Source organism: Pseudonaja textilis, chromosome 1 (assembly GCF_049901715.1).
Source record: "Pseudonaja textilis isolate UNSWEBS1 chromosome 1, rPseTex1.2, whole genome shotgun sequence".
Taxonomy (NCBI): Eukaryota; Metazoa; Chordata; class Lepidosauria; order Squamata; family Elapidae; genus Pseudonaja; species Pseudonaja textilis.
Window position 1 is genome coordinate 129,977,982 of NC_141990.1, and position 72,089 is coordinate 130,050,070.

The 72,089-nt window shown below is 36.0% G+C and overlaps 1 protein-coding gene across 1 annotated transcript; it reads left to right on the forward strand.

Moving 5' to 3' along the window:
* The first annotated feature begins 449 nt into the window (after positions 1–449).
* On the forward strand, positions 450–35,800 carry DCDC2C (doublecortin domain containing 2C). The gene is made up of 14 exons (XM_087916841.1): positions 450–742; positions 6,503–6,554; positions 7,403–7,479; positions 9,460–9,591; positions 12,122–12,259; positions 14,057–14,105; positions 15,478–15,631; positions 19,730–19,830; positions 21,591–21,653; positions 21,974–22,030; positions 23,803–23,826; positions 27,071–27,131; positions 34,743–34,877; positions 35,580–35,800. The coding sequence occupies exons 1-13, from the start codon at positions 450–452 to the stop codon at positions 34,835–34,837; spliced, it is 1,296 nt and encodes a 431-aa protein (XP_087772967.1). The 3' UTR covers positions 34,838–34,877; positions 35,580–35,800.
* Positions 35,801–72,089: the final 36,289 nt, after the last annotated feature.

Genomic DNA, 72,089 nt, shown 5'->3' on the forward strand with positions numbered 1-72,089 from the left:
TCCCCCCACCCCTTACTCCCCCATCCTCATAAGGTTTCGAGGCAACTGCACCGCTTCTCCCTCGCTGGGATACTTGGTGTAATCTTGTGAGTCACAATCCCTCCCTCTTGGCGTTGACGTTCAGCCCGCTTGGGGTGAGGTGAAAGGGGGTGAGACAAAGATGCCCGTCGGAAGGCTTGTCGGGGAGGGCGGGGGGGCTTGGGGTGGGCTGGGCTGGGGGTCAGTCTTGGTGACACTATGAGGTAGGAGGTTGCTGAAGCAGGATCTTTTAAACGAGAGGCTTAGGCAGTCTCTGAAAACCCCCCACTTTTTTTTTTTTTTTTGGCCCCACTTACTTTGCTTTGGGGGGGCGGGGTGTAGATGGGAGTCTCTTACGGTTCTTTTGGTTTCGATGTCCCGCGGCATTGTCTGCCTTTCCCAACCCTCGGTCGAAAGTAGTAGGAGTCAGCATGGTTGGGACACCTCGGGCGATGCACAGCTTAACAGATTCCACCCCTGCCCGGACAATTTGGGTCTACCGTAACGGGGATCCGTTCTACTCGGGGAGGAAATTTATAATCAACCCTCGATACGTGCCCACCTTTGAAGCCTTCATGATCCAGCTGAATGAAGGTGTGCCAACACCCTTTGGGGTGCGGAAGCTCTATACACCCAGTCAAGGGCATACTATTACAGACCTACCGGAATTGCAGCAGGGAGGTAGATATGTGGTTGCTGGCAGGGAGAAGTTTAGGAAGCTAAAGTAAGTATGAAGACCGGACCACTGCAGTCCTTTGGATCTTTAAAAGTTTTGCAAAGTTTCTTTTGCTCTCCTTCCTCCTCAATTTTATGGGATAAATCCGGGTAGTACAAATGCCAAAGAAAATCTGCACGGTGCTAATTTTAAACCTTTACCCAGTATTGCCAAAACGAAGAAAAAAAAACAATGCTAAAAGCTGAGTTTAGCATAATACTGAAAATGTTAGTAGGAAATTCAAAAATCCACCTTGCAAAGTTTCTCTCTCTCTGCATCTTTGTGGTAGGTGAACTGCATTTGCCTTTGCAGGATTCATAGTCTGCATTGGAAACTGATTGTAAATCAGTGGATTTATAGCTTGCCTGATGGTATATACTAGGGATTAAATGCTCTGAATAATAGTTTTAAAACCCCACAAAATAGAAAATGTCTCAAATTGTTAGTTAATCTAGAATCCGTATGTAAAAAATATTAACTTTATATGTATATTTTTGCACTATGTTCTATCTTTCCATAGGCAGTCCATCTTTGGAGGTGTATAACTGATCTGCTCCAACCCAACCCTGGTTGCTAATTTGATATTCCTTATTCCTTACTCTGCCTTGGATTTATCTAATTATTTAAGGCTCAAGTGCAATATGAAATTCAGTCTGATCCCTTGCCATTGTCTAACTGGATAGGGAAGGAGTTGCAAAGCAACATCTAGATCCATTAAATATATATATAATTAATTAATTTACACCAGGGTTGTCAAACTCGTGTTGTCATGAGGGCATCACGTATCATGTATCAGGACGTATCAGGACTTTTTCCCCTTTGCTAAACCAGGCAGGGATGGGGCCAGCATGTGACGCATCTGGCCAGTTTGACACCTCTGCATTACACATTTAGTAGTCACATAAGCTTGCTTAATTTTACCTTTAACACGAGCACTGATGATGTTACCTAGTTTGAGTAATGAAACATTTGCAAGAAGTCAACCAAGCTCAGAGAGCACCAAGGACCCCCTCTGTTTTATTTTTGGCTAGAGTTTTTGCCATTGATTGTTGTGTGATCCCAAGCTATTGATTAGTTCAGAGAAAAATGGGTAATTTGCTAACCAAGCTATGTGCTTTATGAATATAGTCAATGAGTAGTGTGCTTTTACATGCTTCTTTTTGCTGGAGTGAGGAAATTAAGAACAGGTATTACAGTATAGACCAGGGGTATCAAACTGGCGGCCCATGGGATGGATGAGTCACGTGTAGGCCACTTTCACCCCCAGCTCCGCGAAGGGGGAAAATGTCATGAAATGTCATGTGACAGCAACGTGACATGGTGAATTTGACACCCCTGATATAGGCCAATAAGTAGATCTTTACCTTGGATCACATCCTTTCTTTTTTTTCTTAAGAAAGTGGAGGGTGATAAAAACTTTGATTTGGCTTAAACAATAGCTAATTTTGGGGAGGGTTGTAGTGATTGGCTTGCTCATAAATTACTGGCCAGCTGGTAAAATCACTTGCTTACCAGGAATCCATCAATTTATCAACTGCCTAGAGTGGATTGAAAGGACTAAGATTTATTTTTATGATAATGTTTCATTGTTCACTTGGTTAAAATATGTTGTTGTTACTATTAAAAAACTGGAAATGACTTCCGATATACTTTATATAGCCAAACTTGTCCTCAAAGTCTTTTGTCTGTATGCAAAATTATTCATAATTAAGTCTCACTAGGATCATTGAGACTCACACCCAAGTACAGGTAGTCCTTAACCTACAACAGTTCATTGTGACTGTTCAAAGTTACAACAGCGCTGAAAAAAGTGACATGACTGTTTTTCACAGTTACAACCTTTGCAGTATCCCCATGATCATGTGATCAAAAACCAGACCCTTGCCAACTGGTTTTTATTTATGACCTCGGGTTGTGTGGGTTACTAACTTATCAACTACAGTGATTCATTTAACAACTGTGTCAAGAAAGCTCGTAAAATGGAGCAAAACTCACTTAACAAATGTCTCACAACATAAATTTGGGGCTCATTATCTCTTCATTTTGAAGTCCAAAATGGCATTCGATGCTTTCTTTTTTTCCTAGAATCATAATGAACTCAATTACAATAAAATGAATGTCAGTGTAGATACAGCTAATTTTTGATGAATAGTATGGTTCATCTTGTGCTGTTTGTTCTTTCTTGATGTAGTCCTGTTTTCCATAGAAACAAAGAAATATTGAAATTTTGAGTAGAACTATTAGACAAGATGAAAGATAATGGGTCTAAAAATTAAAAATGAGACATTTAAATTGGTAGCTTTTGATGATGATTTGGTTTTTATTTTACAAGACCCTCTGGAAGGGATTGAATTTTTGATTTAAAAAATTGTAAGATTTTGGCATTATGGCATTTTTAAGATTAATTAAAAAAACACGATCTTGGTAAAAATATGACTGCATAAGATCAAGAGGATCTGATGAAAAATATCTGGTTTTAAAATGGAGAAAAAGGTTAAATATTTGGGTCTTGTTTTGACTAATATGAATTGTATGTTGTCAAAATAACTATGTCAAAATTTCGAATGAAGTTAATGAAGATATGTTGAGATGGAAAAAATTGCAGTTGGGAAGAATATCTGTGATTAAGATGAATATTTTATCTAGAATGTTATTTTTATTCCAGATTACATTGATGACTGATATAGCATTTAAGCAGTGGCAAAAATTTTTTGGCAAGGCTAGAAACTAAGAATTAAATACAAAGTGCTACAGGATAGTAAAGAAAGAAGAGGGTCAAGACTACCAAATTTGAAACTGTATTTTGCAGCTTGTTTTTTAATATGCATAAAAGAGTGGGTGACTCTAGGAAATAGGCGGTTATTAGAATTGGAAGGACATAATTTAAGATTTGATTGACACAGCTATTTGTGGTACAATAAAGTTAAGGTTAATTAATATATGGTAGATTTTAAAAATCATTTTGTTAGACTTGCCATATTGAGAATTTGGAATAGATAGAAGGCAAAATTGTCTTCTAAAATCCATTTATATTTTTCACACCAAGAATATTTTTTAAGAAGCGAAATGATATTTAAACAAAATTGGTTAACTTATGTTGATCTGAGGAGTTGGGAAGGTTTTACATGCCATTGGTTTCCCTATGCTCAGTTAATAAGATTTAAGCTTGATAAGAATTATGAATTTGAACATGGTAAGGCTAAATTTGATGTGGAGTTGTGTATAAAAGATGATCATATTATTGCTAAACTTATAGAAAACAGGATAAGTTAAATATGTATGATAAAATGGGCAATTTTTAAGATATAATATACAGATTATATAGACATAATTTTTCGCTCCATAAGACGCATTCCCCCCCAAAAGTGGGTGGAAATGTCGCTGCGTCAGTGCCAGTCCTTTGGTGAAAGCAGCCGGGCCGTGGCAGTGGGGTCCTTTTACAGTGCTGAACCCTGCCTCTTTTGTCTTCATCATTGCCTGCCTCTTCTGTCTCTTTTCTGCAGTGTAGTAGTCAATAGGCAGAGCTGGCACATGAGAGAACACCTATCTGTGGTCATCTCAGGCTCTGTGTGATTTTTTTTTTCTTGTTTCTAAACCTAGGTGTGTCTTATGGTCAGGCGTATCTTATAGTGCGAAAAATACTGTACCTTTGGATCAATTGGAGAACATATGGAATTTAAGATTATAATGCAGCATAAAATTATTTAAGACAATTTTTATAAAATTATGTACTGCTGGTATATGGCATCAGATAAGATGTCAAAAACATACAGGGGAATTTCAAATATTCATTGGAAATGTAATCAAACAGGGTACATTTTTTCATCTTTGGTGGACATGCAAGAAAGCTAGGAAATATTGGGATCCAAAATATATTATGATGCAGAAGATTTTAAAAAGTAATGTGCAATTGAAACCAGAGATTTTTCTTTTCGATTTAATAGACATGCAAATGGAAAACATCTCATGAAACTTCATTTTTATATATGATAACAGCAGTGAGACTTTTATATGCACAAAGGTAGAAAGACTTACAAATACTTGTAATGGAAGAATGGATGGTGAAGCTGATGGAAATGATGGAGATGATGAAATTGACAGCTTTGACTAAAGAAACACTGAATTTAATTCTACTTGGAAACCACTTTTGGGATTTTTGTGAGGAAATTGAAATGTTAATGAAATGTTAATTTGGGGATCTGCTGATTAGAATTGTACAGTATTATAGGAATAATATGGATGGATGGATGGATGGGAAGGAAGGAAGGAACCTCAGACCTCCTGCAGATTTTCAGAATTTGCTGGTGAATTCCCAGATACCAAATGGTTAGAATTCCTTTTCCATCATAGTTAGCTATGTCTGCTGTATCTATTTCAGCAAAAAGTAATCAATCTCCATTGCTCTATGCTGTTATAGATCTCTAAATAGAGCCACAAAATACATGGTGGTCTAATTCCCATGTTAGGTTTAACTTGAAAAGCAAGTGAAGGATTCATGTGTCCTGAGAATAACAAAGAGTCTTCAGCTCAAAATTGTCCCAGTTATACATAAATTAATTCCCCATAGTCATCTAACTCCGTTCAAATCATGCAGACTATTTATCTGAGAGTTAATTTCAGAGCTTCTGATGGGACCTCAATTCTTGGGTTTGTTCCACTGCATAACTCCTGTCTCCTCCACAGAGGGTCACCAAAAATAGAAAGCTTTGTTAGAAACATATGTAAAGAGTGTTTAATAATAAAAACTGTCTGTAAAATAGACATAAGGGGGAGTTTATTATCTGCTTAGCCTTTAGATCAAATACGTTTTTCCTGCTTATACTGTTCATCATTTTGAGGGATAATTAAATAATCTTGAAATTCTGTGGCTTATAATTTTTTATGTATGTAAAGATATGAGCAATGAAATTGTTTTTGTTGAAATGACAGTTGTAAATGATAATATTTGAAGTAAACCAACACTTCAGCTTAAATTGTTAACTGATGTGGTATTGTTACTTTAGCTTTTTTTGCTGCAGATATTTCTATGAAATATCTATTGTTAGAACCCTAGTAGTATGGTGTGTGGATTTTAGTGGATTAGTAAATAGTAAAATCTGTGTAGGGGTGTTAAACCCAATTAATTGAGGGTCACATCAGGGTTGTTTTTGACCTCGTGTGGGGGGGTATGGCCAGGGTGGGCATAGCCAGCTGGACGTCACTTCTGTAGGGGGTGCCTTTGGTGGCCCAAGCGCTTTGCCAATGAAAACGGGCTCCTGAGCTCCATTTTCGGCTGTGACTGCCTCCTGCAACTCTGCCAGTGAAAATGGAGCTTGGGAGGGCTGCACGCAGTTCTCCTGAGCTCCATTTTTGCTGGCAGAGGCACCACAGGCTGGTCCTTCGCTGTTTCCAGGACAGCCGCACCGCCAAGATCTGTGGATCTGGCCCGCAGTTCTTGAGTTTGACACCCCTTCTATAGTGAGTCAGTTATTGGAAACTGATATAAGATTAGGATTAGGATTAGATAATGATATATGTTAAGACTGAATTAATCTGGGTCAGACCTATGTATCTCCCTATTAAACCTATTCTTCTAATGTTCATTACTACATACATTTTGTCTTTAGTAATGGCATAAACTACTGTAGTTCCGGCATTTAATTGAAGAGAATCTGGGTACATTGAGCCTCTACATAAGGCAAGATTGCTTTATTGGACCAGATTTCTCTTTTGGACCCTATTTACAAGTTGATTGACAAATTAATGAGAATGTGATGTACTTTTCTGCAGTTACTCTGATATAGGGACAAAGAAACCTCAACGAAAGAAGAGGGATGAGGTGGTGAGTATCTTATCAGTGCCATGTCCAATAATGTTGTGAAGGAAACAGTGGATCCATTTTATCAATTTAGCATGTACCAACTTAATTTAATTCAGTACGTTAAGGTTTAGTAAAATAGAAATCCTGAATTTATTTACTACTTTATAGAGAGCGTTCACATATTTATCCTACATTTGATTACAAAGCAGCACAGTAAAATGCTGTAATTGGTTGATAAACCATAATATATGAATTTATATATATTCTCTTCCAACTTGCTTGTTTTGTTTTTTCTTTCCTTATACATAGTCCACACATAATGAATGTCCCTGCCTTCAATAACTACCAGCATCTGGAATGGTTTCTGAATGCAAATAACAGTATCCTATCTGACTGAATCAGTGACTGGAGCTCAGCAACAGACATGTGTAGCAGCAATTGTCACTCACTGAGTGTGCTTCACACAAGAAATAGCTTTTGTTTTTGTTTTCTTAGCAGCGTTCCCCCTCCACCCCAATTCTGTCTTCATTTAGTCACTGCTTCCCAATAATAGCAGGAATGGGACTCTGGTTTTTGATGGAAAAGAATGTTTTAGAAATTGAAAGTAATTACAATTTATAAAACAACAAGACGTGGAACTTGATGTGTAAGAACTATGAATATTATTCAGTCAGGATAATCAAAATGAATTATTGGATAAGATTTCTTAAATTCTAAGAGAAATTTTTTTGCAATACATTCTAGTCAAAATTTGAATAATTAGAAAGGTGTACTTAGATTTCAAATTTGGCCTTGTCTACAGCTATGCAGATATGTGGGGCAAACTTGAGCTGGCCTTTAAGATTCTGGAGTTTCTCTTTCTCTTGCAGATTCGACCAGTAGTCCATAGTAATATAAAAGTTCCTTCCAAATGGCAATCAATTTATAATAAACCAAGAAATATTAAGTGAGTATTTACTTTTAAAGTTTGTAAGAGTTCTTACATTGCCATTTATGTCTAACTAAAAAAGCATGTTTGAAGATAGTTTGAGGGTTGGGCAAGAATTCACATCCCTGTTTAATATAAAATAATAAGATGGATTAAAAATGCCAAATTCATTATAAACATCTGGATGATTATATGACCATAATAACCATAATAACTTATTAAATTTTGGGGCTACCCAACTCTAAAATGACTCTGGGTGGCTCACAACAATCAAAGAAATAAGTTTGGGCCTAATTATGCTTCTTTCTTACTTGCCTCGCAGGGCTTTTCTGGGTATAGGGGAAGACAATTTTGCATGCTGCTCTGGACTCTAGAGCAGGTGTGAGATGAAACAAAAAAAAAATCATAAGCCAGGTTTCTCCAATCTGGTATCTTCCAGGCATATTTGTTTATCTGATGGGAAAAATGTTTGCAAGCAAATAAAAAAGGTCAGTTTGGTTTATGTAGCAGCATGCAGACATTAGTTTTTCTTGCTTTTTGTTGCAACAAAACTGCAACTGGACCATTTTAGTAGACAACAAATTCTTTTTTATATAGAAGATATTGAGAAATTCATATATTACATTTTCAGTACTGACCTTTGAGTAATATATCCGTCTCACTTTCCTAGAATTTACAAGGATGAAGCTTAGTTAGCAGTAATATCAATCTTAGTTTTTCAAACTTCTGGGATATATAAAAAAGAAAAGGAAGGGACAATGTTTTGCAATGCTTGCAAATGGTTTTGGCTATGCCTTTATTAGGATCGAATAATGGATCTTTCCTTAAATATATGTAAGTGCCACTAAAATTTATTTCAACAAAGAAACTTTAATATGCATATAATGACAGTTCCACTAGATGGCCCCAAATATCTTACAAATGCAACTTCCATTGCTTTACAATCCTGTTTTAAAGAATCAGTCAGACACAAATATTTGGCCTGAAACCAGATTTGCATAATTGATTTAGATGGTTAGTGAATACGTTGGTATGTTGCTGCACTAAGAACAATATTGGAATGTTTTTTTCTAGTTATTATGCAACTGTTTTAATAATACTTAAAGCAACAATCTACAGTTGCTGCAAATAGTTTCAATGATATATTGCTATAGATAAAGAAGTAGAATGTGAAACTAAAAAGTAGATGAATTTTCCAGAAATATATAGTACATTGGTATCACAGTATTCTTCAACCCTTGAGACTGAGTTGTATTTTATTTTTCATATAATGGAACAGATACACACTTAAGTAAAATGGTTAAGGAAGTTAACAGTAGTATTGAGAACAATCCTTTGCATAGCAAAGCTTGTTAGAAATTTCCTTTCCTTATCCACATGTATGATTGTAAAAGAAAAAGTGGAGGAATGGAAGATCTATATTCATATATATTTATCATTCTCTCTATATCATCTATCCCCCTGCCTGCCTGTCATCTGATAAATTATCCAAAGTCACTCCTTTTAAAAAAAGATTTTTGTATCTACATCTCAATCATAGTTTCTTAGAAGCATAAGTCCCATTGATTTCATTTTAACCATATCTGGATCAGTATACTTTAGTCCCACAATAATTCTATATACCATTATAGGTTAAGGAAGAAATATTTTCCAATAGAGGCCTCAGTAGAAAAATCAATTGATTTGATTAGCTTTTTAAAAGAATTGCATTTTATTTCCTCTGGGAATTGTTGAGGGCATCTTCAGTTGGTATAGAGAGAAAATAATTAAATTTTCAAAAGCCGAACCTTTCTTGAGTTCTTCAACTGGACATATTTATATTTTTGAAATAATGAACATTAACCTAATGAGTTTAGAATTTATTAAGATTCTAAAGATTTAAAATTTATTGCTGGATCTGGAAGAATCCTTAATGAAATAACATCAGAGTGATCTGCTTATGTATTTTCAATAATGTGTCCTATTAAAATTAGGTTTATATATGTTTGTTTTTGACAGTGTTTTCACAAATGGAAATCTCTTGATACCACCCATGAAAATCCTTATACCTAGATTTACACTAAATAATTGGAATGGCGTCCTAGCACTTGTAAATGAAAAAGTAATTCCTCGATCTGGGGGTATTCGTAGGTAAGATAATTTTATAGAAACCTTCTATACGAAGAATGAAGAATGGCAATTAAGAGGTGACTTGGTAACCACAACCAAACAGATCACACATATCCAACAAAACCAATTCCAAGAATGCATTGCCTCCCCGCCCCCCCCCGCCCCAATATGGAGCCACCTGAATACAATCAGGACAGGCCATGCCAGAACTAAAGCAGTGGAGCGAGAGCCACAATGCAATTGTGCTACACCGGAACAAACTATAACACATATAGTTCAAAAATGCCTCTTCAGGAAATTTCGAAGCACTTGGGATGATCTCATTGCAACCACACCAAAAGCAGTTACGTAATTAGCTTCCTTAGGTATCAAATTATAATATCTATCCTATTGGAATTCCATGGCTCCATATTATGGTAATTTTATTATGGTTTTATCTTAATTTAACATTTAATCTCCCATATTGTATTGTCCACATATCTTTTATGTGCATATGTATGTGGATGTGGATGCTTTATTTAAACCAAATTTGTATATCAGTGATTGCATGTCCTCTGGTGTCATATGCTAAATAATAATAAATAATAATTTCCTTATAAGAGTGGACTTAATAAATTAATTTTTGCCCTTCCTAAAAGTGAAGTTAAATTAGAACTTTAGGGCAACTGTAATAATCAAAGTATTAGTTTGTAGAAATTTAAGACAGGGCTGTCAGTCTTTTATTCATTAAAGTGACCTGCTTTTTTTGTAGGCTTCCATATGAGCTGAAAAAGAAAGATAAAGTTACATGATTAATGAAACTCTTAAAACAGAATTATCTTTTCCTCAGGGCTGCGCACAATTTGTGCTTGTGCTTACACAAGTTCTGAAGTAGTTTTGAATTGTTTTTGAAGTCCTAATCTTTACCACCAAAGGCAGTAATACTTCAGAAGAATCTTGCTGCTGAATCAAAATGCTTTGCAGAATGGCTAAATCCTAAACAATCTATCAGGTTATGAGGACAATAATTCTCACACCCTAATTTGGGTACTAGTGGTGGTTTCTTAAATTGTCATTGTTTTCCAGAGAGATTACTGTTTTCCAAAGAGCAAAATAATAGACATCCACTGTTGGAAATCCCCTCTCTCTAAACTATACTATAATTTACGGCTTACAAATAAACATGATTTATAGTGAAACTTGTATTGTTGAGTTAAAAGTTCAAACTGTTGTTATTGTTGACAAAGAAAGAAAGAAAAAAGGTTCTACATTTAGGCAAGAAAAATCAAATGTACAGGTATAGAATAGTACCTACCTCAATAGTAATAATTGTGAGAGGGATCTTGGAGTCCTAGTGGGCAATCACTTAAATATGAGCCACCAGTGTGCTGCAGCTGCCAAAAAAGCCAACACAGTCCTAGACTGTGTTAATGGAGGGATAGAATCAAGATCATGTAAAGTATTAGTACAATGTCTTGGTAAGACTACACTTAAATACTGCATCCAGTTTTGGTTGCCATGATGTAAAAAAGATGTCGAGATTCAAGAAGCGATGCAGAGAAGAGCAGCAGAGATGATTAGGGGACTGGAGAATAAAGCATATAGAGAACGGTTGCTGGAATTGGGTATGTCTAGTGTAATGAAAAGAAGGACTAGGGGTGGCATGATAGCAGTATTCCAGTATCTCAGGTGTTGCCATAAAGAAGAGGAAGTCAGCCTATTCTTCAAAGCACCTAGGGCAGGACAAGAAGATATGAATGGGAACTAATGAAGGAGAGAAGCAACCTAGAAGTAAGGAGAAATTTCCTGACAGATAGAACAATTAATCAATGGAACGACTTGTGGATGCTACAAAACTGGATGATTTTAAGAAGAGATTGGACAGCCATTTGTCTGAAGTGGTATAGGGTTTTCTAATGTCCATTCCAAATCTGTTATTCTGAGGACCTTTTCAGATTTGTAAACTATAGTTTGGAAGACTCTATTGTCTAATTTGTTTTTGCTCTTGAATATTTAAAACTCCTGTCAGTTTGCATGCAAGTTGAAGGAACGTGAGATTTCTACATGAATTTGGGGTGCATGATTTGGCTTACAACTTAAGTAACCACATTTCTTTGTAGCATTGCCAATGGATAGCACTGCAAGCTTTAGGTAAGCTGTTTTTTCTCTGTATTTGCCTTTAACTTGCAGTCAAGATGTAATCCTGATTTACACTGAAAGGTATTTTAATGTGTATTGCTTTTTTCTATCCTGTCTAAAATTTGGAGTTGGATGCAATGATTACTAATTTTCTCAATGTTAGAACCAGAAAGTTATCTCTTCAATTTGGTCATTGTTTCTGTGTATTTTTATAGTTATTGTGTTTTAATTTTCCTTTTATAATAATTCCATTCTGTTCCTGCTTGGGTCTTGAGGTCCTTCAAATTTACCAGTACTTCTCTCTGTTTTGGTTTTACATAATTGAAGACCAAAGGTAGAATTCAAATTATAAAAATAAACATTTTAGGGTGAGTAAAGTTTATAATGTCATTTAAGTATACTTATACCCATATTAATTTCCTCTCCTTTATAGATTGTTTACTTTAAATGGTCAGCCTGTAGATGGACCTGATAAATTAGAAGATAACCAATTTTATATTGCATGTGGCAAAGAAAGATTTCAGCATTTGCCATACTGGCAACATCCTAAGGTTCCAGAAAATATTCGTCGGTAAGCTAGCTCTTGTCTAAACTGATCTTATGTAGTGAGTTGATGAAAACCAGCTCTAGCTGAGCCAAAAACTTTATTTTTATGAGAGTTAAGTTAAAGATTTATGATTACTTGGATTGCACGTATTTTGCAGGGTTTTTTTTTTCCTTCTGAAACGAAAAATATGAAGTTGATCTGCAGATTTAATTGTTTAAATCCTCCTTTAACCCAAAGCTTTTTAAATACACTCATTTGTTTAATATTAGTTTGCTGGAATAATAAAGTATTTATTTAATATACAGTATAATATGATAGCTTAATTGTTAATATGTCAATAATATTGAGTTAAAACATTCAAAGATTTTTTTAAACAATGGTATCTAATTGTTGCTGTTCCTTTATTTTTTAATTATTGAAGGCATGCTTCTATGGTAATTGATATATTAGTCACTGATTTCGTTATTTTGTTCCATATATGAGATATGTAAAATATTATTAAATCAAGCTCTAATACCCTTGCCATTCCACAATGTACAGTAGATATCATTTTTAAAAATGTTCATACATTCCATAACGTATAGATTTGAAGACAAGGACAATGAAGGGTAACAAAGGAGACATCTAGGGCAGTGGTGGCTAATCTTTTTCGGCTCCCATGCCGAAAATTGTGTGTGAACTTGCGCACACTCACGTGCCAGCACCCAGAAGGCAATGCTTGCTGCCTCTCCATGCCCCTTGCGCATGCGTACATGACCCCCTGTGCGATGCATCTCTGTACATGCATGATTCCCATGCACATTGCGCATCTCTGTGCATGTGTCCAAGACCCCCACGCTGCACATCTCTGCACATGCATGCATGTCTTCCATGCACCCCTGCATCGCATGCATGTGTGCCAGATACCCGACAATCAGCTGTCGGATGGCAGTGCATGCGCTCATGCGCAGTGGGGCTCTTCCGGGTGACCTCTAACGTCCCTTCCCTCCCAGGCATTACCAGAATTCTCTAAAACATGATGTTTTGTGGGCGACTTGACAGTTTCTCAAAGTAATTGCCAAACTACAATCTGAAGCTGGTTCGCAAAGTCCTGGGTGTGGTCTAGCTCTGAGCAGGCCTATTTCATTCAGATACTTTGTGGGATCTGAAATGTTCTATTCCTTTATATGTGCTGCCCATCCTGAAAAGTAACAGTTTAGGTTGCAAGCAGTCTGAATTGTTTCACATCAGAAAAAAAAAATGGGAATGAAGTACTTTTAGGACAGTATCTAGCGGTAAATAAATTTCATTTACCTGAAAGATGAAATCTAGGAAGAAAATTTATGTCTGAAAACTAGATCCTGCCCTTAAATTAGAATAAACAATGTCTTAACATTGAAAGGTTTAAAGTACAGCTCCAGAGTTCTGCCAAAAGATGTCAGTATATTGAAAGTTTTAGTGTGACCTACAGATAAATATCTAGGGAATATGCGATGAATAATTATACTAAATTTAATTTAATTAAACTAAATTTGAACAAATTTAGTGTTTATCCTAGCTTTATTGATTTTTTCCCCTTAGCCCAGGCTCATAAAAGATTGTATACTACTGCAAATTAAATCTTAAGATGTCTTTGAAAGGTTTTCTATTCCCTCACCTTTCTATTTCTTTAAAAAATGTTCTCATGCTCGCTACTGGGATTATAGTAGTCTGTGACCAACTAATCTGAAAGTTATTTATAAATCTGAATGGTAGTTCTCACTCTATTAAATAAAGATAATTACAATAATATTATTTGCAGTTACATTTATAAATATATGTAAATTGTCCTTTGCATTTTAGGGATTTTTCAAATTCACCAGAACCTCCAGAAAAGCCCCCTATGAAAAAGGTAAGAATTTGTTTTAAAATGCTATGAAATATGCAGTGTATATACGTAACATTCACTCTTAATACTGCTTGAGCTCCATTAAGTCTTGCAGTTGAGCTAAATTTATATGGGCAAACTTTCAGTCTAAATGAATTTTAGTTATTGCTCTACAATTTTTGCATATCATGTATTACAAAATATAATACCATAGCATCACAGCACAAATGTTATTCTTCCTTTGTGGCAATGCAAAAAGCAGAATCTTGGTAAATCCCAAAAATATAATAATAAAATACATCAACTCACTAACAGCCAATTTGTTATAAGTGCAGTTTATACAAGAAAGAGTATCATTCTTGGAATTGGCTGTTTGTCCAAATCTAATGGTACTAATATTTTAGCATCATGGGCAGTAGGGTGTAGATATAGAGTTAAGGATTTACTCTATGTCCCCTTACTTTGCTGATGTAACATCCTACCTTTCTTCCTTATCATAACATATAGAATACAATAGCTCTCCTGCTATTCACCCATTATATTATCTGCAGAATGCAGGATAGCAGGGACTGCAGAGTGCAGGGAATCAGAATAAAACAGAATAACTGTGTTGGAAGGGGGAAGGGACCTTGGAGGTCTTCTAGTCCAACCCCTTGCTCAAGCAGGAAACCCTGTACCATTTCAGACAAATGATTGGTCCAATCTCTTCTTGAAAATCTCCAGTGTTGGAGCACCTGCAATTTCTGGAGCAAATTATCCCATTGATTAATTGTTTTAATGACAGTAAATTTCTCTCTTCTTTGTGGCAGCACCTTAGAAGGGTTTGGAGGTCATGTTACCTTTGGGTTACAGTAACAGCCCAAAGTTTGAGGACAGGGCATAAAAACCATTCAGCCCTTGTACCTTTGAACAATTGCTGAAGAAATGGTCATTAAAAATGGATATTTTCTAACAAAGGAAAGAGCTGTGCCATACGTTCTCATTCTGCAGTCCATTTCTCTTTGTTACTACTGGACTGTGAGCTGATGTACTATATTTTTACTCTTCTTTTTACTTACTTTATTTTTTATTTTACTTATTTTGCCTTCAAGTTAGTATTGACTTTTGGTGATTGCCTTGACTAGTCCCTGCATTTTCTTGGCATAATTTTGGAAGTGGTTTGCCCTTATCTCCTTTGTAGGATGAGAGTGATTGGCCCAATGTCGCCCAGTTGGCTTTGTACCCAAGGCAGACCCCTGTGCCTTAGAAAGAACTAATGCTGGGTCTTCGCACTTGCAATCCAACACCATAACCTCTATACCACACTGGCACTCCAGAACAAAGAGAGGGAGAGGATTCGAGAGTTCTGAACACCAAAGAAATAAATCCATCATTTTGGGATTTGTATTTGTTGCAGCCTCCTATAGAAGCACCTAAGCAAAGAAATCGCATTGTGACTCCCATAGAAGTATCAAGACAAGGAGGAGGTGATAGGATCTCCGTTTATTATGCCAAACCTGACAAAGCAAGTCAAGAAAGACAGGCTCCTAAACCTGTGTCTCCCAATGATGGTAACATGACATAATGTAGCTGGTGCCTAAGATTTCAGAATGACATTGGGTCTTTTCCTGCTTGCGCTTAATTGTGGCACAGATTTGATCTGGGAGTTAAGTCATCCTTTACTATACTAGCATTAAAGTCATGTTTTTCTCTTGCTCCAGCTTCAAGATGTATAAAATCTATAAAGCTTTGTCGCCTTTACTTTGGAGCAGTGTTTGTCAACCACAGTAGCTTTAAGCTGTGTGGATTTCAACTCCCAGAATCCTTCAGCCGGCATGCTTGCCTGAAGAATTCTGGATATTGGTCCAGAGAGATCCAGTCCTCAGTTGCTATTTGTGATGTGCTGCGGGGCTCGATATTCTCTCCACTCCTTTTCAACATCTGTATCAAATCTCTGGGCAAGATCATCCGTCACCAAAGGTTGAGGTATTTACAGTATGCCAATGACACCCAATTCTATATTTTTACTCTTGGTGACCCAAGTGATGTTATGGCTGCTCTCTCGTGGTGCCTGGAGACTGTGGGAGGCTAGATGGAGGGAAACAGGCTTCGACTGAACCTTGGCAAGACTGAATATCTTTGGATACCCTGAGCTCCAGGATTTGGGACTTTTGTCATCTTTGACTCTGGATGGGGTGGCACTGCCTCAGTCAGTTCTGGTCTACAACTTGGGGATTCTCTTGGACTTGTGATACCTTCTTGAGAAGAAGGTGGCTGTCACACTCGCCACATGTCCTTGATTTTAATCTTGGTTTTAATTTATTCTTGTTTTAAGGTAGATATATATTTTATGTCTGTAAGCCGCCCAGAGTTATCTTATAGTAAGAGGGGTGGCGAATAAAATTGATACATAAATAAATAAACTAAACTATAAATAAATTGAAGTCCACATATTTTAACATTGCTGAGGTTGAGAAACACTGCTTTGGAGAGAAGTCAAATGTCGACAATGATTAGGAACAGAGACAATAGATATAGGACTGCCAGTGAAAACAGCAACTTTTACACAATATTCTTTATGAAGGGATGGATGGACAGCAGTGGGAAAAGGCCCTTTGTAATTGTACTTGTATATTTTATTTTTATTTATTTTATTTATTTATTTAATTTGATTTGTCAATTGCTTACAAGATAATAGGTATAAGAATAAACATAGATTATGAATACATGAAATGGATACATATAAGAAAAATAAAAGAAACAATAGGACAGGGACGGTAGGCATATTGGTGCGCTTATTCTTCTTGTGCTTGAGAAATGAACATAATTGGTGCTTACATCAAACTACTTTGGTTAAATTATATGTGACAGTAATTGCAAAACAATAGTCTCCAAATGCAAGTTTCGTTTTAAACACTTCATAGTTCTGTAAGCTCAACGGATTAATTTGCTCTTCAAGAATATTAATTCTTGTTCATACCTCTTTAAATTATTTGCCTTAATCAGTTGTGCAAAGAAAAACCCTCAAAATTTACATTTAGCATAGGCACCTCTTGAGCTTAAGCGACTACTTAGAGTTACAAGGTTGATTTAGTTATACTTTAATTCTCAAAATATGTAAATCATATTTGGTAGCCCCTTCAGATCCTTCTCATTTGCCACTGAAATTTGGCCGTAAAACTCATTGTCAAATTTCTCTTGTTAATGGCTTAGATCCTATATTCAGTTGCTTCAAAGCTCAGGTTAGGAACAGGAAGTTAACAAATGAAAAATACCCATTTTGAGATTCAAAGATGAATTACATTAAAATTTCAGATACATTTTGGAATTGTTTGTATTTTAAAATGCTCTCATTTATTCTCTGGGATAACCCTATCTGATGATCATGTATTTGTACTTAATGTACAATTATGTGAAAAAGTATATTTTCTGGATTTTTGGATATCTCCGCTGTCGAGTTTATCAAAAATACTCATGAAAAGGGAATTTGAGTGAAGAAATCACCCAAAGGTTTCAAATTTTTTTTTTTTAATAAACAGTTATCTGACATGTAATTTGTCAGAGTGACAAAGTTAATCCCTCTCCTTCTAATTTAGTTGATGTAGCTAAAGGGTTAATTAGGACCAACAAGTACTTTAGTAAATTGTCAGCTGATTTGATTCAGCTTTATATATTTTATACAAACTTTGATTTTTCTTAGTGGCACATTGTGCCCTTTTCAAAAGAAATTTCTGAAGACCTCCATAGAAATAACATTGATACCTGTCTCTCTAGAAGAAATTACAAAATCTTATATGAAACTTCAGAACCCACCAATCTATAATTGGAGACATGGTTTTAAAATGAAAAGATTTGGAACAATAAGGAACAGTTATCCTGTTAAAATCTCTCCAAGAGCACAGCATAAAATGGTTCAAAAAGTCACAAAGGACCTCAGAACAATATCCGGAGGCTTGCAGTCTTCACTAACCTTTGTTAAAATAAGTTTTTAGGACTCCCAACATCAAGAAAAGAAAACAAACCGAGAAAACATGAAATTCATGGGAGAATAGCAAGACAGAAGTCATGGCTCATAAAAGAACATTAGTGCTCATCTCAAGTTTGGAAGAAAAATATCTGGGTGACTCTCCAGACTTGTGAAGCAATGTTCTGTGGACAGATGAATCAAAAGTACAACTTTTCAAGCTACATGAAACTATGGCTATTAGAAACCAAGTATCGTATTCCACAACAAGAATATCATACCACTTGTCCAATAATAGAGATGGTAGCATCATAGTTTTCTTTGCTGCTTGAGAATCTGGATGTGCCATTATTTAAAGGAAGGGGAATTCTGTTTGTTTCGGAAGATTTCACAGAAGAATACTAGATCTTTCGTCTCCTAAATGAAGTAGAAACCACGAGATAGTGATCCCAAACATACAAGTAAGTCTCCAAGAACATGGATAAAGAAAAACAAACTACTTATTTTAGAATGAAAAATATCAAAGTCATAAACACCACTCAAATGTTACAGCAGGCACTGAAGTGTTCGGGTCACACTAGAAAACCTTCAAACGCTACTGAAATGAAGTAGTTTGCCATGGAGAATTCACTAATGTTCCTACTTAGTGATGTGAAGGACTGAACATTTGGATGCAGTTATCAAAGCTTAAGAGTGGTACAACTAATAACCGAAACTAGGGTGAGGGAGTGACTTTTCACACTGGTACATCACACGTTAGATGACATTGTTGATATATTCATTCTCTTTATGTCTCAGTAGATCCACATGAAGAGAGCCAGTTTGGTTAAGGCATCAGGCTAGAATTCGGGAGACCATTGAGCTCTTCCCACCTGAGGTACAAACTCAGCTGGGTAGCCTTGGGCCCTATCTCTCTCAGACCTGGAAAAGAGACAGTGGCAAACCACTTCTGAAAAAACGTTGCCAAGAAAACTGCAGGGATTACTCTTCAGATTTAGAAGCACCAAAAAATAAATGTAGCTGTAATGGAATAACAAAGTGAATAATTCTGAAGTATTTTTTCCTTAAAAGTGTAAGATGATGCCCCCTAAAATACTATTATTATACTAATATTGTATTATCACAATACTGAAAAATTAATAACCCTTTAAAACACGGTTTGTACTTTTCTGATAGGAGCCTTCTTATTGCAATGAACAAGTGCACTTGCAGCGATGTGTGTACTTTTATTGCTTTTTTATTATACTCAATTTGGTTCTTTGTTTTTAGAAAACAGTGGCAAAAATTCAAGACTTACAGTAGTTGCTTTGTTGTTCATTTGGGCTTTAGGCAGCCCATATTGGATCAATTTGCCTTGAAATACTAATTGAACCCACACATATAAAATAAAGCTGAACAGCTTGTAGCAGAAGGCTAAACATTTAGGAATTTAAGTATTTTTATTATTTATCAATTCATGCTTACAAAGCTGAATAATATCTCCTTTTGCTTACTCATTTACTAACAAGGATGATTCCTAATGTAAAAAATACTGATTATTAGACAACTGTAGCTTAAAAATGAGGTTCAAATTTCTGTTACAAATAATGCTTAGCAAAAACAATGTAGCTATAGTTTTTGTCTATAGATATGCATGTGTACTATGTTTGTGTTTGTAGTTCCATAGAGTAAAATAAAACAGTTTTTAAAATTAATTTATTTTCAGAGCATAGTGTTTATATAGCTCGTAAATCCCCGACAGAAATTGAAGGGGCTCGTGAGATTCAAGAAGACAAAGATGTTAAAGTGGAAATACCTATTGATCAGGTAAGTTTAAAATAGATATTTCCTGAATGAATTTATTAGAATTTTTATTCCCAACTGCCCTTGTTTTTCTTTCAGGACTCCTAAAAAAGTCAAAATGTTTCTGTAAAGGACCTATCACCTTGCCAGCTAGATCTCCATTTCAGATTTTAAGTAGCAGACAACGTAACTTTTTTTTTGAGTGAGGGAGTATTCTTTTTAAGTGAACATAAATTATAAGAAAATACAGCTGCCAGTATTGATATGTATACTCAAAAATAGTCTATGCTATATCTTCAGAAATAAAATACTGTGGATGTCAAAATCTTAGGAAGTCTCTGACTTTGTAGATTCATCTCTGGCTTTGGCATTATTACATGCCTATTGGACGAGTTGCACTTCAAGACTCTTGAATGCTGACTTAAATAATGAGAAAATACTCAAAGGCATGCCTTGTTTAGTTAAGATGATTTCCAGATGAATGACTTTCCTTACTAGTCTAAAGATGCTATGTAACTATTAACTCTTCAAAAGGGGTGTTCATATTTTTGCTGCCATCTACTGGCCAGGTAGGGTTGTGCCCCTTATTTCAAAGAAGCAGCAGCATACAGTATATTTTCTAATCATTTTAAAAAATTCTACTGGTTGTCTATTCCAGTGGTGAAATGCTACCGGTTCGACCTGATTTAGCCGAATGGGTAGTAAAAGAAAAAGCTCCAACGATCAGCTGAGAGGAGAAAGAAGAGAAAAGCGCAGGATCGGCCGTCCCACCCCTGTGCTTTTCTGTTCTTTATCCTCTCAGCTGACTGACACAGCAGAGCCTCAACTGGTGTTTGGAAAGCTGCGCGAGTGCGGGCGTTAAATGCGCGCATGTGCGAACTGCACAATCACCAAATCGGGAGGGAAACTGGTAGAATCCCACCACTGGTCTATTCCCTGGATTTTGATATTCCATTATTAAAGGGAGAGAATTAGAACAAAAAAAACCCCTATCTGACCAAACACAATCATTAGTCAGAACTGGATTTTTGATTTGCTTGTGTAAAGTAGAAAAATCAGTTTTTAAAAGCTAAATAGAACATGGCTGATTTTTTTATTGTGATAAGGTTATGCCAGAAAGCTTATGTTTTGTTTTTTTCTGGTCATGTAAATAATAACTGGATTTTATTCTAATGAAGTCTATAGCTGAGGTTTTCCAGAACAAGGAAACTTATTCATAACCCGGGATTACAATAAAACGTATTAGTTTCCTTACTGTTTTTTCAGTATTGGAGTGTTAATATAAGATGTTTAAACTCCAGTGCCTTTAATGGAAACAAATAACTGCTTGTCTTTTTTTCCTTATTTGTGATAAAATAATATAGGGTAAATTTCATTTTACTGAATACTGTTCATACAAATCTTAAACAGACTTTATTTCTAAGCAAAACTGTAGCTGAGAGCGTCCAAAATTAGAAAAGGTATTTGCATCCTGGAATTAGAAAAGAAAAGGTTAATTTTTGTTTATTGTTTTTACAGCATTTGAATTGATATTGGTTATTTCAAATGAAATCTCAGGCATAAATCCTTTTTTGTCAGTTTGTTAAAAAATATTATGAAATTTGCAACAGGTTTTGTGTTTATATTGTTACTCGAAAGAAGTAAGTCTTAGGTTTCCTACATAGAAAATTTATTCCTCAAAAAGGAAAACAGCTGGCTGCTTTTTTCTTAATACGTAATTTTAAAAAGCTGTAAGTTGTTTACTTTTTTAATATAAATCTGAATTGGAATTTATGTTATCCAAGGTTCCAGCTGAGATCATCCAGGATGAGGAGATTTATGCAGATCCTGGGAATCTAAAAGAGCAGGTTTGTTTTTGTTTTTGTTGCTATTTTAAGCAATGGGATTTGTAAAAGATATGTAAAAAGAAATCCTGATTGTAACTTAAAGTTTTTTTCATTTTAAAACCAAAAATAATCTTAGCAACTAAAATCATTTAGGATATTTGTCATTTGCATTTGCTGTTCATAAGAAGTGACTTTCAGGGTTACTAACCCAGGGCAAAAGATAAAGGGGTTGTTTTAAAATAGCAGAGCAAAGTTACTTTTCTTTAATTCATGATAATATAGGAAAACTTTGATTTATTTCCATCTTTTATGCAAACATAACTAGACTTTATCTTACCAAGGCTCCAGCTGAGATTGTTCAGGATGAGACAATTGATGCTGAGAATAGAGAGGAACAGGTCAGTTTGACTTTTGTTTTTTTATAATACCAGAAAGCAAACTTAGATATTTAACGTGAAATCTCAGTTTTGAGTGCTTGCTTCCTAGTTTGTTAAAAAGAGAAATGAACGTAAAATAACCAAAACTACCGGTATATATGATAATTGATCTGATTAACAGCTGGAAAAACATCAGCACATTCTGCCAATCACCTCAGCTGCAGGGTAATGTAGCTTCAGGAATATTGAAATCTATGTGCTTAATAATTAACTGTTCAATGGTTTAGGTATATGTTGCAATAATATGTTTTATGTTTAATTTTCTTTTTGTGTTTAACATTAAAATATATACCATATATTAAGTATAATTTCAATTTCATTTCTACCTTACTCAGGATAGTCGCAGCTACACACACACACACACACACACACAAAGCTGTTGAATCTATAAAGATTTCCAATCATCCAGGTCAAGGTTGTCCCAAAAGTGCTTTTCCAAAAGGTAATTGGATTTTCTTGTTTTTTCCTCTGTGAAAACGTTTTGTTTCTTATCCAAGAAGCTTCTTCAGAAGCTAAGCATTTGCAAAGAAAAAAAAAACCAAGAAGGTCCAATTGCCCTTTGGGAAAGCATTTTTGGGACAAGCTGTTGAATTACAATGTCAAAAATAGTATAGCCTCCCCTTCCCCCCGCAGTTTCAGCCATTTGGGACATGCATGTAACATCGCACGGAACAGGGATAGGGCTTGCATCACAACATTACAACACTGTCTCTCCTTATATGGGTGCACAAGGCTACATAATTCAGCTCTGGCAGATGGTCGTCCACTGAGGACAGAAACCGTCTCTTTATGGAGAGTGGAAACATTGTGCTTACCCTCCAAATGATTTTATCCATAGCAATTTTGACCATTGTCTCTCTGGCCTTCCTCAAGTATCACAGAAGGTAGAGGAGGGTGGACAGTCTTTCTTGCCACAGTCATTAAGTGAATCATTGCAATTGTTCAATTAGTAACATATTTGTTAAGTGAATCTGACTTCGCCATTGACTTTGCTTGACAGATGGTCGCAAAAGGCGATCACACGACCTTGGGACACTGCAGTAGTCATAAATAGAGGCTAGTTGCCAAGCATCCAAATTTTGATCATGTGACCATGGGGATGATGCAAAGGTCATAGGTGTTAAAAAAAAAACTATGGTCATAAGTTTGAAATAAGTCATAAGTGAGAAAAACCTAGAGTCATAAGTCACATTTTTTTCAATGGCCATTGCAACTTTGAACAGTCACTGAATGAACAGTTATAAGTCAAGGACTATCCGTGTTTGGAGCAAGTGGTTGCAGGCTCTAAGCACATGAGACTTTCAAGGTTATAACCAGCACATAGTAATAAAACCAGCAACCCAAGCACTATCCATAGGACTGATGTTGCATGACTGCTTTGGGCCATAAAGCATGAGCACCAGTGCTTAAGATACGAGAATGTTAGGGTTTTTATGTAGGCTCCATCTAACCCAGGGGATTCCTGGGAGTTGAAGTCCACAAGTCTTAAAGTTGCCAAAGTTGGAGACCCCTGATCTAGCCTGTTATTTTAATATACATCTAATATACATTCATTTTTATTGCAAAGTATTTTTTAAATAACAATAACCCAGAATGTTGTTCACAGTAGAACCTACAATAAGATAAAAAGCTCTACTCTGCTATAATGGATGTGGATAAGATGTAGTAAATGTACCTCTTAGATTTCAAGATTAAAAAATGGAAAGATTAATTCTTACTGCTTTTTTCTGTAGGCAAAAGAAGGTGAGCAACTGCAGGTCAGTGTTAAATATTTTTTTTCAGTTTTTAAAACTTATGAAATAGCAAAATCTGAAATTATTGAGTTGGGAAATTTTGCTTTTTGCTTTTGCTTTTGCTTTATAGTCTCCTTATAGTGGCCGAACTGGCATGGAAGCTAACTAGGGTCACCACTGATTAGTACATGAATAAGAGATTACCTTGAAATCCTTGGTTATAAATTTAGGCTGGAAGTAAAAATAAATCTAGAAGAAAGCTATTTAATTATTATTCCCTTCCAAATTACATGGATATGTCACTAGCAGTCTAGCTCAACTCCAAGGGGACATTAATTTTCTTTGTTTTCAGTAAGCATTTCTTCAGGAGAGTTAGTTTATTACATCAGAAAGTAAAACACCATCTTCCATATTGGTTCCACCACAGAACAGAGATAATGAATTTATGAATCTCATTTTTTCACATGTTCAGTTGTAATCTCAGATTAATTTCATAGGGAAAAATGGCTGTTAGAAGAGCTAAATTACAATCTTGCCTGTCAATTACAATTGATATATCAGATTAGGGAAAGCATTGACAGAATATTGAGGAAGTAGTCTGCTAATTTTAGCTCCTACTGTGAAATCCTTCTTTTTCTTTTCAAATATTTATATTTATAATGTATGGAATTGAAGCTTGTATTGTGATACAAATAAAGGGAAGCCTTTCCCATGGTTCTTTAAAAATTATAATTTTTACACAGCCTCAAGTTTCTTCATTCCTTTGGGATATTTGGAATAAACAATAACATATTTTTATAATTTTGAATAACTCAATGATCCTGTCTAAACGATAACTAAAGATTTCATTCTCTGATAAAATTATGTTTCTTCTGTTAAGATTGAGTTTTCAAATATAGGTCTTTTCAATGTCTCTAGGTGCCTAAATTTTCTTATATTATCTATACAATATATATGTAAAATATTTGCTTTGGCAAAGTTACAAAATATTTGCTTCCATTGGATTAAGCAATGTGGAATGTGGTTTAAATACTTGCTAAAATCCATAGGAATAATTTATTACTATTGATTACTTCAGTCATCCACTATAAGTGAAAGAGTACCTTTTAATTAATAATGCCAAATCTGCCAATAAAGTGCATCTTGCTTGATGAAGCATTTTCTCTCCCACTGAAATTGTGTGACTTTAAAAAATTAAATCTATATTGATTTTCTAATTGGTTTTCCATGCACTATCCACAAATCCTTTTAAGTGAATATATCTGCTTATTTTTGGAACAGAACTTAGTGCCTACAGTTATATATTTTAGAATTGCTACCAATTCTGATATGAATTAACTGGAATTGTTATATATCAGCTGAAACCAGAAGAGATGAGTAGAACTAACTTGCAATTAAAGTTTTTAATCTAGTCTGCAACTCTTCATGTAGTGAGAATTTTGGCACAATTCTACACATGCCCATTACTGGAATAATTTTATATAAAATATTGTAGCATCATAAGCAGCTAATATGTGTGAGAAATATTTATTTTGAATATAAACTATGCTTGGATATAAACATTCCCAAAGATTTAGAGTAAGATTTTTAGTGTACATGATCAAAAGACAATTGGTTGAATCTTACATTTAATTCTGCTGGATAAAAAAAAATGTAATTAATACATTTTTAAAAGTTTCTATTTTCTTGGTCTTAAAGCATATCATGCATTCTTTAAGTCTACCCTTGATGTACAACTTCTTATTGTTCTCAAACAATCACATCCTGCATCGCTAGTCAGTCTCTTGAAATCCCATTCAATATATTTCAATTTTTTGCGTTCGTCATTTGGTTTTGAAGAATATAGACTCTTATATAATAAGCCTCTGTTCTGAGACATAAGAAGGCCTTGGTAAATTTAACACCATTATAAATCAAAATTATTTTGCGCTTAAATTTCTGACTCAAAACTTGCAGCTGACAAGTTCAAAATGGTGCAAATTCAAAATATTTTCTACATTATTGGAAAGGGTGGGATCTATGTGAAGTGAAAGAAAAATAAAAAAATTATTACCAGTTGACCTAGCGCTCCTTATTGTAGTCTTTTGGAAAATCTGCCATTTCTCAGGGACAGTGGCTGCAGAGGTTTCAACAGGAAAAAAAAAAAGGAGGAAAGAGCCAGGAAAACCAAGCTTCAGCTGTGTGTGCTTGTTTGAATGTGTGTGTGTGTGTGTGTGTGTGTGTGTGTGTGTGAATATTTATATATTTATATGGCATTATGTAATATTAATGACACATATTTTATAGAATATATCACATTAACAAATATTCTTATATAATTATATAGTAATATGTTCCATAATATTTTAAAAGCATGTGTATATGTGTGTAAGGGGCATGATAGCTCAGTGGTTAAAGACATTGAACTTGTCAGCTGCAAAGCTGACCACCTGGGTTCCAGACCTGAGCACCGTGTGATGGGGTGAACTCTCATCCTTGCCCCAACTTCCGCTCACCTTGAAGTTTGAAAGCATGAAAATATGAGTAGATAAATAGATACCACTTTGATGGGAAAGTAATAGCGTTCTGTGAGCCTCAGCGTATAGCCATGCTAGTCACATGACCACGGTTAAGTGTTTTTGGGCAACACTAGCTTCCATAAATGAGCACCATGCCCTAGAATCAGACATGCCTGTAGATGGAAACTTTTACCTTTACCTTTATATGTGTATGTATGTATATACTATATATGTCTGTGTACACACACACACACACACACACATCCTTTATTTATTTATAAAATTTGTATGCTGCCCATCTCACCGATCACCAAGTGATTCTAGGCGACTTACAATATATTAAAAAGGTACAAAAGATAATATAAAGTGATTAAACTTAACAGGATTAAATAATATTATATATATATACACAGTTGAACACACATATATGTAAACTCTCTATATACATATAATATATATGTTTTCTTAAGTTTTCGCGGGTACTTACATGTATGGTATTCAGCTTTGCTCGGGTATTTTCCCACGTCATTGTAGTTGTGCTTTTAAAGTTGTAGCAACGTTTCGGCAGAATCTCATCTTCTGTATTGAAGCCTGATGATGGCAGATGAGATTCTGCCGAAACATTGCTACAACTTTAAAAGCACAACTACAGTGACGTGGGAAAATACCCGAGCAAAGCTGAATACCATACATATAATATATACTATCCATAAAAAATATTGCTATTCGACAGGACTTTCATGATCTCTAATGACTGATTTCTGTTACAGGAGAAAAAATGGGCTTTCAATAGAATGTTTGGATTCTTTTTCAGTAGATCAAGGAAAAAAGGTATGTCGTATTTACTGTTTCGACATCGTAAATGCCTTCAGATATACACTTCACCTACAACTGATTAAGTATTATTACTGCACTCTTAACATCGACAATTGATAATATGATAGATGCTCAGGAAAATTTTACTGATAGGAAAAAGGCTATATTCTCTTGGCTAATTTCAAAGTTAGGTGTTTTGAGATTCAGGACTGATTCGGTGCTTTTTGATATAGCACAGTTTGTGGAACTTAAAAATTTAGTGACAGCCAAAACTCTGTATGGACTTAACTGGAAGTAGACATACTGAAAGAGAATAAGGCTGTCAGTCACTGATCTTCCTCCCTCCCTCCCTCCCTTTGTGGGACAGTATATTTTGTGTACCACTTGCAGTGTGTGAGATGCCTGATCAGTAGTGGTGTTGTTCTCTTATCCTGCTCATTATAGGCTGTTCAACAGGTAGAACAGAATTGTGGATAAGCTAGACCTGTGGTCTGATTCATACAGCTTTTCACATCTTAGCTCTTGGTTGTTATAATTAGTAAGAGGTTTATACCTATAGTCATCTTGGCATTCTTTGATCAGTCCTGAGTTGTGGATATTTTGTAAGATAAGGCAGATCAATGTGGCCTTCAATGTACCACTTGACACTTTGAAATACATTTTTCTTATTCCCTTCTAATGTTCTGCTATGTCACATTTTCCTTAGGCCCCTGGCATGCCTTAGCAGTCAGTTTAAGATCTTTGATATGCGTATATTTGTATTTATTACATTAATTCTTTATATTTTTGTGGATGCATTTAACATTTTCTTAGGTTTGTGCTGAAAAATGAATAGTATGAAATGGGAAGAGTTGTATACTGCCTCCTGTGGTAGCTTGCGCAAATGCTCATTTGAGCCATAGGTAAAAAGTCCATACAGTTGCAAAAGGTACGATAAATCTTGTGCCTTTGAAAAAGCAGTTGGGAGGATCACATAATCCCTGAATTTTAATATACCATAGAGAACAATGAAGTGACCATATGGATGCTAGCAGTGTGGGTTATGCAAAGCATTCATGTATGAATCTTTTGACACCTGCAGCAAATAGTTTGGGTTCTAAAACATGTGAGTTTAGATGTTTTGCTCCAGACAGGGATCAAAATGCAGTTCTGGTTGGGAAAAGTTCATGTCTTTTGTTTTAGTTGTTGTGATTGGAAGTAGCCTTGCTTCTTCTCTTGTCTAGTAAAAGGTATCGTAAAGCCATAATAAAGACAGCATTCATGTTCCACCTACTATTCACATAGGTTGGTTTGGGGGGCTGATCTGAGTTGAATTCTGGGGCAAGGCATTTAGAAGGTAGCTATTGTGGCTCTGTCTCTGGAGTCTGATGGAGAATGAGCCACACAGAGGAAGAAATTACTGCAAGAGACGATTGGATCCAGCACTGGAATAGTACTTCCGCTTGAGGGGTAGTGACTGGAGGTAAGTATCTGGTCGCTTGCCTCGAAGGCAACCTCCACCACCTTAATTTAGTTTACAGGTAGTCCTTGACTTACGATCACAATTGAGCCCCATTTTATAACCTTTCTTGCCACAGTTGTTAAGTGAATCACTGCTGTTGTTAATTTAGTAACACAGTTGTTAAGTGAATCTGGCTTCCCCATTGACTTTGCTTGCCAGAAGATCACAAAAGGGGATCGAATGACCCAAGGACACAGCAACCGTCACAAATACACGGCAGTTTCCTAGTATCTAAATTTTGATAATGTGATCGCGGGAATGCTGCAATGGTTGTAAATGTGAAAACAGCCATAAGTCAGGGTTTTTTCAGTACTGTTGTAACTTCAGTTACTAAACAAATGACTAAGTCGAGGACTATCTATATTTATTGGGTTTTTTTTTTGCTTCAGTTTTGATCCAATGTCATGTTGAAAGTGAGAGAGAGAGAGGAAGGGAGGAAGGAAGGAAGAGATTTCTTTTACCTTGTCCCATTTCACTGTCTGTAAGAGATCAAAAATACAGAACTTCGCATTCTTGTCTCATTCCTTTCCGTTAAAATATTTATAACCTTCAAGGAACATGTTATTCTGAATTCAAGGAAGGACAAGGCAATGCTAAGGACATTGTACTGCAGTGCTGCACGTTAAGAAGCATAATCTTTAAAGTGATCTGGGATCACAGTGTGGCTGATATCTGTCTTGTTCTTTATCAAGTTTTATGAGTATCGTTATCACAGATTTTAAAAATTAAGATCATACGTGATTCGACTCCTATGTAGTTAGAACATTATGGTTAATTCATTCGTATCCATAGCTATTCTCAAAAGTCAATAAACAAAAATAGACATATTTTTGGAAGTCTTTTTCATTTTCATTATCCACTGAATATTAGCATTGAGTTTTCAGTGATCTCCCTCTTCTGAATTCACCTTATATATTACAGTTTTCATTTTATGTATTGTTGAAGTCTGGATTGTAAAATCCTGAGTATTACCATGCTATAATGTCATATCAGTTCAAATTGTCATTAGAATGTTCTTTAGCTCCCCCTTTTTTTAGTCCTGGAATAAAATAAACGCTTTCCGGTTCTGTGGCCTCTGCTGCAGTGATGGAATTCAAATTTTTTTACTACCGGTTCTGTGGACATGGCTTGGTGGGTGTGGCAGGGGAAGGATACTGTAAAATCTCTAGTCAGAGGTAGTATTTGTCGATTCTCCGAACTACTCAAAATTTCCGCTACTGGTTCTCCAGAACTGGTCAGAACCTGCTGAATACCACCTCTATTCTGCTGTGTTTTCTGCGCTTCCTTAAAATCCACATGTACTGCTTTATTTATCACTGCATCATTTTGTTAAGATTTTAAACAGCTTTGCTGTATTTCATCAATTTCTGCAGATTTGTTGATTGCTGTGTTTTCTTTTTGATAGTATTTTTGTTAAAGATTAGAAGTTACCACAGTAAAAACTAAAAAAAAATATAGAAGGGTAGGAACAAAGAGAAAAATAGGAAGAAAAATAGAAAAGAAAGAAAAATAAGAACATACTAAGGCAAAAGAAAAATTACTTTTCTCCCAAGTATATATTTTTTTAGTAACTTATCACCTTCTCTTAAAATACAACAAATGAATTATATAATCAACTACAACCAAATCCATATAGCCACTTTTAGCGGCTTCCCCAAAAGTCCTCATGCTTCATTTTGTACAGTGAAAACAAATTCTCAGTTTTTTTCCTATGTTGTTTTATCTTCAACTTTAGCCTTTTTGGTGTTCTATTGAAAAAATTTGAACTTTCAACATCAGTTTATCCTGAATTTATGCTTGGAGCATAATCAATTTCCAATGACTCTGTGTGGCTTACAGTTAAAAAGTAAGAAAAAAGTAGAAAAACACGATAGCCAAAAAGCAACATATAACTACAACATATAACCTTCTAGCAGGGGCTCAACCTTCACTCTGCCTCAAAGCGAAGGAGAGTACCCGGGTCTTTAATAGCTTCCTGAACATGATCAGGGTGGAGGCATCCAGATCTCTGATATGAAGTGACCCACTTAGATCAACTCCCAGAATATCAATATTTAGTTAATGCTTAGTCTGACTTTCAGGTCTGCCATCAAGCTTGCTGTTGTTTATGATTCTGACATGTTCCAGTGATTGCATGTGTATGCTTGTGTCTGTGTATGCAATACAGATCACAGATTTGTTCCCTTGCATTGTATTCAGAGCTTATGATCATTCCAAAGTTATAGCGAAGAGAAAACTAGGTATGAACATTAAGTAGTAAAGAGCCTTAAATAATTCAGTTAATGATTCAAATAAGTTTTTCTTTACAGTGAAAGAGGCAAAACCTTGGCAGCATCAATCCTCCTGTTCTGTAATTCCAGAACTTCAAAGCTTTTTTTTCCAAATGGACCTGGCTTTATCAACCAATCTCTGTTATGAATGTGGCTCTGTTTTAGACAGTATTGTTTATTTCTTCTGAAAAAGTTTCCAATATTAAGTGTACATTAAACTTGTAACCTAATCCACATATTGCTTACATCAGGTATTTCATTTCTTTTTGAGAATTACTATCTGTTCCTCTCATGGCTATTAAAATTGTTTTTGTCACTGGAGAGGCTAAATAGGGTTCCCTTTTTAAAAAAGTCATAAATGTCTTACTGTTAAATTCAATAACTAGCATCATGAATATGCTGCTGCAGATTTCCAGTTGCAAAAGATTAATAGGCTAATCTAAGAAATAATAGAAGTCGAGAAAACATAGATTTTACAAATGCATAGCTTTTAACCATAGAATTTAATGCAGGAGTGTTTTTTATCATAGGACTTAATTCCTTTTGGAATATAAGTTTATGTGTAACTTACATACCAAAGGCAAAGCTCTTAAAGCAAAAATGTCATAGAAAGATGACATATATAAGAGGCTATTTTTTTTTTTACTAAAACAGTAAAAAAGAAATCGTAAAATTAAATAAAATTAATAACAAAAGGAAAAAAGGAAACATTTTTCTACCCATATAAATTAAAAGTATGAAAAATTACTCTTGATGTGTACAAGTATTGTTCTATGTAAAATTTTTGCATATGGTTGAATCTATAAAGTTTCATTTCTTTCCCATTTCATTATATATGTTTACATATTCATTTTATATTTTATTTTCTTCAATGAGAAATAAGATTTGTTTTACATATCAAGTTCATGAAGTTGGCAAGTATATTTTCAATTTTTATTCTGTCTTTGGGAAGAATTTACTTTATAATTCTGTTGATTGTAAAATAATTAGTTTATTTGTTCAAATTTAATGAGAAAGTTAATATTGTGCATTTCTAAAATACTGGCAACAGTAATGACAGCATATTTATTAAATATAGTATATCTAATTTTCCCATTTACAATCTACTGTATTTAATTGGATGAAAGTAAAATAAACATACCAGTTCAGAGGTGGTATTCAGCAGGTTCTGACCAGTTCTGGAGAACCAGTAGTGGAAATTTTGAGTAGTTTGGAGAACTGGCAATTACCACCTCTGACTGGAGATTTTACAGTATCCTTCCCCTGCCACCCCCACCAAGCCACGCCCACAGAACTGGTAGTAAAATAATTTGAATCCCACCACTGTACCAGTTTCATGTACACAATATATATGTTTTTCCTGCTCTCCCTATAAAGTCTTCTAACCTCTCTTTCCCCCTTAATTAATTATTTGAAATGTCTTAACTTTAGATCCTTAAATACAGAGGCCCAGATATTAAATTACCCTAAAGTTAATTTTATGATATTCAGGACTTTATGTTAAAATTCATATAGTAACAACAACAACCTGTTTACTCTTCCTTTCACATAAGGTTTCATTTCTTGGTTGATTAGGTTTAGGTAAATAACTGAACATCATAAATGTAATGAGAAAAATATTTTGTACTCTCAATTACTTTTCTTGGTGAAAAGGTATAATTATAGACACTTAGTCCTGGGTATTATTATTTCATTTCTATTGCAGATGTAGTAGTACATTGTGTCAATATAATTGCCTAACACTACAGATTAAAATATCCTGTTTTTATTTCCATTGCCATATTGTGGAAACATTTCACATTTCCCTCAGGCTGCAAATATTCAGCGATTAATGGCCATGCCATTTCCAGGGAAGTGATAATATGTGAAATCTCATTTGTCTTGATAGGCAAATGACTTCTTTTATGTAGATTTAAGACTTCTGTATACTAGATCAGGTTCATTAATTGATTTCATTTAATTTCCTGTTCTGTGCAATCCACAGAATGAGGGTTTCAGCAGTTTTTATAAAGAGAATTTTTTTATATCCTGCTTATTGTGCCAATATATACTAAAGGTGCATACTTAATAAACCCTAAATTCTAAAATGTGTGGTATTTAGCTAAGAAGAAATCCTATTTAGAAACCAGAATGTCTTATTTGTACACATAAATTGGTACTAGAAATGCATGCCATCTTTAAAGGGTTACATATGTTCTTGCTCTTTGTGTGATAAAAATGTATTTAATTATGATATCACATGTTTACCTATGCTGTGGAAATGAGAGCCTGGGAATAAAATTGAGTTTTATCATGAGCCGTCAGATGTAGAATTCTGCCTTATTTGCTGATCTTGGTAGAAAGTTTATAGGAAATGAAGAAGGAGACTGCAGTCAGAAAGACTTCTGCTACATGTAAGTCAGTGATAATGAAATCATGCAGAACTGTATTAAAATGTTTTTTTTAAAGCTATTTTGGTAGTCAGTCTATAAAATTGGAGACAGAAATTCAGGCTTTTTTGTTTAGTCACACAGACCTTCAAATGCAGTGGTGTTTATCTTCTGCCATGACACGCAGTTCAGCTTAGCCAGTGCCTCAATATCCATATACAGATGATTCTCAACTTACAGCGGTTTGCTGAGTGACCGTTCGAAGTTACAACAGCACTGAAAAAAGTGACTTATGGACATTTTTCACACTTAATGACCATTGCAGCAATCTCATGGTCACATGATTTATATTCAGATTCTTGACAACTGACTCATCTATGATGGTTTCAATGTCCTGGGATCATGTGGTCACTTTTTGCAACTTTTGATAAGCAAAGTCAATGGGGAAGTCAGGTTCATATGTTATTAATTTAATAACTGCAGTGATTCTTTAACAAACCTGGCACGATAAGTTGTAAAATGGGGCAAAATTCATTTAACAAATGTTTCATTTAGCAACAGAAATTTTGGGCTCAATTGCGGTCATAAGTTAAGGACTGCCTATAGTGGTTTTTTTTCCTCATCTGGTACACTAGCTAATAAGCAGAGAAAGGGTTGGAATCTTGTAGTGTCATAGCAAAAAGTAGGCAGTATTAGACATTAAAGAGAGAACCAGGCAGGCAGCTGACATTTCTGATAGCATACTCTCTCACAAAGTCTGATCATTCTGCTTGAAACATGAATTCTAATCTTAGTGATGATTTTTAACCTGGAAATGTTTCCTAGCCTACCGTGTCCACACCATAAGTTTAAAGGTTAAAATGGAATAATTCCACATTCAGTTTCATTAACTTTCTTGGAGGAAGGGCACACGGTCTTGAGATTATCGGATAAATAAACATTACAGAGAGTGTATACAATATAGGGTACTTATATTTAATTGATGTTTTTCTCTGGGTGTTTTGACTTCCTGTAGGTTTGATTTTCTTGCAACACAGAATATTCCTAAATCTAGATGTTGAAATCATATTGATTATCTATTATTGTCTATTAAATACTCCCAGCATTTTTTCCACTACCCCCCCCCAATAGTTTTCTACAATTTTAAAGTAAATACCTCTGAAATGGGAGTGATAATATTTACGCCCAGTGATTCTGTTTTAAAAGACTCTGAAAAAATCCCAAAGTTCTGTGTACATCCAACAGATAGATAGTGTTGAATGTGTAATGGCAGTGCTATATCATTAAATTATGATGTGCTTTTATGAGAGGTATTGTGCCATATTCTACTTTTCATTCTTATTGATAAATGTAAAATGTGGATACATTTTAACAACAATGACCATTTCACAATTGTGCTAATTGTTTATTCACATAAGAGAAAGAATTGCCATAGAAATGAATAGAATTTGCTTTACCATTGGAATAACGTGCACACCATTTTTAGATATAAAGGAAAACGACGAAGAACAAGATAGAAAGAAACAAATGGATGATTACCCTCCAGAAAATGAATACTGGGATGCCTATGGTTATGACTGAAGGAACTATTTTAAACATCTTGCCACCTATTCTTACAAAGGTATAATATAAAAGTTTGATATTTCAAACATATTTTCTCGTGTACTAAGTCTGCCAGAGCTACCTTCAGTAATCTTCATTATTAATAGAAGACAGCAATGAGATGTGGAAAATTCGACTGTATGTTCTTATCAACAGATTTTTTGCAACTCAAATGTGGTACTGCTGTCATACATGTTAGCACATAACTGAGAAAATGATCTAGATAAAATTTTAACCTTGAATAAAAATAGATATTAGATTTGATATTAGTAAAAGGTAGTACATTCCTATACATTTATATTGTATTGTACTATACCATATTATTATTATTATTATTATTATTATTATTATTATTATTATTATTATTATTATTACAGTTTTATGGGACTTGCTGCAAGTTAAATAGCTGTAGAATTAGAGAGCTATAATATTAAGCTAGAATAAACACATTTCATGAATGAGGACTTATTCTGAAATGATGGCATATAAGATTACCCTGTTGGTATTAAAGGGTAGGGCAATATTTTTAGCATTGATTAGTTTGCATATTCTTTTAGGTTAAAATTATTATTGCATTATTCAGAATTAACTTGATCATTCTTGTCACGGAAGCATATTTGTTAGGCTGTAAGTAAGAATTACAAGAAATATTACATGATAGTTAACTTTGGATTTGCAATCACAATATTATAGATTAATAATAATTCTTTTTTTTTTTTAGGTTTCTAATCTTACAACCCTTGAAAATCATGTTTATTGATGATATATTCTGTGTCTTCATTTAAAAGTATTAACTATTTCATCCTTCCAGCACAATTAAAAATGTAAACTTTAGCAATGGGTTGTCTGATTTATATTTTTGAGTGCATTTCTCCATAAAGATTTAGTAACAATAGACATGTAAAATACTTGAATAAAACTGCAACATACAGTGATTTTCACTATACAAGTTGTTGATGATTAATTCTTTTGTAACTTCCTGATGAACTATCTTTCTATGTCTCCATAATCAGCAAACCTGCTGTGATATAATTGCATTTGAAAGAGAATTACCACCTCATGAAATGAATAAACTTCATTATTAAAACTGATAATTGAAGAAAAACATTTAAATATCCAAAAAGAATAGCATCTTTTCCTGTGATTTGAGGATTTTTCTAAAGAACACACCAATGTTTTAGGAATATTTTAGTTTGATGCAGTTTATAAGATCTGAATTTTTTAAAACTATATTCTTATAGAAGATTAAACACATTTCCCATCAGTTAAATTAATAAAACCAGTCTTGAAAGGGGGCTAAGAAAAATTAACAGAATGTTAAACAAATCTCATAAGGAAAGATACACTGTTAAATCTAATTCCAAAATTGTATCTGAAATATAATTATATCCTGCCAATTCATATCAGCAAAAAACAGACTTTTATATAAATAATTATATAGAATCATCTTTTTCTTTTCCTTCCTTCCTTCCTTCCTTCCTTCCTTCCTTCCTAGCAGATCTTAATCACAGGTTTTTTTTCAGTCATAACTGTTGGTATTTTTCTTTCTATCATGTTTTAACATACTACATTGTTTTTTGAGCCCATAGCCATTCTCTCATAAATTACAAATACTTGTAGAACCAGCCAAATCCAATTAAGGCAACTTATGTAAAAGACATGGGACAGTTTTTGGACCTGTCTGCTTATTTGACCATTTACGCCAACAAAATCAAAAAATTGTCTCTGAGAAATTTGGTATAGTATAGAATGATTAATGACTGAACATCATCTTTTTTCAGAAATGTCACAAATGAAACCTTGTCAAGTTGCCTTATTTAACCTATGTCTCTATACTCTTTTCCAGGGTTCTTTTTGTGTGTGCCATCCCTAAATATATTTCTTTTTGAAGGCTGCAAACTTCTCATGTATGATATATGAGGCCCAAAAGCAAGGCAAAGTTCCCAAAACATTAGCATGTGTGCAGGAAGTAGCCTTTTGATTGGACATGTTGAAGTTATCATATCAGATGGTTAAATGGGTGGATAGGTGAATGGATGGATTAGGTTTTTATCCTATCTTTCAAGAATTCAAGATGGCACACATGGAACTTTATTTCCTCCTAGTTTGATCTATAGTAACAGTCCTGTGATTTGCACTGTGCTGAGAGAGTGTGACTGATCCAAATTAGTAAATTTCTTTAAGCATCCTTGTCTGGGGCAGGCTAGAACCTGAATGTCTGTCATGTAAGCTCTGTTCTTTACATGGGTTTCAATCAAAGCAGTGCTTTAATGCTGGCTGGTGAATGAAAAACACTGAATTGAAGCATTCTAGTCCTTCCACTCAATGATTGTGTGTCTTCCTTCAAGCACATTTGATGACAGGAAACAGCCATCCATTTGTGTAAATGTTTCTACAAGAGACAGAAATAAGCCATAGAGCTGTTTATGAACAGGGGAAGAAATTCTGAGTTAAAACTGCAATGGTGAAAAATAATAATAGACTTGAAATTTTCTGCTCCATAAATATCCCATAAACCTTTATAGCTCTCCTTTCATGTATCATCTTTCATTGATATGTCAGCTTTTCCAGTTGCATCCAAATGTCTGTTTCCTTATCAAGTATTGCATATGGCAACCTGTGAAAAGATTAAGAATAGAATCATACAGATACATATTACAAAGTACAGGATAGCTTCTGCCATGCTGTGTTGATATCCCTTATTCCCCCCTGACTGTTGAAAATATATTTAGCAATAAGCAAGCAATCTTTGGTCTAGCCTGATGCTTTTCCCCCCTTTGCTGAGGTAACTGCTGACAGATCCAGAGAAACAGGACAAGGACATCTGGTTTCTGAGGAATGACTATCAAGATAGCTTCCAGTCATTTCTAAAATGGATTTTTGATATTATGGTCCACTGGCAAATTAAAGCATTTTGAAATATTGATACATGTAAAACTGAGCTGTAATGAAAGGTCAGTGTGCTTTCTTTCAAAGAAGAAGATAGAATATATATGAATGAGAGACAGGCTGATCTTTTTTTTCTAGCTTTGCTGGTGACCAGTTAACGTATTTGGGAATTTCTAACGTTCTGCCAATCTGCCGTTGTTTTTCAGCAGCCCAACCTTTTGAAGCATTGTTATATCTGCCAAAAATAACAGTAAGAATAGCCTCAGGAAGATCACTAATCAAGAGAGAGAGATTTCTTTCAGCTCTCTTATCACTCACTTCAATGTCACCTTTTTCTTTTAAACGCATTATCCTTTTTAATCTCTCATACCTTTTCTAACAGAACTAATACTGTCTGCTAGTCTAAGTCAAGTGGACTATTTAGTGCGTGCTGCTTTTGAGCAAAATAAAATTCTGGAACCACTTGTTGAGGACAGACATGTTAGTCTTATGGTAGCCAAAATCAGGAGTCTAGTGGAACCTTTTCGGACTCAAACATTTTATCAAAAGGTTTTGGCATTGTTGACTGCAGCTCACTTTATGAGATGAAAGATGAAAAACGCAAGATGTAGTTAATAATAGAGTTGAATGTTCAATCTTTCAATCAATAAGAACAGAACTGGAAGGGACCTTAAAGGTCTTCTAGTCCAACCACCTGCTCCAGCAGGAGACCCGATACCTCTGATGGCGAACGTATGGCATGTGTGCCAGAAGTGGCACGCAGAGCCCTCTGCAGGCACTCAAGCCATTGCCCCAGCTCAGCTCTAATGCATATGCACACGCGCCTCTCGCCAGCCAGCTGATCTTTGAGTCTGCCGTGCATACATGAGGGGCAGGATGCATGCACGGGGATACATATGCAGGGCACAGGGCGCATGCATGAGATGCATGCGCATTGCATTTGGGGGTTTTGTGCACACACGCACTTGGGGCACTTGGGGCCGAAAAGGTTAGCCATCACTGCCTTATACCATTTCAGACACGCAACTGTCCAATCTCTTCTTAAAACCTCCAGCGATGAAGCACCCACAACTTCTGAAGGCAAGCATTTGCACTGGTTAACTGTTCTCACTGTTAGGAAATTTCTCCTTAATTTCAGGTTGCTTTTCTGTTTTATTAGTTTCCATCCATTGTTTTCTTGTCTCGCCTTCTGGTGCTTTGGAAAATAAGTTGACTTGTTGACCCCTGTTCTTTATGACAGCCCTTCAAATACTGCTCTCATGCCCCCCAGTGCTTCTTTTCTCTAGACTAGCCTGGACTAGTTGGTCTGATGAAGTAAGTTGCACATCATGAACCTTATGCCTTTCTATGAAATGTGTTAATTTGAAAAGGTGCTATCAGGCTGTTGGTCTTTGTGCTACAAGCAGCAACCCCGGGTCTCTCTTCCTCTAGCAATAGGAGGCTATCTTTTCTGCCATATGCACTCAGTCCCCATGGGTTGAAGACTCTGCATAAATACTTGCTTACGCTGAATGTACTCCTGTACCATCCAGCTCCAACCAGCTGCTAGCATTCCAAAGGCCTGAGAGATGCACTAAGCAGTGTATTAAGAACATTATGGGCAAGATAAGAAAGATTGGTTGGCAGTTTCACAGGCTGCAAAAACCTACATTAAAATTTCTTTGCAATCTCCCATTCAGAGGTTGATGCTCTATCTCAGGAATGCAAAATGTGTTTTGCTTGATCCTTTTTGTAGCCCTCTTCCAGGCTGTCTCAGAATGATTTTGGGGGGAGGAATTCCAAAGTTTGGGCCCTCTTTTGGTGACAAATTAAATGCCTTAGCATTTAAGTGAGTCTTCATATTCTTGATTTAGCTAGTCCATTCTGTGTTGTGATTCTTGAAAAGCAAGATTGAAATATCTTTTTTTTTTTTTGGAACTTCCCTTGAGAAGATGTGATAAACAGAACATTGCTCATATCTATTGTGTAAGTCATACATTTGGGTAATATTAGCGAGGGGAAAAAATAAACATATGAGTCACCAATTACTCAGTAGGAATACTCATGTGATAGTAGAAAGAGACGCAGGGTCTATTTTCATTTTTTTATTGCACCTTCAGCAAATGGTCAATTAGTCTTGATGATGATAAAACTGTTAAAGTGCAAGGCATAACAATCCTTGCTCAATGAGGTGTGTGTCTTTCACTCCTGTCCAGTTCAAACACTGGCTGCTGGGTGACTGATAACACCGTCAGTTTGTGATTAGAACCAGTTATATCATCACGTACTTCATGACAAGTCATCTAGCTCCCTTCCAGACAAAACAAACATTTTGGATAAGTCTAAACCAAATTTTATCTACAGAAAAAGAAAGAAACAGCAGGAAGATACTGCTAAAAATAAAATGTTACAAGTTTGGAAGAATACAGGCTTGTTTGGTGAGAGGTTTCTGGGTTTTGCCAAGTGTGCTAAGAATTTACTTGCTCAGTGATAGAGAAATTTCAAAGGCTATACTTTTTTTTAAGGATGGTGTCAGGTCAAGTAATGCACCAGAAAAACAGTCCTCTCTTGAGAAATACAGAAATAATCAATGTATTTTATGTATATAAAATATGAGGCATTATTTCTAGAGAAGGATAATTTTTAGCATGGAGATCTTCATACAGACAATCTGAGTTGCATTCAGAAGGGAAAATAAGTCTAGGTCCATCAAGAAATGTATTTAAATATGCTTTAGTTTGGAGACTATTAATTATACAGTATTCACAAATAGAAATGACATTAGCACATGCACTAGCGGATCTGTCTTAACTGAGTTTTCTTTTTCTTCTAGCCAGGTAGCTCAGCTTTTCTCTCAGTTGATTTTTTTTTTAATCAACATTTGGTGCTAATTCATTTCTAGCTTTGAAGGAACTGTTCTGCTTTTAATTTTGATTTTGCAATTGGATTGGCAGTTTGCAGAGGAAAAAATAGCTTACTGACAGATAGTGTAACCCCACTAGAATATATGTCCAAATATATGTTCTCTCCTGCTGATCAAATGTCATTTTACTTACTTTGAGGCAGATTTTATAGACTTATATATACATCTTGTACGTATACAGGCACACAAACACATATATGTTTTGAGGATATTTCCTATAAAGGATCTGGGAGGACAAAAGGGTTTCCCACACCACTCCCAAAGAATGTCCATTATAAGAAAACTTCTTTAGTGTGATAATTGAGCCATTGACATAATATTAAGCCAGATCCAGAAAGGTCAGGACTTAGCTGATAAAGAAATATACAAAGAACACCCTGCATAACTCACTGATTTCAGTAACGCAATGAAGAACGGCCTTTAAACTCTTCTACTAAAATCGTTGACCTGTCATTAAAGTGTCCTTGGCTTTCACTGGACCCTGTATTTGTTATCTATATGGAACACTTGGGATCAAAACAGAATGAAAGTTTTTGGTATCTTCAAAAACTCCCTTGAAGAATTGTCTCATACAAAAGTCCTATTAGAGTCAGACCTGCCAAATGCATTTGCCACCCTGATGTACGAAAGAGCAGCAGCCTTTGCACCTGTGGCTGAAATATTTCATTTTGATTGTGAATTATTGGGATTAAGGTCATCACTTGCAAATATAAACAATCTCTTAAGTAAACTGACTCACCTGTACTGCACCAGTGTTGTATCATTGGTTTTCTATGATGTAGATCAGTGCTTCCCAAACTGGGCAATTTTGTAATTTTGTAGCTCCCAGAATACCCCAGTCAATATGACCATAAATTAAGAAGAATTTTTCTGGGAGGTTGAAGTCCACACATCTAAGTCTACCTTCTCTGCTTCCCCTCCATGGACTAAATTCTTCCTCAACCAGATCTGGAGGCATCTGAATGTTTCACTTAGAGTATGCTTGAGGAATGGGATTCAGCTGGACATTTCCTATTGTGCTGGCCCAATAGGGAATTAAGAATTGATCATTTGATCGGCACAAAAGTCAAATAATGTGTTTCACAAGATGAAATATTCTGCAGCATTATTATTGTCTGAATAGATTATTCTAAACAGAGAAGTAAAACTGAAAAGCACTCTGTGTTATATACATATAAGCACAATCTTGCTGAAGTTAAGCTCTGTTAAACATAATTGATTTTGCAATGATAAAGTAAGTGAAGTTTAATTCGCCACTAAAACCTAAATGATATAAAAGTGCTGGATTTTTCCATGTGCACATATACGTATTCTCAGGTTTTAATTTTAATTTCATTGGGACTATTTCCTTTGGCTCTTAGAAGCAGTTAATTAGTCTACCATACATTACTACAGTGATTAAGACAGACCCAGAAAATGATGTGAATATTTAAGTGAAAATGCAAAATAAAAATCTTAACAAGTTTAAATTGTGAATAAGCCCAAACAGCTCAAAATTGTCCAAAGTCAACTTTGGTTCATTCATCTTCACTTCTACTTATCTCAAAATTCTGAAAGTATCACATCCCAATCAATGCTCACCTACAGCTGACACACCAAATAGACTCCATTCTGATCCTCTTAACCCCTTATCTTGTGGAGGTCTGAAGACCTGTCAGTCTCCTGTGACTGAATACAAAGTAAACACAAACTTTCTGTAATTTCTCCTTGTTCAATAATAACCAACCTCAACTATAGGTAGTCCTCAATGTACAAGCACAATTGACCCCAAACTTTTTGTTGATAAACAAGGCATTGGTTACGTGAATGTTGCCTCATTTTATGACCTTTTTGCCATGGTTGTTAAGTGAGTTACTGCAATTGTTAAGTGAATTAGGCGGTCATTAAGCAAATCTGGCTTTCTGCAGTGATTTTGCTTGTGGGAGCTGACTGGAAATGAAGATTACGTGATCTCAGGACAGTGCAGCTCTCATAAATACCTGTCAGTTGCCAAGTTCCTGAATTTTGATCACATGACTATGGGAATGTTGCAGTGGTCATAAGTGTGAAAAATGACACTCTTTTCTGTGCCATTGCAACTTGAATGGTCATTAAACAAGTGGTCGTAAGTCAAGGACTACCTGTACTCTGTACTCTGTTTTCTCCATAGTAAAGAGGTTTAAAAGGGCATCTCAAGAATCCTTGCATTCACTGAGGAGTGTCTGCAGCTTGGTGGTTCTTCCAGGTTATGGGTTCTCCTGCTGATACATCTTGGGAGAAAATGTGCTTGACCTTAGAAAACATTTACCGGTAGAAGGTTACCACGGAAAGATCAAGCGGCTCTTACCCACCTGAACTGCTAATTTAGAGAGAGCTCTTGACATTAGTCTGAAGACCCCAGGAAATCAGAACAGGACCAAAATTACCACCCTCTATATTAGAATATCTCAGTCCATTGTGGGAACCTTCATTTTCACAGTGTTAGTGATGTAACAAAGGCACATTACATTGCAAGAGGCACTGTGCAAGATACTTAATTGGTGATTTTTTTTACTTTATATTTCCTAGTTCAGGAAATGCTGCTTTGTTTTGCTGTCCAAGCTGAGATTTTTTTCTCCCATACCTTATGGATCAATTAGAACAAATGTTGACTTTTTCAGGGTGGGATTGACTGATCAATCACTGGCAAAAGAGTTCCCGGCAAAGGAGGAGCCTTTTTTATTTAAAAAAAGAAAGATCTGGTTTCTAATGTTTGAAGGAGAAAATTAAAAAGTCACACGAATACTTTCACATTATTCGGATTGACTGAGAAATGCCGTGATGACTAATGTTCCTTCTCATGCCATTCAGTCCCCTTGACTCCTAGAAATCAATTTCTGTCTTCGTTTTCCCCATTCCCAGTGAGTTCATAAACCATAAGACACTGAGGCCATTTCCACAGCAATGATTTATAGAGTCTTATAGCGTCATCCGGCCATCGCCGTGGCGATATATCAGTAACGAAGACAGGATTTCTATTAACACAGCAATGGCTGGATGATGTTGTAAGATGCTATAAATCAGGAACGCAGAAAGGGCCTGAGGCCTTTTTTGCATGAATGTCTCCAAACGCTGCCCCGGCTTTCTGTAGTAGATAAAAAGCGCCATGGCTTGGGTAAATGAGTTGTCTGTACTATCACCATCATAGAATCCAACTCACTTTGTTTCTTTGATCCAGATCTGTAGGTAGATCCCATCAGGACCGACTATATACCAGCCTTCCCTCTGCAGATTGCTCCTCCTATTTTTTGTGCAAGGTAAAAATATGTGCTGGTATATCTAATTGTTACGTTAGAAAGACCTTTGGAAAAGGTTGTGGCAGTAAGTGAGGAAACTAAGTCTTTACAGTCATCCTTTTGGCAGAAAAAGAAATTAAAAGCCCCCCCCCCCCTTCTGCTTCTTGTAAATACATTATAAATCTTGGGTAATTGGAGTAACCAGGATTGGTGGGAGGAAAGGGCATAAGCCCTGTTTTACTTGTTGTTTTACAGCTGATCTTTGCAAGGTGAAGAGGGAATGAAATAAGACCACCTTTCTGGAAGAATGGAAGCATTCCTGGCTGCCCAGCAGGGGTGGGATGCTACCGGTTTGGCCTGGTTCTATAGAACCGGTAGTTCTGAAGAGCAGCAGACACCGAACCAATTTGGTGTCTGCTGCTCTGTTTGGCTCAGCCACCAGCCTGCGCTCTTGGCTGTCCTTTATTTCCTACTTTTTCAACCTCAGCTGCTTTGCATGGCCGAGCTGAGGTTGAAAAAGCAGGAAAGAAGAGGATTTTCAAACTCTGTGCACCCACGCGCAGCGCTTGTCAGCTGTCTGGGCGGCACAGCTGAGGTTTTTTGGAAATGATCTACACACATGCGCAAAACGCACTGTCTCCAGGGGTGGAATTCTACCTGCCGAAGAACCGGCAAATGGCACCACTGGTTGGCCCCTCCCACTCCTTACCTGGCATGCGCACCATCAAACTTGCCTGCTAAGTTGCTATTTTTCCTTTTTTTTCCTGACCATCAGCTGTTCTGCTGTGCCAGGAGATTTAGATTAACTAGAAAGCAGGAAATTGTCACATTTCTTGCTTTCTAGCTAATCTAAAAGCGAAGCTCATCCTGAAGCTTCTATTATTCAGTGCAAACTCAAGTAGCAGATGGCGGAAACACAGATCTCTAAGTGAATCTGATTCTGTGAGCAACTAAATCTGCCTCCCTGCTCTGCCTGATTTTGGGTAAAAGTTGCTCTTTTTTAAATACAAAATTCAATATTTACATAAATATTTATAATATTTACATACAAGCCATGCCCAGCCAGTCACATGATCAAGCCATGACCAGTCAGCAAGCCACGCCCAGCCGGTTACATGATCAAGCCACACCCACAAATTGGACCACAGAATCGGTTGTTAAAAAATTTGAATCCCACTCCTGCTGCCCAGCAAGGAGAATTAAATCAGTGAAGGGTGGAAATGAAGCCCAAGGCTTGTAAAAAGCCATATAGGAAGTTAGAGGATTGTGGAAAGCTCCTTCAACATTTCTAACACAGGAACTAACTACTGGGCATGGAGAAGCCTTGTGGGGTATGTGATCCCTGAGAGTTTTTCTAATAGAGATCAATTTGCTGGGAGGAATTGGGGGATTTTAAGCGTACAAACAAATGCAAGAGAAAAGATGGCTTGGGCATAATCTGGGGCACTATGTTTGACATCTAAATTAATGAGGCACTCCGGATCATTGTAACCCATTCACACAGAGACCCCTTCTTCTAGAACAAGCTTGTTACAGATAATTGGTCCCCTTGCTCGAGAAATAAAATCTGAGGTGCAGAGACTGAGGATTTTCAACTTTTAGCATCTATTAAATGCAGGTAGGGACCCATGCATGCATATACATCAGTGAAATTTGGTCTGTGACGGTCATGTTGCAAGAAAATATCAGCTGCTTACATAACTGATGAATATGACCGAGAAGGAAATATAGTCAGGCAATTGCCTTGCTATGAATAATAATTTTTGTACTCTGTTTAGCTATTTTTATTCTACACATCTCTCCCTTTCAGCATTCTGAACTGAAAAATACCTTCCAAGACAATCAACACTAGTAAAAGTCTTGTTATATTTCTTTTCTGAATACTTCTTTTCATTGCAATTTATCCTTGGTTGCCACTGTTGTCATCCTCTGAGGAAGATCAGGTCAGGAAGAGACACCACAAGATGCTCCATTGATTAAGGCTGTAACAACAGATTTTGAAACCCTGACAGTGCTTCTCCTTCTCTTATACCAAAGAACGTCAAGGTGAGGCAATCTTGAGTTTCTTTCTCACAATTTTTTTTGCCTTCCTAGACTGGGCTCATGTTTTACTAACAACAGTCTCTGCATATCTTTTCCAAGATCATCTCTTTGCTCCTTTACACCTATGAACAATTCAAGGTAACTGCATCACTGATTAATTTAGCTTTATTGTTCTTATTGTTCTTATTGTTCTAGGATACACTTCAAGAAAAAAAAATTCTGACTGTCAGTTGCAGGATAAACCAAATCAGTCGTCTCAAAAGCCTTGATAAACAAATAATTTTTGGGATTCAGTATCAACCTCTGTGGGTAGCACTTTGCTCAGGAAAATGTTCGTAGTGGAAAAACGTATCTCTTTCTTTGCTGTAGAATGCAAAGGAAAAGAACAAGAATCAGATTGGCTTTGCAAATCTTTTGGGATCTTTATCCACTGGGCTCCATGTCCATCCCAAGTAATCCTGTAGCAAGAGTCTGCAGTGTTGGTTTTTGCAAAGTTAAAAACAATAAAATGTTTTTAAAGCATTGGTTTCTTGAGTTTCTCTTAGTGGTGGAATTCAATTTTTTTTTACTACTGGTTCTGTGGGCGTGGCTTATTTGGTGGGCGTGGCTTGTGGTTATGTGACTCTCTATTGAAAAGTAGTGAGGCAGAGACTTCCACTAAGTTGTTAAGGTTGTATGATACAACTACATTCTCTCACACATGCAGCTTCTTTCGGTAGATGAACGAAAGGGCAGACACATTGTGATTGTTTTCCTCCTTCAGTTCTCTAGGAGGTTGGCTTTCTTGGGCAAGCTTGCACACTTCCAAACAATCATAATGAGCTGCAGTTTTCCAAGTACAATTTTTATTTTCAAAAACCTCATGCTGTGTAAATGTGAAATTGGAAAGCATTCTTGGGAGTAGGATTATTTTTTAGTGTATCCCAGTTTCCCATCTATTTCATTCTTAACTACAGGAATCTAAATACTACTACTACTACTACTACTACTACTACTACTACTACAATAATAAGTTAGGCTGGACTTAGAGGATGCCAAGAAGGTATGGTAGGCTGCCAAGTTGTGGTTCTATTTTGTTTCAAAAATGTGATTCCCCCCAAAATCTCTAAATTCCAGTTTTTCTTTTTGAGTTTCGCTGCAGACCATCAATAATTTTGACCCTTGGAAGAAGAGGAGGCCTGAGATGATGATGAAGATGTAATTGTGCATAGGGCTTAGAAACTTGAAACCCTTTTGCAGGTTCCAGTGTCAGACGCACAAAGCTCACTTTTAGCTGTCTTTCAGCATCTGACACTAAACTATTATTGGGTTTTACTGTTAACATATGACAATGATTTGTGTTTGTTGCAACTAATATTTTTCCTTATATTTCAGGCTTGAATTTGGAACATAATTTATTTAGAAGAGCTAATATACATTTGAATGAAATAAACATTACCTGCTGCCAACAAGCCTGGATTTTTTTTGAGAGTGTTACTGAAATTTTCCCAACTCATTAAGTAGTTGCTAACTGTCATTGTTTTTGAACATGCACACTGCACATTTTATTTTCCGAATGTCTTCATGATACTAATTAAGCCTCAAATGTTGCCATTATTGAGTTGGTAATGTGCCAACAATCACAAAACCCCATAAGAAGCAACTTCTAAACATGTGCACTTTAAAAAAAGAAAAGAAAACCATCAAACAAGAAAAGCAAGCAGATAAAAGTCTGTGTCTGAAGTAAAAGCTGTATTGAGAGTGTTATCTCAAAAACATAATTTTCACACACTCTGCATAGAAGGAAATTAAAATTCAGTAGTTTACTTGCAAAAGATATGGCCCATGTTGTGATATTACTGTTTGAAGGAGGTATATGTCCTAAGGGTAGGCCTTAGTTGAAACTTAAATTAGCAAACATTTAATGTATACATGCTAAATTTATACTGGATTGGCAATCTGCTACAGCAAATTTTGATATCATAAATCCTTATTTTAAATTTCATTGCCCTCATTATTTCTATGACATGTTGGCCAGTTACCCTATTTGTATTGAGGCACCAGGCTAGAAAGTAGGAGACTGAGTTCAAGTCCTGCCTAGCCATGAAAACCTGCCAAGTGACTTTGATCCAATCACACACTCTCATCCTAACTCATCTCTCAGAGTTATTATTGTGGGGAAAATAGGAGGAGGAAGATGTGTTGAATATGTTTGCCACCTTGGATTGTTTGTAAAAATAATAGTTAGGACAGATAGATATATCCATCTATATCTATATCTATATCTATATCTATATCTATATCTATATCTATATCTATATCTATATCTATATCTATATCTATATCTATATCTATATCTATACCTATACCTATATCTATATCTATCTATCTATCTATCTATCTATCTATCTATCTATCTATCTATCTATTTATAATTAGTATTTTGAGTGCGTCAGATCCTAAAGTATTAGGCATTGGGTGGAAGAAACAAATGCACTAAACTGATACTTTATATTTTGTGGGTATGATTTCTCTCATTCACTCCAGGTTGGACGCTGCTGAATCTATGGACATGACAGAGTGGCATCTTGTAATTTTACCTATGAATCTGAAAGAAGGACCATAGTTTTTGGTAATCACAGCTACACCTTCACACCCCTACTCCACCTGGATTAGGGAAAGCTCAGAGTCACTGGTCCAGCATTGACCAGCATTGACAAAATAATCCATTACTAAAGGACATCACATTTACAAGAGTTCCTCAGGTTGCCAGAGTGTGTCCAACTGCAGGTCCAAGTGCTGGTTGTTATCTTTAAAGCCCCAGGTTTATCATGACCTGGATATCGAAGAGAGCACCTTTTCTATACTGATTCTGCCTAGATAACCCAAGTGGCCCTACTTTAGAGTCAGGGAGGACGGGCAGGAGAGGTAATCATTAACCTCTGGAAGGTTTTTGGGACGGACAATGAAATCAGTGGTACCTATGCTTGGTATAATAATTTCAATGTCAGTGTATATCTTTATCTTTCATATTTTTTATATTTGTAAACTGTCCAGAATCCATTAGGATTGAGGCCAAGATAAATTATACAAATAAATATTGGCATATTGCTACATCTGGTGTGTCGTAGCAATTGAGATCCTGTAGGTGACACTAGCAGCACACCACAGCGTCCTAGACCTATAGGGGCCTCTTGGCTACTGGCATGATCTCATTCTCTATATCTTGGTGAAGGTGGAAAGTCCCAGACTTTCCAGACTTATAGATTATCTCATTTACTAACATCACCACTAGTCTTAAGTGTTGGTTGTACCAATGTGTTTGGGAGATTGCACCCATGTGGGATCTATTCTCCAATCCAGATGCTATATCTATGTTGCCTATGTTTTCTTGTAAAAACCCTATAAATGTAATAAACGCTGCCCATGCAGTCAGACATCTTGGCACCCTGCACAATGCTCTCTGAAATTCATCATTTTGGTGCCCAAACAGGGCCATCAACCCTCCGGGGTAGGCAACAGCCAACATGCTTACCATCGTCTGGAAACAGACACCTAAGATGCGCACCTTCGTCCTACGGGACCCCAGGTCCTATGGGACCCATCAATGGTAAGTATGGGTTGCAATCTATCTCAGCAACAGCATAAACATGTACAGGAACTAAGATTCCTGTTACACAAATTAGGCATTACAACATCTGAGGGGAACATAAGGAAGCTGGTTGTGAGATAGGGAAATGGTATCCTGAGCGCAATGGAATGGAATGGAATAGAATAGAATAGAATAGAATAGAATAGAATAGAATAGAATAGAATAGAATAGAATAGAAGGTTCAGGATAGCCAAGGCTCCTGTCCAAATATTACATTGATGGTATCAATGCTGTCATACAGTGGACATCAGTCTCTGATGTCTCAGTAAAAGAATAATTGACTATAAGACCGCTCGTGATTATGATCAGGCAAAAATTGTCACTCAAAAATCTTCTCTAATTGGACCTTCAGCTTCTTCTGAGTAGGCTAAATGTTTTGATTCTCCAAGGCCACTGTACACCCCCATAAGGAAAGTATTAGAGGAACAATTAGAAAAAAAAGGGGGAGATTCAAGCTAGAAACCCAGGACAGAGACACATAAATTTATTTGTTTAAAATGTTTATGTTAATCCTTTTTAATTATTTCATGTTTAAAGAAAATATAACAATGGATGTAACTAGAATGCGGGCAACTACTCTTCTGATGCACTGGGTGGTAGAATTGAATGTGGAAGGCATGCCCCATGCTATGTTTAAAATAGAGCCCCTCCATAAAATACATTGGGGCTAATTAAAGAAGATATGGTTAATTTATGCTGTTATGTATGTTAGGAAGAACTAAGAGAAGAAGAAAATGTTTACTATTCTTTTCAGGATGTGATTTCCATTAAAACTTCTTAGATGTGTATGTATAATAATGTAAAATAATTGTATGCAGAATTGAATAGAACTGAATTGAAGAAAATATCCTTTACCTGTGTATAGCCCAAATTGGAACTGTTGCAGTTCAAAATAAATTAATTGTAACATGTTTGGCAGCCAGAGAATTAAATTGGCTTTTTGGATTGGGCTTAGAGCTGTGGGAGGCAGATAGGCAGTGGTTCGGGCCCACAAATCGCCTTTGTGATTGGAACTGCTCCTTGAGTTCTCCCGGTGCTCTAAGAACAAACTACAGGTTTTCAACAAAAAAATAAAACGTGGAGATTTAAAGGGACAAAACCTCCCCAGGTCTGGAAATGTGTGTGAGAATGTTTCCGTATGTAATCATTTCCCAAGTCCTGGAGGATGAGACCCTCTACAATGGAGCTTATTGGCTCCCAGAAAAGAATTGTAAATACGCAAGCCGTATGATTACAGTGTAAATGTGTGAGTATGTTGATGGTAAAAAAGTTGGTATAAATATTTGTGGGTTGACCCCTATCTCAGATTATAAGGAGAGTAGAAATAGTGTGTGCAAGGGACATGAAAAAGATCCCATGGAGAAACGTATGTGTTTTACTGGAAAGAGAGGATTATTTGTGTGTGTATTTGTGTGTGCTTTACTGATAATGAAAGTTATTTGTGTGTGATTTTCCTCCCCTTCTTGTCCTTGCTGATTGTTGTAAGAGTGGAGGCAGGAGTGGGGGGGAGAGTGAGTCTTTCAATCACTTTAACATTTTTTCCCTTCTGCTTTGAGTTTTTGCCTTGAAAAAGGCGAGGTTGGAAAATAACTTTTTTATAGGTTACATAGCTTCATCTCCTGATTTTTTTAGCGATTTTCACACAAAGGAGCCTCAGATAGATAGGCTGAGATTGGCAAATTGCCTGGAACGTTATCTTTGAAGATGGCTCAGTTCCCAGTTTCAGCAAGGGGAATCAAAATTTAAAACTAGCTGCACTCTGTACATGCTCTTAATCCATATTTTGATTAAAGCAGAGAAATAACACTAAAATTTGACTCCATTCTGGAGGGTTTACAGCAAGAATTTGAAGAATGCATGGCTATTGCCAGCATAACAGGTAAAATCATGAAAGGTTTACAATGGGCTTTGCAAATAACTTTTTCTTTGTAATTTTTGATAAAGCGCAGTAAAATCTAAACGGTGGATTTATGTAAATCTGATTTTTAATTTTATTTTTAGAAAAACTTATCTCTTCAATGTCCTTTATCTTAATATGTAAGTTGTATTGTTGCCTAAAGAATTTTGGCTTGCTTGCTTAATGACTTCTTCCTTTCCTGTCCTTACAAGGATCCTCATGATGATACCTGGAAAGTGTCCTGCTATTTTAACTTTCAAAACTTTTTCTCAACAGCCTTTTGATTTAATCTCTGACTCTCATTATGTGTGTTAACTTATTTTTAATCTTCCAGGTGCTTATATTACGCCCAGGATTGTCCCTACTCTTGTGACCTTACTTTTAATTTTGCAACAGCTACTATAAGACCAAAGATATTTCTTACATACATAGTCACTTGACCTTTTCTGGGCCTCTTTCTTAAGGCTATAGCTTTGCAAAAAAAAATTTCAGTCCCTCTTTTTCCATCAAAGTGCTAGAGGCCTGGAACAAGCTAGCCGTATTCCAGTTAAGCCAAGCAGATTGTTTCATCATCAACTTTGGCAAATGATCAATCATCAAATCATCAACTAGGCAAGCCCTCTTTTTTACAACATGATATTTGGCTTTTTTGCAATTTTGTACAACCTGGAATATAGCCATAATGGAACATGCTCATTGGTCATTTAAGGCTTGTCTCCACAAATAAATAAAAAAGGAGAGAAAGAGTAAAATAAAAAAGTTTAAAAAGTATTATTTACCTTAACTCAATTGAATGCAATTTAATGTTTCCATTTACCCTAAATTGAATGTTTTAGTTAACTATTTGGAGGTGATGGGGTGAGGCTGTGCTGTTGTGTTTGCTCCTACAGGACCTCCGTGGATTCCAGCTTGTTGTGTCCGCCCAGCCAAGGATGTCTACACCAGTCCCCAGATCTGGTCCCAGAAATGTGATTCTACAGAAGGCACAGTGTCCAATCCGGGCTCATCTGTTTATGCTTGATTGTTTATAGCTGTTATTTGGCAACAATGGCTGTTATTCCACCCAAATGCTCACTTGAACAAATGAAGTAGTTAATTGTACGAGGGCTATCCACAAAATAGATTATGTTTTCGTCTCTAGCAAGAAGGGGCGGAGCTAGCGTGACCATCTTTGGTCTGTGCGTCTGCCGCTCAGTCTGCATCTAGTCGTGCTAGTGGGAGGTTCATATTGTTGCCCGTTATTTCACAGCAAACATTTGAAATGTGTGCTGCAATTGAAAATCCCGCGAGTTGTGAGGTGAGATCAGTGATAAGGTTTTTGTTGGCAAAAAAACATAAACCGATTGAAATTTTTATTGAAAAATTGAAAAACTAAGAAAAGCAATTCAGAACAAGCGTAGAGGAAAGTTAAGCTCAAAAATTTTGTTTTTGCATGACAATGCCCGATCACACACAGCAAATCGCACTCGAGAAGTCCTGAATGCTTTCAAGTGGGAGATTTTTCCTTGTCCGCCCTACAGCCTCGATCTTGCACCAAGCGACTACCACTTGTTTCCGAGGATGAAGACCTGGCTTGGAACAAAATTTTTGAGCTTAACTTTCCTCTATGGGAAAGCTTTTAGACTTCGGTGCCTACAAGCTTAATGGGAAAAATTCTATGCTATGTAGTCATTATTTGTGTTTTAATTGGTGGGTGCTGCTTTGTTCAATGTCTCCCTTCTCTTTGCAACATATGTATCACAACTTTTCACCCTAAAACCTCTCCTGTATTGCCTTAGGTCAAGTAAATGCCCTGTATAAACAACTGCAAGTGTACTCTTCTACTGGTTATTATAAGTCCCTTACTAACCTATCTTATGACTATTTGTCTAAACAAAATTAAAAAGAGTGAAATGTAGCAGCAATTGAGATCCTGTAGGTGACGCTAGCAGCACACCACAGCGTCCTAGACCTATAGGGGCCTCTTGGCTACTGGCATGATCTCATTCTCTATAACTTGGTGACGGTGGAAAGTCCCAGACTTTCCAGACTTATAGATTATCTCATTTACTAACATCACCACTAGTCTTAAGTATTGGTTGGGAGCTTGTACCAATGTGTTTGGGAGGTTGCACCCATGTGGGATCTATTCTCCAATCCAGATGTTGCCTTTGTTTTCTTGTAAAAACCCTATAAATGTAATAAACGCTGCCCATGCAGTCAGACATCTTGGCACCGTGCACAATGACTGATCTTTGAAATCCATAACTGGTGGCTGGGTTTATTTAGCTAGGAAGTTTTGTTATTTTATGAAGGAATTTGAAAAATTGGCTACACATTGTAATCTTGGTAATTAATTTTATTGCTAGTTTTATTGTCCATTCCCCCAAAACCTTATAAAATGGTCCAATATAAAAAATTAATTCAACATTGTGTGGTAGAAGCATTTGTAATACATAGAGAAATTAATAGTTGCCAGAGTTACTATTTACTAAAATCCTACAAGCCTAAAATTCATCTGGAAATGAAATTTTTAAATCTTGAAAAATCTTTTAGTTAGGGATTATTTTGTCAATGTTTGATCTTTGTTTTTTAATTATATTCATGAAGTAATGACTGGCAGAATAGTTCCATCTAGACAAAAGTATTTTTAGGACAGAAATATTGACTGGATATTTAAATTATATTTATTTCTTTAGGATTAGATATATATTAAAACATGTAAACTTGTTTTTCTAATTTCTATCCAATCTTTGGGTTTTTTTCATTATTTTTATTACAACAATATAGTAGCAACATTTTGCAGGTTTTCTTGATATATATTATTTTTAACAATGGCAAAATGGCAAATGTGAAATACTCCAGATACCCTGCAGTTGCATTTCCTAAAATTCTCAGTTAATATGAATAAGAATAAATATATTATAAATTCACCAAGTTTAAGACCGCATCTGTTTTGAAGCAAAAATGGAATTGGAACGATTAGATTGAGCTCTATAAAATACTGAGAAACTAAGAATGTTCCATGTCCGAAGACATCACTTCGGATCACTTCTAATTTTGATTAAAATTGATTGATTGATTAATGAATTTCTAGGCTGACCCATTCCAGTCAACATGAAAGATTTTTTTTCCCAATAATTTGTTTTGTATGGGAAAAACTGTCTTAGACTCACTAAGAATGATGTAAACAAAACAGGTATGATGGATGTCTTAAATTCATATCCTTTTCAAGTGTTTTCATGCTTATGTTACATATATACACACATACACATACATATACATACATTCACACACACACACACACACACATACATATATAGATAGGGATATATATATTAGATATAGATATACAGGTAGTCCTTGACTTACAATAGTTCAATAATGACCGTTCAAAGTTATAGCAGCACTGGAAAAAGTGACGTGACCATTTTTCACAATTACTACTATTGCAGCATCTTGGTCATGTGATCAAAATTCAGTCCCTTGGCAACTGACTCCTATCTATGTGTTCTGACCAAGGCTTCCAAGACTGTAATTAAGTACATGCTTATTTTAAAAACAAGTCTTGTTTTATTGCAACACTGGGAATTATTTTCATTCCAAGTCAGTAAAGAATCTCAAACAGTCCCTTGAGATAAGCACCCACCTTTCTTTTCTGTGAAGTGCTGCCAATAACAAGTGTCAAATAAACTAGAAAAAAACCCAACCGAAGTACAAAGAACTTCAAGAATGAATCTGAACTGAATGAACGACTTTGCTTCCTGCAAAGGTTTTGTCATCTTTGCCTGCCCTTTATACCTTATGGGAGGGGCAACCACATCCCAGCTTTACTCCCAAGTTGCCCCTTTTGTTTCAGCTGCTCTTGCCTTCTAAGCAGCTCTGCGGACACACGCACTGGGAACAGGGTCCCCTGTGTCCTCTGCCTCACTTGTCAGATTCTGGAGGCTCCCCACTCCCAGATGGTTCTTGCCCCATCTCTGCATCGGACGCAGGACCCTCGTCTGAGTCCTCTCCAGATGCCTGGACTGATCCTCTTTTCCCCCCACTGTCTGATTCTGCTGCTGTCTGCACAGGCTGCCGGCGAACCACAACACTATGATGGTTGCAGTGTCTGGAATCGCCATCAGCTTTCACGATCTGACAACTGATGTCATTGGGAAATCCAGATTCACTTAAACAACTATGTTACTAACTTAATATATGCAATCATTCACTTAACAACTATGGCAAGAAAAGTCGTAAAATGGGACAAACTCAATGTTTCACTTAGCATAAATTTTGGGTTCAATTGAGGTCATAACTCAAGGACTATATATGTGTGAACATATACATATAGTCCTTGTACATATGTATATACTCACACACATATACACACACACACATATCAGTAGTGGGTTTCTACCTTGGTTGCTACCAGTTCAGCGGGTGATTGTGCGCGTGCCCCAACATGCGTGTGTGTGTCCCTAAAGCACCAATCAGCTGAGAGAACAAGAACTGAAAAGCTAGGAGCAACCCTCCCACCCACCCATGTGCTTGTCACTTCTTTTATCCTCTCAGTTGATTATTGTATGTTTTTAACTATCGGTTTGGATAAACCGGACCAAACTGGTAACATATCACCACTGACACACATATATATTCCTCTGGGAGTGTAAGCCATCTTCTTTTGGATGGAATATCTTTGTTCCTTTTCACCATAGCACTCTAACAAAGTAAGTTGAGACTTTTTTTTTATTCCTTGGAGATCTTTCTCCAGTTGGAGAAACTGAGGGCAGTTTTCAAAAAGAGAAACCAAGTGGGCCAAGTTGAGCTCCCTCTTCATGGGGACTGAACCTCCGTTTCCAGCTGAAATTCAACCCTTTCCCCTCTGCGATGCTGGGTTGCAGCCTGTGGCAGATCAAGGAACAAAACTGTATTGCGCATTCCCTTTATTCATAGCAGTGACTTCTGAGGTGCATAAGAGAGGCTTCTGCACAATCTCCTGATGGGACACCACTGCATAAGAAAGTTAAACATTGCCAGTAACAAAACTGCCCTGGGGAACTGACAGGATTTGTATAATTTGTTCTGACATTTTTATAAGGGCCTATAAAATGCATAACAGGCATGTACTGGTTTGATGCGGAGATGTGTTTAGGGGAGGGAATGGCTTAATATAAAGCAATCAGGAACAAATGTCATTTTGTGTTTTCTTAAAGGCAAACATAACTGCAAAATTAATTGCCTGAAAGAAAAATGGGTCTTTCGGGCACTCGGTAAAAGTGAAAGCTCAACACAATCCATTTCCAAATGTTTGGGGCCTTCTCAAGCAGAATCCTAATGAATCCAAGATGCCAGAAAAGGAGCAGCTGCATCAGCATATTTCCTAGGGATCTTTGATAACATGTAACACTAACCTATGAATTGATCTAAATATTGGCTGCAGAGAGGAAATATTTGGGAAAGGCATAACAGCCAATATAAGATCAGATGTCTCGAGACAATAATTTGAATTGCCACAGATAAACCAACAAAGTGATGACACCCAATTCTTGATATTCAAAGGTAGGAGGAGGAAAAGAAAGCTTTTAAAATCAGAATATTATCATCTAATGTTTTTATTTTACTTATTTATTCAATTTGGAAGTCTGTTTGATTACATATTTTTAGTTATATGGTACTAAAAAGGAATACAAATAAATAAAGAAGGACATGCATGTCTAAACAATATTTATTTATCCTGCTTTTATTAGTAGTTTATAAATAAACTTAAGGATAACCTAACAAAACAAGACAGTGATGATGACACAGTGATTCACATCTGAAGGCAAAATGGTGCTTTGGGGTAAGGGGCTGTATGAAATTAGGGATGGCAGTTGCGACTGGACAATCAACGTCCTACTCTTTTTATGTGCATGCCAAATAAAAAGAGGCAAGACTTTGCCCAGTCATGCCTGCTATTGTTAAGTTATGCCGTGGATGTCCTGACATATACAAGTAGTCCTCATTCAGTGACTGCCCCAAACAGCGACCATTCGCAGTTAGTGCAGTGATGAAAAAATAACTTTGTGATCAGGCCTCACATTTATAATCCTTGCAGCCTGTTAAAAACAAAATAAAGTTTAAAAAAGATCATAGGCACTGTTGTAGTTTCACTTAGTAGCCGCTTTGCTTAAGGACCATTTTGAGGGTCCCAATTGTGGTTGTTAAATGAGGACCACTGTATTCTTGTTAGGAATGTTTCGTATTCTGTTTTGTTCTGTCTTCATGATAGAGAAACCCAGAGAACTAACCTGTTGTCTATGAATTCCTGCAGTAATCTTATTATTGGAAATGCTTAGCGTACAATGAGGAATGGGATTAAAGTTTCATATTCTGAAAATATTTGATGCAAAGTATTAATCAGAAGCAGTTTTAATGTTTATAAATAAATTGACGTAATAACCAGGTGAGTACAATGGGAATAATATTATTTCCACTTATTGTTTGTAGCATTTATTTTTATGTTTTTTCTTTTATAAAGTCAGGTGTGTTTATTTTAGCTAATAATAAAGTATAGTGACATCAATATAAACATTGCAGTTTAGAGTTATGTAATAAACTACAATTGTTTCTGAAGATGATACAGTGATTTTAGTTTTATATATCCTACTATCTAATCAATGAAATAATGAATACTAAATTTTATGACAGTTATAAATTCTCTGTTCACATGCTGATTGTATTTTTCAGCCACTATTTCTTTTCTTATTTCCTGCTTTTTTATGCAGTTATTTATTTATTTTATATTTAAATTATTTAAAATAAAGAAATAAATGGTCAGGGGGAGGGGAATTATGCATTTCAAAAAGAAAACCCACAAAATTCCATTAATATTCTCATCTATATGTATATCTATATGACATATATTCTTTTTTTCTTTTTGAAAAAGTTTTTTTTTTACAACAAAAACAAACATATAAAACCATCTTTCAGTTCAACAGTGTATCTGTTGGGTACATATATCCTGGGCACATAATAATATTGTCATATATTTCTTACTTGTTTATATATATAACCATTCTAATCAATATGTTATCTCACATTGATCAATTATTATATTATCATTAATATTGTAATTATTATCTTTCAAAAATATATTTCATCCTTACCTAAATTATATTCATTCTCTTTCTCAATCTAAGTCAATTAATTGTAATATATTATTACTATTATCACATGTTTCCATTTCCTACTCTTCTGACTATCCATTCATAAAATAAATTCCAATAATCTTATAATAATATATTTCTTCCTGTTCTTGAATTGCCATTGTCAATCTACTCATTTCTGCACATTTCATTATTTTCTTAATTGTTTTTACCTCTGTCAGAATTTTCTCATTTTTCCAATTTTGCGCAAATACAATTCTAGCTGCTTTTAATACACAAATATTTTAATGCAATAAAAATATCTCTGGTTTTAAATTTATATGTTATTCTATCATTTTTTTTCCAACCACATACATATTCTACTCCAATATTTTTTAGCATCAATGCATGTCCACCACATATGGTAGTATGATCCATGTATTTGATGACATTTCCAACATTTTGCCGATTTATCTTTGAACATCTTGGCTATTCTCGCTGGGGGTAAGTGCCAGCTATAAAACATGTTATACAAGTTCTCTTTGTAGGCCGTTGACATAGTTAACTTGCAGTTTCTATACAATATATATTCTATATTCTATTTATGTAAATCCCTTCCCCTTTTCAATTGGCTTAGAGAATATAGATCTTCCATCTAACTTTAGGATAGAAACCCAGAAGTTTTGTGAAATTAAATTTCCAATTACTCTGATGCTGGAAATTCCAATATAAGAAATATTGCTACTGTAGGAAATTAATATCATATAGACTGCCATTATCTTTGGTGAGAGAATGGTCAGGCACATTGTGTACTGAATACACCATCCAAATTTTGAAAGGTGCCTAAAATATGATATGTACAAGTAAGGCTTGTGCACAATTCCATGCCTTTATGTCTACTTGTTACCCCATATCTGGTGTGATGGGTCCTTGGTGCTCTCTGAGCTTGGTTGTTTTGTTGCAGACGTTTCATTACCAAATGAGGTAACATCATCAATGTTATTAAGGGGTGGGGGTTTGCTCTCAATTTATACAGTATTCCAGTGGCTTGCCTTGTGAATGTTGGTAGGGCTGGTCTTGAAGTTTCTTTGGTTGGGCTGTTTATTGTTGGCTTGTTTGGCAGTTTCTTGATTGGGATATCATTTCCTTGATTGTTGGTCTGATGTTAATCTTGGAGTTAAACTCTGCTCGGTTGGGTGCTGATTGCTGGTATGGAGGAGTTTTGCTCTTTCTGGTATATGTCTCTGTTCCTTTTCCCATGGTGAATGAAGATTATGTGTAACATTAAAATATTTTCCAGATAATGGCAAACATATTCCCTCCCTAAAGCTCATAAAGGCCAAGGAATACCCACTTTAAAAAAGAACCAATACAAATTATATTTCCTCTTGAATGTTTTCCTTCCTTTTTGATTAATAGGAGGAAAAATATGTCCTCTTGAAGCTTTTTGGTATATGTAGAAGCTGTAACATTAGTCAATAAATTCACAATCAAGGACTTTTAAACTTAACCAAACTGGCGGGGTTTTGCCTTAATTGTTCTTAAACATCATTACTCTTTTCTTTGTGCAATACATCAATGGCATCAGAAAAGCTCTCTGCCTTATTGTGAGCTGAACAAGGACATTGACAAATAATTTGGCTCAGGTTATCCTCTCGGAATTGGGGCACTTGAATATATTCCTTCATTATCCTCCTTGATTACAGGCTTCCCAGGCAGAGATCTGGTTTTTCTCTCTCTCATCTGCTTAAATTGAATTGTACTTGTCAAGTGTTGTACATCATTGAACTTTGCTGCCCTGGAGACACTTACGGTTTATTCAGAGAAGAGATGCATCCTCAGGCGCGCACACACTCACACACACACGCACACACAGAGTGTCTATTATAGGCCATCCTGTTAAAAGGGGGGTTGTAATATTTTACTATTTTGCTGTTTCTGCTAATTTGATCATAGAACAGCTCTATGAGTCTCATTTGGGGATGTGTTTTGGTTAGATTAGACCAGGGCTAGAGTAGGACCTTAGAAATAACTTTACTACTGTTTTAGAAAAAAACAAAACAATTCAAGTTTCATCATTGCTGCAAAGGATGTGGATAGTCTGCTGTAAAGATTCAGTGTGAGAGAGGAATGCTTAAACGATTGAACAGGCATATTATGCACTCAGAGTGTTCTCTGAGATGTGACATCTATCCGTAATCTTCAACTTAATCCAGCACAATAAAAATTCCATTTCACAAATCTTGCAAGTGAACCTCTACAGTACTTGCTTGTAAGCCACCTAACTTGCAAATGCTGCTAACCGTTAAATCTGGATCATGTTGCACTGATATCGGGACATGAATCCCAATTCTGAGTCAGATCTCAATGCCAGCTCTCCTATCTTTCTATCCGTCCAGAGGTTTTTGAAGTAAAAAAAAAGACGACAATGGATGTGGCTGCCCGATCAAAGCACCATCTTTATTAATTGCATTGCAAGACTTCAATTGTCCAGTTGCATGTGCCACCTTGACTTTTTTGACCCTCATAGCCTTCTGCCTTTCCCATGCGTCTCATCAGGGGCACCTGTGAGAGGGAGCCAAATGCCAAGATGGTGGGTTGGCCATGCAAATGAAGCCCAACTCAGAGTTCATCGATGAGTTATGCTTGTAAAAAGGAATAGCTTTCTTTCCTACGGCTGTACTTGCCATCTTGGATTTTTGCTCACCCCTGCAGATGTCCCTGTGTCTTACTAAGTCAGTTGTGTTTCACTAAAGGTAAAGGATTATTAAATCCCTTATGGGCCGTAAGAGACTTTGCTATTTAAGGGAGAGTCAATATGTCTAAATGTATGTCTAGACATGAAAACACAAATACCATTTTTTATGCATGCCATGTCCTATTTCTTGATACTGCCTTTGTCTTTTCCCCAGTGATGAATAAGCAGCGTGTATTTGCTTTCCTATACTCTGGCTGGTTTACAATAATCAGATTAAAAATTCAATAAACCAAACAATCTCATGCTATAAAAACAATTGCTATAAAAACAGCAGCCCAGTCACCATAAAAATTTCATATCAACAGTACACAAATCAAACCGTACTGAAAAGTCAAGCTTCAAAGTGCCCACTGAAGCATAAAGGTCTTCACAGCTTTATGGAAAATCAAGAAAGAGTGTGGCAAAACACTTCGAAGGGAAAGTATTCACAACCAGCACTGAGGAGCTACCCTTTGGGCCAGTGTCCACTTACATTCCCTCCCTGTCGATTCTACCTGAGGAAGATAATTCCTAAGGTTTTCTGGAGCCAGATTCATAAAAGGTTTTGAGACCAAGGCAGCAGACTGAGTTGGACTTTGAAACGTTTTCATTATCATAGAAGCAAGCAGAGAATGGTATTATACAATCATCATCATCATCATCATCATTGCCCACTAACACATTGTTTTAATCATTGTTCTCTGACTTTCATATCCTGCCTCTTGGACAACCTGAAACCTTGCTAGGCAATTTTCGGTCAAAGCTACAAGCATCTTCCAGTTTTCAGTGATCCATGCCAGCTCTGGCTGTACATTTTGATTTGATGTAATCTTATTTTGAAGAGACTTGATATTTATTGCATAGTTTGAAGCCAAATCAACCAACAGTGGCTTCATCATAGCCACTGAAGTTTTCACCAAATGGTCATGTGAATGAATCGACACCACATGAACTGAACATATGAATGGAAAAGAAGGACGGAGAACTAGCAATTTATTTCCTTCCCTTTTGTGCACAAACTTTGGTTATTACCGATTGAACTTTGTCTTTTCACTCTTATTGGTGAGTTGAATGGAGCATTCATTGGCTCAAAGTATTCTCTGCATATTATCAATGTTCCAAAGCCAGCAGAAGTTGAACGATTGTAATTGTGAGGTAACTTTAAAGGGAAGTGGATGGGATGTGGGAATGGCCTACATTTCCCAATTATTATACTTTAAGAGCTTTTTTTCTTTTCCTAAATATGTTTTGTCTTAAAAAAAACCTCAGAGAACATCTTGAAGTACCACTTAAGATAGGCAATTAAACTCCCATCTGTTATATGACAGTGACTTCAAGACTGAAATTTACAAGAGAGATTTAGTAAAAACTGCAATGTGACATCGGCAGAGCAGAGCAAAGCAGAGGGAGAACTTTGGACTAAGTGCTGAAATAGTGAATTATAGCTACAGCATTTGCTCACAGTTTGAAATCATAAAATCCAAATGATTATGCAGTAAAATGATTATATATCCTGTAAAGTTCAGTGTATATAATAAAACAGGACTCACAGTGGTAATGTTCAGATTTCAGTCTTTGGCTACTATCAGATAATAAAATTCATCATGAAATGTAAATTGGAATGTAATGTAGTGGAACTTTAGTCCTGGCAAATCTTTGCCTTGTAATATCTGCACTTTTGAAAGGGAGCCCAGAAACGAAGGACAAGATGCTTTTCAGAGACAAATATCTTTTGCAGCCCCTCCTCCATCCATAAATTCTGCTTGAACATGAACAAAAATGCAACTAGATAAATAATATATACTTGGAGAGAGGTAAAGTTATTTCTGATCATTTTCATTAAAACTGTTGCTTCCAGTGGGTGTGTGAGGGTCAAAAAATGGAAGGTGGTAGAAGCATCACTATGGTTGAAGCCCATCTATTTGGACATGCCTGTGGTGGACATATATATAAATAGATGGGGCTTGCAAGTGATCATCAATATGTGTGTTCTCTCTCTCTCTCTCTCTCTCTCTCTCTCTCTCACACACACACACACACACACACACACACACACACACAAAAGTTGCATGTTTCCATTTCTTATGCATGTGTACATGTATCATTGGTCTGAGCTGGAAATTGCTGCTGATCATTTCAAGGAATTTCTACCTACTTTTCACATTTTTCTAGAAATCACTGTTTTCCAACAGTCTTTTATTTTGGTCTGTGGACTACAGTATTGATTACATTGTAGATTTAAAAAGAAACACAAAGACAACAAGAAATATTCTGTAAATGTAAATATTAAAAGCATGATGTATTTTTATTTATAGTGTGCCTGATAAACCTACTATTAACGTTTTAGCAAAGAGATTTGCAATTTAAGAGAAAGTGGAGAACGAGAAAGTAATTTTCATTTTATTCTTGTGCAACCAGGCTCTTCATTTCCTACGTGTTGTGCATGGTGACTGCAGGTACTGACACAATCCATATCGGTTCCAGGTATGCATATCAGTCCTAATTAATATTGACTCAGCCCGGCCGGAGCCATCTTTTTCTTGGAGAATTTATTCACTTCAACTTGTTTCACTTCCTGAAAAGAAGATCAAAGTCAGCAAAGGAAAGGACAGTGGAAAGTTGACATGCTTTGCATACAAACAGGGTTGCAAGTTCAACCCTGGCATCTACAGGTTGGCCAAATTTCTGAAGAACTGCCAATAGCCAATACAGGGCTAAATGGTCTGATTAAACACAAGGCAGTTTCCTCTATGGTTGCTTCAAGCAATAGTCTTGGAAAAGTTAGAATTGTAATTCCCATATTTCTTAGATCTGGGCATCTTCAGTGAATGACTAGAGATTGTAGCTCCTTCCTATTGGGAAGAAACAGATAAAAGATGGCAAGCCCTGAATATTGCATATTCCAGGGCTTGTGAACTATTTTTCCTCAAACCTTTGTGCCACTACATACTAGCAGTGTGTAACTCCATTGTCCTCCCTAAGCCATCTCTCTGTCAGCTCTTCTCAAACACATGGCTGAGTTTCTTGGAACATGCTGGAAAAAAAGAAAGCTTCCACTTTCCCCCTCTGGCTTCAATTATAGCAAGAAGTCCCTAGATGATTACTGGGAGTACCTTGTGTAAGGATTTCTCTATCCATTTCCAGTCTGCCTTGCTGCCCTTTTGCACAGGTAGGTTTCATTCAGATACTTCTTAATTAGGGAATATGATCCAGTGCAGTGGTGAAGCCCAAAGGCTAAGGAGACATTTCACTCTAGTATCTGCAAGGCAGCAGAAAGTGGAGAAAATATGGCTGGAGAATCAGAAGAACTGCTAACAAAAAGAGACTCTTTGAGCTAAACAGGCTACCATTCTCACCTGACATACAAATACTTTTGGGTTTAGTTAAGCCCCTAATATTTTGTTGCCATCCCACCTGAATGTTCTCTTAACACGGCACATTAAGGACATCAAGAGTAGTTCAAGAGTATTTCTGATGTATGTGTTGCATATGTATGCCCTGTATGTGTGTGTATACTCATGCTGTATTTACAAATATGCATTTTGTATTATGAGGTCCTTGGAGCTCTCTAAGATTGATGGTTTTCTTGCTAGCACTGATGAAGTTACCTAGTTTGGTAATGAAACACCTGCAAGAAAGCTACCAAGTTCAGAGAGCATCAAGGACCTCACAGTTCAACCCTAAACTACAATTATTCTACCTGTACATTTTGTACTACTTTTAACTACAACCCCCTCTTCCATTCCTGCAACTAACCATCTGAATGCAACCAGAGTGAGATCATTTATTATCCTTTCTTTCTTTATTCTGCAAGACAATATCTCCTCCTGTCAATAGGTACAGAAACATGAATATCAATCCAAAATCAACACAAAAAACACCATAATCAAAGAATGTCTCCATGATGGTATGTATGTCTAAAAACTAGCCCATAAAGGAATAAATGTTGGATCAGTATAAACTGATAGATCTGTACTATAACCTCTTATTTTTGGTGATTTACATTTATTCTTTTTTAATTTTTATGTTAAAATACACAGTTAGATGTTATCTCCACTAATCTTTAAAAAAAAGGCTTCTACTTCCCAGAGATACTTTACTGGCTTGTCAAGGTCTAGGACAGTGATAGCCAAAACTGTCAAAAATTCAGAAAACGACTAATTTGATTCTGCTGGTGTAAATCAAATTCATACATATCCTGCTGCTGGACAAAAGAGAAACAATTTTTTACATATTGATTAACTTAAAAAGATGTAACCCAATCATATGTGATATTATGTACTACATAAAAAACATGTCCAAAATATTCATTATTGTTTATACTTTATTTATTTTATTTTATTTATTTTATTTTGATTTGTCAATTGCTTACAAGATAATAGGTATAAGTATATACATAGTTATGAATACATGAAATGAGTACATATAAGAAAAATAAAAAGAAACAATAGGACAGGGACGATAGGCACGTTGGTGCGCTTATGCATGCCCCCTACAGACCTCTTAGGAAACGGGTGAGGTCAATAGTAGACTGTCTAAGGTTAAAGTTTACTTTGTGAAATAAACATTCTGCCACAGTCCTGGATACGACTCAGGGGGAAAAAAAGGTTAATCTGAGGCAGCTCTGAGATGCACAAAGTTTCCCCCCTGGAAACTTTGATGGATGTATTTGTGTGGCCTTGTAGCTTCCAAAAAGAGTGGGAAAAGATATTATTGTATGATTTTTTTTTAGAAACTCCAGAGGCCATGCAAAAGCAGGGTCCTTTTGCATGACTTTGAGAAGGTCTGGAAGCCTATTGTGTCACCAAAAATGACATCTGCATGTCATAGGTTCACCATCATTGGTCTAGGAGCATTTTCGCCTCTGCACCAGAACCAGTGCAAATACTTGGAAAAAGCCCATAAATATTTAACCCAATAGAAAGAAAATTTTCACCGGCATCTTTAACAGATGAACTATAACTGCCATGTATCATATTGTTCTATTGGGTAAAATATTTTGACTGGAGCTCTTTACCGTCACTTAACTCTCCGCTCTTTTAAATTAGGAGTTGGCAGGGATTCAGCATGGCCACTAATCCTGACAGCAAGTGCTGATTTTAGAAGCAAAGACTGCCTGAGTGGCAGGTCATATGTTGCTTGTTGGATTCCAGTTGGGTTTTGGTTGGCATCAGGCCCAAGTTTGCTGGAATGTATAAGCTTTTAATCTGATCTAGCATAGCTCTCCTTTTGTTCTCCACCCCCCCTCTCCAAATAATAAAAAAAAAACCTATGTAAAACCCCAGATTGAGAAATAACACCAGGAGCACTTCACCATTTCAGAACGAGTCCTGAAGGGACAATCAAGAATCTTGTTCTTGAAAGACTAATACCCACTCTCAGATGAATGATTTCCCAGCAATTATCTTCAGGCTGAGGGAGGAGAAGGGTAAAAAAATAAATCAAGGAGCCAGTTGTCATTGCACAAAGTCCTCTTCCCTTTTGTACTTGTGTTGATATTTCATGAATGCCCCAAAAGGGCAGGGCTTCAACTACAGGGCTGAGGCCACCATCTTGACTTTTTTGACCCTCCTTTCCCTGCAGACATATCTGTAATTGTCTGCCTCATTTGAAGAGTGTTCACAGTCCTTGTGCATACGGAGAGCGTAGAAATAACAGCAGAACCAGAAGTGTTTTCTTTTAGCCTTCTAAATTAAATGGCATTTCAATCCTCATCAGAATTCTTGGATTGCATCATGGGGTTAAAAAAAAAAGACTCAGTACAATATTATGAATTTTGTAAGAACTGGCACAGCACAAAAGTCAGATAGAGCAAGCAAGCAAGAGAAACAACCACCACAAGAATTCGTGCTGGATAAATTCCAGCATATTCTTACAAATCGATCTTTTGCTGTCCTTATTTCCCTTTCAGATGTTATGTCAGAAGCAGATGCTGGATAAAATCCCTCATTTGAAGGATATAGATTTTATTTACAGTGAGCTAGACAATGATTAAATGAAGCATAAAGAACTTGTGACCTTCCAAATGTTAATAAAATGCAACCTCCTAACATTCCTCCCCATTGGCCTTGCCTTGCTGCTTGCAGTCGTTGGTTGCTGCAGATCAGCCATCTCTCTTCTGGAAAAGCTCTGCATTCCTCACTCCTGTTTAAAGCCCACGATCAAAAGGGACTGCATGCGTTCATCCTTCAATAATTTCTTGGTCTCTCCATTTTTAATTAGCAACTGCAGGCCGATCAATTTGAATCAGGGTACAACGGGGAAAGGAGCATCGACGGTTTCCTCCTGCTGCCTTCATGAGGAACATGGCTTCTTCCTCCCCAAGAAGTTTGAAAAGGAGGTACCATAGTAGGGATAACCATTGTATTTTTTTTTTGAATGATACAAGGAAAAATACTCACCTGTTCAAGCTTGAATTAAAGTCCTGCTGTTGGTGTTTTTAAGGAAAAATTAAGAATGCAGAGATGATGGCTTGTTTTAAGTATAGCTTAGATTGGTTTTACAATAAGAGGGCTTAAACCGATAGATTTCTGTGAGCAACTGCCTGATTCAACCTGATGTACCAGTGTTTTAGTGGGTGATATCATGACTGTCTTGTTGAATTCTAGAGGTCCAAGAATTTGGCCTATTGGATTTCATCATGCCCTCTGAAGCAGCAAAGAACAAGACTTGGTCTTCAGCTATTTCAAGAATGCTGTCCTAACTCTCTCTTTGGTCCAGGCTAAATGAACTTAGATCCTTCAAAGGACTTTTCTGACTTTCCTAATTGGCCTCCCTGACCCACTTCCAATTTCTTTAATTTTTTTTAAAAAAATGTTAACACATGATGCTCGGAGCTAGACACACAATCTTCCAAATAAAATATGGGTGCAGAAGAAACCGTTACCATGATTCAGGAATACTTTTTTTAAAAAAGGGTTTTTTTTAAAGAATTTCTCTCCCAACTACAGTATTTGTTAAAGCAATCAAGAAGGAAGTTGTGCTTACCCAATCTGGTCACAGGATGTCAGTATTTGTCCATAGTCACACCAAGTTTTTCCTAGGCATCAAAATGCTTCCCAAAGAGAATGCAGGTATACCCATGGAATTATGTCAAATCATGTCTTCTGTTTCTTTAATTAGGAAATGCAGTAGATTCAGTGTGATGCAGAATAGTTCTCTTTCTTCCTTTAGAAATGATTAAAATGATGTCTTCTATCGCATCTCCTGATATATTTGCTTACAAGATTCATCAGTTAACTAAGGGAGATGGGAAATTTAATCCAATACATATAGAAAACACTAGGTTTGGAAATCTGTCCAATATAAATATTATTATAAAACTTTGAAAAAATAAATATTCCATTTTACTAGTCTCTCTCTCTCTCTCTCTCTCTCTCTCTCTCTCTCTCTCTCTCACACACACACACACACACACACACACACACACACACACATTCTTTTCTTTCGGCTTCTCTTCTTCCTTCAGGCCATATTGATGAGATTTATAGATTACAATCCAGTAATATTCAATGAAGAGAACTTCATTCATCAAATGGATTGATTCAGGTTGATATTATTGTGGTTGGTCACACAGCCAGATGCTTAGACTGGATTTGGCATTTTTAACCACCAAATCCTTCCCAAGGACCTGGGATAGGCAGGCATAGCTTGATGGTATAAAATTTATTATCGCTGGATGCAACCTTTTCTAAATAAAGCTGGGTTTTGCAATTGATTGATGGAGATTTCGTCAATGTTCAAGTGTTGCTCCTCATTATTTTGGGATTGCATCCAAGGTGCCTATCATTGGTACTATTTTTGCTTTGTTTTGTGACAGTTCTACTTTTATTTGCAGGCCTTTGTATTTGGGGATTTTCTTCCATTCTTTCTCTGCTATTCTGACTTTTCCAGGTACTGTAATGTCCAGTATCCAGATGTTTTTGTCTTGCTTATCCACGATTGTTAGGTCTAAGATGTTATAAAACAGGTGCACAACAAATGAAGAATGGTTGGAGGAATTGGGTATCGCTAGTCTAGAGAAAAGAAGGATTAGTGGGGACATGATAGCAGTATCCCAGTATTTCAGGGTCTGCTACAAAGAAGAAGGGGTCAACTTATTTCCCAAAACACCAGAAGACTTCTGTTTCTATGAGATTTCTTGATCAGGTACTCTACTCTACTCTACTCTACTCTACTCTACTCTACTCTACTCTACTCTACTCTATTCCACTCCTCCACTCCACTCAATTCCATTTTCCAATCTGATTTTCCATTTTGGTGTCATAGTGTTTGGCTTTTTTTTCTTCTGTGTCGATTTTGCATCCTCAGCATTTTGGATTCAAACACACACACTAACGACTTATGGCTTGATAATTGTATATGATAGATTATAGAAAGAAGAGAGTTATGTTGTAACCATAAGAAGTAAATTTATGATTGTACTGATATCTGCTGTAAAGAAGATTGGAAGTTACTCTTTTGTATGTTTTTATTTTCTCTTCTATTTTTCTTTTAGACTCTCCCCCTTTCTTGCACTTTGTTTCTCTTTGATTTTTCTTTTTTTTACTTTACATTTCTTTTGTATCAGTTTTCATTTTTCTTTAAAAATATCTGTATTAAAATTATATGTCCAAAAAAAATAAGTCCCAAGATGATCGTAGCAACATTTAACCCTGGAAGTTTCTATGGTTAACAGGAAACTTTTTAGAATGAATAGATTCGAGTAGTGAAAGGAATTCTCTTCCTATAATTTACCAAAAGATTTTAAGTTGGGTTTGTTAAACTTCGATTAAGTCAGCAAATGCAGGCCCACAATGACTAAGGCAGAATAGGGGTCTGGCTCAGAAATTCTGGGAATTGAAGTTCTAAAGTTGCCATTAATGCCCATCCCAGATCTCGGTGTCCTCTAGGACCTTCTCTAAGGCCTTCCATGGATGCTGTCCTTCATTTATGAGCCCTTCCTGATTTTAGCTCTTGCAGCCACTGCGGACTCTGCTGCCTTCTTCTTTTTTTTTTTAAGTAAAAGTTTTATTAGGTTTTCACAAAACATAATAGAAATAAAACATCTTTTTTTGAGAGCAGCATGATTCCAGGTTATCACATCTCCATACAAACATACTCAGTTACATATTCATCTTTGTATTCAATTTCATATCTTATCACTATTTTATCAATTTTTCAATAATTCTTCTCTTCTCTTACTTTCCTCAGCCTTATTTTATAATTATCTCATTCCTTTCTAATTCAATTACATATCTTTTTCTAAATTTCTATATCTTTCTAGTCATTATACTTGTACTTTTGTTTGTCCTACTTACAATTTCATAGATTCTTTTCCATCATCATCCTGAAAGGGAAGAGAAAGAAGAAAATTTCCTCCCCTTCCAGGCATTAAAAAGCAAAGTTCCTCCTATAACTCTAAATAGACTGTGTCACCTTTACATTTTAAAATTATTATCCTTTCACATCTCATTAAACATTTAATTTATACATTATACAATTATAACATTCAATTTCTAATATCTATTTTATATTGTATAACTCTAATCAACCGAATTCTGCTTGGTACTTTCCCTTAACAATACACACTTAATTGTAAAAAAGAAATATATATATATATATATATATATATATATATATATATATATATATATATATATATATATACACACACACACACACACATACATATACATACACATACACATACACACACACACACACACACACACACACACACACACATATATATATATATATATATAAATAATGAATAAAATGATTAATCCATTCAAATTCATCCTGACAACTGATATTGATTTCATTATAAATCTTTCACATTTCTCTTCAATTGTATTTTATAAATCCTTAAAAACAATTAAAATATTTTCATTCATTCCTCTTATTTCCTAGCAAGCATTCCATTACACCACAATACCAGTTTTATCTTTCACTTTAATCACCTGTTTCATATTTTCTAGCTCATTACTATTTCTCATATAACAACACTATCTCTTGTACCCTTGCAGAATCCTCTCTTTTAATTTATATTTTTAACCATTATCTCTATGTCTTTTAAGTAGGCTAATACCTCTAATCCTTGTACGTTTCCCTTGTTTCTTTATTTCCTATTTCTGTCCCTTATAAGTTCTTTTCCTTTTTATCTTTCCCCTCTTTTTCTCTCTCAAAATGTATGTCTTTGTGAAATTTTCTTGTTTTTTCCATTATTCGTTGGATACTTGCAGCGTGACCCCAAATACTTGTGTTTATACTGAAACCAGGTTGTACTTTTGATCATTTTTGTTCCATGTACAGTATTGGGGAAAGTCCGGACTGCAAAATGTTGAGCATTATCTTACTGGCATGTACAATTCTTCAGTAGAGATAATCCTGTTGCTTTGGATGTTGCACCTAAGTACCACCTTGGCTGATGCTAAATTAATCATACAAAGATATCAAGCTAACAGTCTTGGGTGAGTTAGAAGTAAGATTGCTTCTGAGTAATTTCTTAGAGAGTATTAAATGCAGTTGAATCATTTCTCTTGGAAAAATAGACATGTCTCCACATCAGGGGTGGGATTCTACCAGTTCGCACCTATTCGCTAGAACCAGTTGTTAACATTCTAAGCAGTTCAGAGAACCGGTTGTTAGAAGAAATTACTGGCCTAATCCTGTAAGAAAGGCATTAAGGAAACATTCTGGTGTTGCTTACAGAAACTGCCTCTCCGTTAACCCTTATTACATTCTTGGCAAGACTAGACTTCCTGTCTCAGGAATGTCTCTGGTGTTTTTTTCCCCTCCTTTGC

Excerpts from the sequence above, each read along its gene's own strand:
- DCDC2C (XM_087916841.1), top strand. The coding sequence starts at position 450 with ATGGTTGGGACACCTCGGGCGATGCACAGCTTAACAGATTCCACCCCT. Across the intron at positions 15,632-19,729 it reads ACCTGTGTCTCCCAATGATG|AGCATAGTGTTTATATAGCT; the intron begins GTAACATGACAT and ends ATTTATTTTCAG. Across the intron at positions 22,031-23,802 it reads CTGAGAATAGAGAGGAACAG|GCAAAAGAAGGTGAGCAACT; the intron begins GTCAGTTTGACT and ends TTTTTTCTGTAG.